At 40.5% G+C, this 60,948-nt stretch overlaps 1 protein-coding gene across 1 annotated transcript; it reads left to right on the forward strand.

The window, feature by feature from the left end:
* Positions 1 to 13,852: 13,852 nt before the first annotated feature.
* On the forward strand, positions 13,853 to 59,747 carry notch3 (notch receptor 3). The gene is made up of 33 exons (XM_077734264.1): positions 13,853 to 14,187; positions 14,878 to 14,950; positions 30,390 to 30,532; positions 31,221 to 31,556; positions 32,966 to 33,088; positions 35,941 to 36,174; positions 36,330 to 36,485; positions 36,811 to 36,996; positions 38,700 to 38,813; positions 40,917 to 41,030; positions 42,489 to 42,722; positions 42,815 to 42,925; positions 43,644 to 43,836; positions 45,284 to 45,429; positions 45,494 to 45,727; positions 45,802 to 45,954; positions 46,034 to 46,262; positions 46,944 to 47,145; positions 47,956 to 48,112; positions 48,196 to 48,380; positions 48,981 to 49,113; positions 49,210 to 49,467; positions 50,153 to 50,262; positions 50,359 to 50,888; positions 51,737 to 52,063; positions 52,557 to 52,696; positions 52,779 to 53,007; positions 54,251 to 54,341; positions 54,423 to 54,591; positions 54,664 to 54,971; positions 56,172 to 56,319; positions 56,661 to 56,758; positions 56,828 to 59,747. Exons 1-33 carry the CDS (start codon positions 14,127 to 14,129, stop codon positions 58,223 to 58,225), a joined length of 7,323 nt encoding a protein of 2,440 aa, XP_077590390.1. The 5' UTR covers positions 13,853 to 14,126; the 3' UTR covers positions 58,226 to 59,747.
* Positions 59,748 to 60,948: the final 1,201 nt, after the last annotated feature.

Here is a 60,948-nt window from a genome sequence, read left to right on the forward strand (position 1 = left end):
AAAATCTAAATTAAAACTGTTGAAATGATTTTTTTCACCCCTGGACATCGAATTCATTCATTTTCCGTACTGCTTATCCTTACCAGGGTTGCGGGTGATTGACTGACCACCAATCTAGGGTGTTGCCCTGGTTTGGTGGCCAGTCAATCATATTGCACAAGGAGACGGACAAACATTTACTACCTCAGATTTATTTGAACTCAAATCAGATCAGTTCCCAGTTCAAATGGACTGGATGTCTAACGTCATCAATGGCCGCCAATGAGTCGGTGTATGGCCCTTCTCTTACAGTGGCAAATTTTTCAATTGTTTTTGATTAATAAGACTTTTGAAATTGGTCATTTTATGAATGAAATCAACCTTGGTTTTTGTCGTCACGGCAGTCTGTGATTCACCGACTGCATCAGAGCAACTGGCTGTCTTTTTTTTTATCAGAGCCCATTGAAGTGGTGTGAGACTACATGTTATTATTGTGCATGTCATGTGTAGTGCCAAAGACAATTTATCAGGAGTTAACAAGTCAGAGCAACTGCAGGTTTTTGTAGTGGAAATAAGATCGACAAGATGATGCTCAGGGACACTGACTTAGGTCTCGAGACACAAATCATGTGACGTCCAATCATCCTTCTCCTGTGAATTAAAATGACTTCTCATGTCACCAGTAGATGTCTAATAAATTGAAGTGTAGCAGCAAATACAAGGAACTACTTCATTGGCTACCAACCCTCCTACTTCATATAGATTGGAAGCCTATTGCCGAAAATGGTATCCAATTAGTTCAGTTCTAATATGTTCTTTTTTTATGTTTTGATGATGGGATGAGTGGTAGAGCATCGCCGAAAAGAAAAATAGTGTATATTGTCTCATTTGTTAATAATATTCTAATTTACATTAAATTTGTAGTTTGATTAAATGAAAGCATAAAGGAACACATAAATATTCTCATTTAACATTTAATTTTAAATGTTTTATTTTTACTTAAAAAGCTGTGGTAATTTGTAAATATCATGTACTTTAAAATAAATTGTATATCAAAAATGTATGTGGTAGGACCCTTTCAATGCCATCTTTTCATATTTCTGCTGTGAATTAAAATGAGTTTGTCAGTTGTAAACATCTGATCCATTTGAAGTAGAAAGATGACAGTGAATTTATGTTTGGTCATTTGTAGCCAATCCACTCACTTGAAATGAACTGGATGTCTAACGCCGCCAATGGCAGATAATGTGTCTAACTAACATTTCACATTCCACCCTTCGGCCCAGAGGCCGACTAAAAAGATAAGAAAAGCTGTAATGGAATAAGACAGGGTGAGACAACAATGAAGTGTTGGTGGTAGACATACTTTAAGTGCCCAAGGACTAAAAGGGGAATAACTTTAAAAAATAGCTTAATAAATATTAGATAATAATATCAATAAATAACAGAAAAAGAATATCCATCCAGATAAATGATCTCTTTGTGATATGCACAGCTCAAAACTTTAAATGAATAATTCATGCATTTTACAGGGTCTTGTAATATCCCCCAAGGTTGCTGCTGTTGCTATTAATGTTTGGCTTCTTAGAAGTGGGTCACATAGGTCAAGTGCATGTTTGGAGCAGGTAGCAGTGCTCTTAAGAAAGACTCATAATCATAGTGAAAAAAGGTGGGGTGGTGACAATAAAGGAGTGGGCTGATAGTGGGAGAAATTCCACACTGGGACCAAGGAAAGGGGAGAGCTCACAGTAATTCCACTTTTATTAAAACACATAGAAGGGAAATAAGCAGCCAGTCTATGGTGGCAGGAAGTATCAGCGTGACGGCCGGCTAAACCCGTACTTACACTTAGCATAATGGTCCTCTTGCTAATATACAAAAGTATAGCCCGGACATGTCCACAATGGGCTTACGGGTGAGTAAGAGGCATTGTATTCACTGTAGGACATTTAAAAGTCTTTAATAAAAGTGACATATGTGAAGACCATGCACACAAAAGCTATTCCAATGGGGCAAATAGTGAACTATATTTACTGTATTTTCGGCACTATAAGGCGCACTACTTCTTCTACGGGGGAAATGGAGTCGGCGGATGTTTACCGTAGTTACGAGACCTTTTGGGGCTCATTATTGATCCATATATAATATACATACAACATATATATTTATATAACTTTGAAGTGTGCGGTGCATGCTGGGATATATAGTTCTTTTTCAATCCACCCTGAATGACGGCGAGCACTGAGTTAGTATGCTCGGCGTCCTTCTGGGTGGATTGACTAAAGAACTATATATTCCAGCATGCACCGCGCACTACTTCTACGGGGGAAATGGAGTCGGCGGCTGATTACCGTAGTTGCGAGACCTGCTGCGGCTCAATATTGATCCATATTTAAGGTGCACCGCATGGTCAGCGTTTGAAAAAATTGAAGACTCTTAAGTGCGCCTTATAGTGCGAATCACATTATATAGGTGGTTGCCAGGCGGCCCAGTGGCGCTAATCGTTAGCGCATTGGCCTGATATCTCAGGGGTCCTGGGTTCAAATCTAGGTGTGTCCATCTGTGTAAAGTTTGCATGTTCTCCACGGGCCTGCGCAGGTTTCCTCTGGGTCCTCCGGTTTCCTCCCACATTCGAAAAACATACAACCTAGTGTGATTGGACACTCTAAATTGCCCCTTGACTTGAGTGTGTTTGGTTGTTTGTCTCTCTGAGTGTCCAACGCCTGACTGGGGACCAGTCTAAGTGTAGTTTGCCTTTTGCCCAAAGTCAGCTGGGTTAGGCTTCAGCAACCCGAGCAACCCTTTTGAGGATGCGCCGTATGGAAGATAAATGAAACTAATTTTTAAAAAGTGGTATCAGTATAGTATATGCATCATATAGTAGGGAGTCAAAATCAGCATCTGGTGCAAAATGATATTTGTGCAATGGTAAAACAAAAAGGAATGTAATACAAAACAGGAGCAGGATACATACAGGCAAATGAGCTGGCTGAGTACAGTGCTTGTAAACAAAAAAAATCAGTTGCATTACATGATTTGTTGGAAGAGTGACACTGAGTTACATGATTTTTTATTTGACTAGTCACCAAGCTTGTTACATAAATCCTTTGTTTTACGTCCGTGTATGCGATGAAATGTAGAAGTCTACTTTCGGAAACAATAAATAAAAAAAAAAGATACGCAAAATAAATAATGTGATTCTTTCATAATAAACATACTTTAGTGATGCATTTAATTGTAGTTTGGTAACAGTTGATTGGATTCCACGTAAACTCGCTGCAGGTTTTTTTTTCCCTCTTCCCTTGTTTTCTTAATGATGGACGATGGGCTCTGCTGGGACATGTGAAGGTGCAAATGGGGGAGGTTTGGGTGGAGCCGTACTCACCTCATACCATGAAAGTGTGGGAACCATGCCGCTGCCAGCAGTGCATGAGTAACAAATACCCCAAGGGATTGTGTCATAATCTCTTCTAACGCCTCTCTACTACCACTCTTCATGGAACACACACTCAAGACTGCACATTTATGGGTTTACGTCAATCAGTGTGTATTTGCAAGCCACAATTTGTACAAAACCGACTTGAGCATTTTGGCATTTTGCATGTAATCACAGCCTGGAAAACAAGAGCGTACTGTTCAAATTCACCCAAAAATGAAGATATAAAGATTTATTTCATAGACAGTGACAAATCTACACAAGCATGCACTGACAATGCTGTAATGTTGCAGTATAGTTATAATACATTTGACATTTTTGATTCCTAAATGAGTCTTTTAACTAAAGAACATTATCCCTTCATTGATTTTTAACACCGGTTACCCTAGTGAGGGTCCCATGACACTGCAGCTGACTTCGAGTGAGAGGCAGACTACACCCCAGACTGGTCGAAGTCAGTCATAGGGCACACATAGAGACAGACAACCATTCACACTCACAACCACACCACCACACAAGTTAGGCGAAATACCTACTGCATCACTAGGCAGTACGGAAGGGCATGATCTGTATCGGAAATAAATGCATACACTGGGATTTACATATTGAGTTTCAAATGTGGAACCAGTTGTTAGCGCATCGGCCTCCCGGCTCTGGTGTCCTGGGTACAAATCCAGGTCATGTCCATCTGCGCGGGTTTCCTCCGGGTACTTCCGGTTTCCTCCCACATTCCAAGTAGGTTGATTTGACACTCTGAATTGCCCCTAGGTATGGGTGTGAGTGTGCATGGTTGTCCGTCTACCTGTGCCCTGCGAACGGCTGGCCACCGATTCAGGGCGTCCCCCACATCTGGCCGAGAGACAGCTAGGATTGGCTCCAGCACCCCCTGCGATCCGAATGAGGATAAAGCGGTTCATAAAATGAGATGAGCTGAGATATATAAATATATATATACAATAATCCCTCAGATATCGCAGTTAATGTAGACCAAACATGGCCGCAATAAATGAAAAAACGCAAAGAAGGATCACTCCCATAATAACTACCACAATATCGTACCTCTACTTCCAGATTTTTTTCGTAACTTGAAAATGTTGTAAGTAGAGCTTATGTAAATTTTCTAACTTGTTCCACGATCGTCACCCAACTACCAATTTTAATTATTTTGAATATGAGTGAGAGTCAATCCATTTGCAGTGGAAAGGTTTGAATTAATTGGACGTCTATAATTGATACACTTATTTGGATTTAACACACAATTTAGCAATATATTCATTTTATTTGTGAGAAAGGAAATTAAAAGTCAGCAAACACAGTATTTTCTTATTGAGCAATATATATATATATATATATATATATATATATATATATATATATATATATATATATATATATATATATATATATATATATATATATATATATATATATATATATATATATATATATATATATATATATATATATATATATATATATATATATATATATATATATATATATATATATATATATATATATATATATATATATATATATATATATATATATATATATATATATATATATATATATATATATATCCATTTGAAGTGGGAAGGTTTGAATGGATTGGACTTCTAAAATATTCATTTTATTTTTGGCATATATATGTTTATGTGTAAAAAATAAAATGAAGATTTTAGCGAAATTGTGTGTTGAATTCAAATAAGTATCACTTGTAGACTCCAATCCATTCAAACCTCTCCACTTCAAATGGTACGAACCTCATTCACATTCAAAAGAATTAAACATGAAATTCCTTGCATTTACACTTTATGTACAAATTTGTGATTGTCGACTTTAGGTAAAATTAGAAAAATGGAAACCAAAAGAGTCTGCCTTGTGGTGGAAAGGTTCACTTGCGTGACTTCAGTGCCGGCATGCGTGGGATCTGGTTGTCATTGTGGATAGTCATTTGTTTCTCTGTGTTCCCTATGACTGATTGTGGTTCAGTCTAGGGCACAGGTGTCAAAGTGGCGGTCCGGGGGCAGAATCTGGCCCGGCGCATCATTTTGTGTGCCCGAGAAAGTAAAAGTAAATAATAAGTGCCAACTTTCTGTTTTAGGATGAAATTCAAATGAAGATTGTAGATTATTTCCTGTGTTTTAGATCAATAATTGCAAAAATGTGTACCAATTAGAATGTCCACAAAGGATTTATTGATTAGCACGATCAAGAAAGCTATACATTTATTAATCGATTAATTTTGCAGCCTAGTTGGAAGACATAACGGCCCTTCAGATGTAATCGAAACTCTCATCTGACCCGAGACAAAAAAAAAAAAAGTTTGACATCCCCGACTCTAGGGCAGGGGTGGGCAAAGATTTTGGCCCGGGGGCCACATTGACTTTAAAAATTTGACAAATGGCCCGGGTCAGCACAAGATACGATACATATAAAAAACTGCATCCGTTAACAGTACATATGAAACATAAACAGAAAAAAAGGACTAAAGTATTAACATACTCATCAGTCATCATTAAATTAAAAAGTACAAAATACAAAGTCAAGTCAAAAGGAACGTATTAAGAAATATTAAAATGTCATTTCAAAAAAGATAGAGGGTTTGTAAAAAACGAAAAACAAATAAGAGTGGACCGAGCTACTGCCACTGGCTTCCGCGTGACGGCGCCATCTCGGGGATAAAAAATATATATATATATACATTATTTGGACAACGTCGGCGGGCTGGATTAAAACGCCTCGCCGGATGTGGCCCGCAGTCCGTAGTTTGTCCATGTCTGCTCTAGGGAGTACTGCTTTTCGCCCAAAGGCAACTGGGCTAGGCTCCATCAACCCCCACAACCCTTTCAATTATTTGCTGTAAGAATAATGAATGAATGAAACCAAAAGAGAGCCACCCACTGAGATTATTAATTGTAAAATAGGCATTTGAGTGCAGAGGCAAGCAAACTGTGTGCCAAACATGCACGCAAAACATCGTCCACATTTTCACAATAAACTGAGCTGGCGCGGTGCAACTAAGGTTGCGTTCTGCCGCCATCTTTGTGAGGCACTGCAAAGGAATGTTCCAATGAGGGTTTCATAGAGTAGCATGAGCAAGGGAAGCGGGGGGCCAGCGGGCTGGCAGCTGTCGCCACCGCACAGGGGCTTTCGGGTCCTGGGCCGACCTTAATGGCCGGACCAGCTGTCCAAGTCCAGTCTGTAGAAGCGTGGGTCTTTGGGAGGCAGGGAGGGCATGAGAACTTCCACCCCCCACTCTTGCGGGGCGGGTCCCTGCCTTGTCTGCGCCCCTCTGTAATGGGGTGATTGATGGCGTGGGGTTGACACCGCACTTCCCCAACAATTGACTCAGGAGGGACAGAATGAACGGGACGCTCAGGACCCCTCGGCGTCTTTCTACTGAGGTTTTCACAGGCAAATGTGGGATCAGTCGCAGTTGTAAATCAGTCATTTTTCTCAATATGTCTTTTATTTGATATCTTGACTGGGGCATATGCTGCTTCGATTGCCTTTTAAGGTTGTCAGTGCAATTGTGATGTGAGTTAACTTGGGTCTTATGATTCTTTATTTCTGCCATTACATGCTCTGAGCTTCTTTGTTTACAGTCGTACCTCTACTTATGGAATTAAACTTGGTTACAGAACTTTTTTTGTAACTTGAAAATTTTGTAAGTAGAGCAGTACTTTATATCTAAATCCTATAATTTGTTCCATAATCCTCACACAACTACAAACTAGACCCTTTAAAATTGGTCAAAATGTTCCAATTTTGTATGTAAGATGTGAGAAACAATGGAACAGACACTTGTTGTCAAAGTGGGCGATGGCACGACTAATGAACACTTTTTCGGGATTTTTTTTCCACGAAGTCGGAAAGTTCATTTCTCCCCCGTTTTTTTCCTTATTTTTGATGCTAGGATGGTGGCTGCTTCTTCTACAGGCACCTTCTCGTTAAATTCCTGGTGTATTTCAGAGCGTTGCATTAACTTCTGCTCCATTGAGAGTTTGTTTTGGTGCCCCTCGACCAACTCGTCAACGTCTTGCTTACTGACCACGTCAAAGACATTTGGCGGCCACAGCTTCCTCCAAGAAAAACCACAAACAGCGGTGACAAAAACCATAAGAGAATCTTGAAACGTGAAGAGTTGTTGTCAACTGCGAGTGCGTCGAAGGCACTCAGCCACAGCTTCTTCCAAGCATATCTTTAAGCAGACAACTGTGCAAAGAAACATGGAGGGTTGTTGTCTGAAAGCCAATGAGAGCCCAATAGAGTGGAGGGAGGTTAGAATGTGAGAATCAATGCATCTGCCACAATTTCAAAATAAAATAAAGGATTCAGAAAATATATTTAATTTTGGAGGGGATTTCATAACTTCGATCTTTTTCATATCTCGAGACACTCATTTCCTTTCGTAACCAGAAAATTTCGTACCTAGAGACATTCGTAAGTAGAGGTAAGACTGTACACTTAACGACTGCTATTGGCTTTTTTTCACATAAGCCCTCTAGTTGCAGTCCTTGTTAGCTCAGGCTCCCCCGATCCAAACAAGAAGTGCGCAGTCATTCATAGATGTCCAGAAGCCTTAAGCGTGTTTGGGTCATTGGCATCAGGGCCTTACTTAGATACATGTGACCTTTAGCACTAAACCTCAGGATCCTCCCTGGATCTCTTTCAGCAAGTTGCCAGCCCCTGCGTACGAGTTCAAGATTTACCGGGGCCTGTGGGGCAAGTAGGAGGGGGGCACTGTCCAGCAGCTGTTTATAGTGGCCTTAAGCAGCTCATTCACACAGAAACATTGTTTGGGCTTCCTCCATCTGGCAACTCTGGCTATGATACTATCCTAAAAGGCGATGTTTAATCCTTGATTATGCAGTAACTAAATCACTCATCCAAAATGCCACTCATATTCTAGCACATCTTATTTTGAGCAGTTATGTTGTTCTATATCATATAAATTATTGAATTATGCAGCGAAAGGTCCGAAGCCCATTGGCCTCACAGTTGTGAAAAAGAGGGTCCAATCCCAAGCCAGAAGGGAAAAACGAGCCGCTCCTGAAAAATATTAAGTTGTTTAAATTTAGTTCTGAGTTGTATAATTTAACAAGATATTTTTAGGAGAGCAAAATATTACATATATGTTAGTTAAGGGTTAAGCATGTTTCAGAATAATATTCCTTTCTGTTTTAAATAATATTTATGTTCCAAACACATTTAGTTTTAGTGTCTTCAATAAATATTTATCCTATATGGCCCGCGACTTTAAGTGTGTTTCGAATTTTGTAATTGAGTTTGATTTAGAGAGACCATTCTAAGATTGCATAGTAATATTGTGCACAGTGACACAGTAAAAATACTTATTAAAAAACTAAACTTAAGACCAACTCTTGTTCCTATTGGGAATTTTTTTTCACCCCCTGTTGGATGATGTCATTTACTCGACAGAAAGGCCAAGATTATGTCCCTGAAAATGAGTGAATTTAGTTTTGTCTCATGGTTGCAATGAAAAGAATTCATGAAAATTCAGTGCTGCGGTGGTCTAATCCATTAGAACTGGGAGTGTGCCGGCAAATGAACGATCCTTCCCTACCTGCCATTTCTCTCACTTGAAATTGATTCGACATTTAGCACTATGAATGGTAGCCAATCAGTTAAGAAGAGGTTGGAGGAGGAATGTTGTATCTGCTCCCGTGAAAGATAAACTGGGGTCAAATGTCTGTCCAGTGGCGAACAGGGTTATAAATCTCCAAGCCGACGTGGTTGTTAGTGAGATTGGAGAATCCCCTTGAGCCGAGCGCGAGAACTTTGTCACTAGAGCTTCCACTCTCACACCTTAACTGCAGTCCAAACAAAACCCCAATACCTAATGTTTGTTTGTGTGCGTGTGAGAGAGGAGGGAAAGGAAATAAATAACCCAGTGACATGTCATTGGATTTCTATTGAAAAGACTGGTTGTTGGCTATACTACTTGAAGAAAAAGAATGAAGGCTGACCCACCACTGCTGTTCACACGTGGTTTAGTTCTGGTTTTAGTTATTTTACAATACAACAATACAGGGTAGATCATATTTCCACAGGGAAGACTTGGCTTGTTCTCTACTGATGACATCAGAAGCGCAAGTGAAATTATACCATTTTTACTTTGGTCAATTACGCCTTTGCTTTGGACTAAGTCTTTTGGTTTCATTTATGGTTGAATCTTTTTTTTAAATACACTTAGACATGGAGAATCGGAATCTTAGTGTCTTTGCTCGCTGATGAGTTTTAATGTGCCACATGAATTATTGGTTCTATTGTAGTTGTTCTTTTATTGTCGTGTTCCATTTGGGGTCAAGTCAATGGCCCAAAAATATTATTCACAGGAAGATTTTTCATGCTAAATCTGTTTTATTTCATTTGTTTGTTCATTCATTCATTTTCCAAACCATGTATCCTCACAGGGGTCACAGGGGATGAATGCCTATCCCAACTAACTACCACCAGAGGCAGATATAGTAGTTTCCACTTTTCACCGTGCCGCTTATGTATTAATTTATTTTACTCAAAATGGAGTTTGTTGTGTTGTTAACATTCAGAGTAAAAGTGTAGCTATAGGTTTTTGGCAGCCTTTACTGTCGAAATGGATGGTCTATTGGTGTCAATAGTAGTGAATGAGCTAACTCCTTGGCTGGACATTCAGTCAATTTGAAGTTGGAGGGTGGCACTGAAAGAACTCCAGTAAAGAGTTTTACTGGTAAAAAACTAATTTCAATTCACCGCAGAAGTTTGAAAATTGCTAAATGATACTATGCTAAATGTTGGTATCATTGTCAATGGGAGTGAATAAGTTAATTTCTAAAGAGCGAGTGTCTTGGTTTGGCGATCAATGGGTAAATAAACCATTTTTATTGACTACACAAACTTCTGTCAACTTCAAAATCAAACAAAATTGGTTAGGTTTTGCTGCAGAACCTAAAAAAAAGTGGTAAACCTCTTTTTTTAGCCTGCTCCATTTTTAAGCAGTAAGATGCAGCGACTCTGTGGCATTCCCCATGACCGGAAATGATGTCAACATGTTCCCCATCTTCTAATTGGTTGAGGCGTGCTGAATAGTATTGGATTGGCTTTCATGCTTTTGTCATGTTTTGAAAAGTGTTTGTAGGACCCTGCCTAAAGGGTACACATACGATTGAGAATTTTCACAGCCTTACCCATGCTCGTAATTTATTCAAACAGCTTCAGTGCAGCAACGGTGCGACGATGGTTCTATTCGGAGCAGTTTGCTTGGATATTATTGTGCCGCCTTCCCCTGCAGGGAGACACTGTGTCAAAATACAGCACTCCTTTTATTATTCAAATTAAGGCTATTGTCTCTGGAAAAGATCGGCTCCGTGCTGGCCGCAGAACAACCAAGGCTCTATACAAGGTGCAAGCTGATGTGAAATGCATGCTGGGAGTCTGGTGTAAGAAGGAGGTATTAAAAAAGGGGGGGGGAGCTTGGACTGGTTTATTGAGAACAACCATAAAAACACAGTTGGAAACCACTGTAAATACATTAACAAACAACACTCTACACATTTGAGTGAAATCAAGATCTTTAACAAAAATGGTTATTGGCACGTCTAAAGGGTCATTCTTACATGTCTGATAGTTTACAGTTTGTTTAATTATATTCCGTTTCTTTGTAAAAACACCGAACCACTGTGAAAAATTTAAACAAACTCCTGTCTTTCACGCGTCAGTTGTTGCTCTTAAGTTTGTGACCTTCACAATAAAAATCACGCATGTTATATGGATAAATACATATAAACCAGTGGCGGTCCGTGGATTTTCTCGTAGGGCCTTCAGCAAATCAATCCAACCCTCAAAAACTATTTTATGGCTCGAATGCAGCTACAGCTGCGACACATAAAATAATCAATGCACAAAAATGGGATAAAATACACTTCCTATCTGCATTTATTGATTAAATACAAATACTGGAACTTTTCAGACATTACAACCGTACCTGGGGGATGATTTCCCCGGGAAAAGACTATGATGGACGTCAATGGCAAAACATCAAAAATTGCACTAAAATAGGTTAAAATCCAATTCTTTTCAACATTTAGTGATTAAACACAAACACTGGAGCTTTTCAGATATCAGAACCAGGCCCACAATTGAAATATTATTTAGGAATATAGCCATATTTTACTCACCAAAATTCCTTTTTAACTGTACACAATATCCATCCTCCTTTCTTTCCTCCTTCTTTTCTATCACCATCGAAGCTAATGATGAAGGTTGAGCCTGTCCTGTCGTATTTCTGGCATAGTCCGTCTTGAAAACGGCTTCAAATCAACACACTGTTATTACACAGAAGGGATTGTGTGTCGTGTTACCGCAAGTTTAGAGTCCTGATGGATGTGGTAAAAAAAACTGTCCTTATGCCTATTTGTCCGTACTTTGTGAGACCTGAAGTGTCTGCCAGAGGGCAGCAGCTGGAACAGGTTGTGACCAGGGTGGTATGGGCCCCCGACAATGTTCCTGGCTCTGCTGGGGTAACAAGGGCTGGCAATGTCTTCAAATGAGGGCACAGAACAGCCGACAATCTTGTCTGCAGCCATACTTCCAGCGTACCACACTTGGATGCAGTATGTCAGGATGCTCTTCACAGTGGCTCTATAGAAGGTTACAAGAAGCTTAGTGTCCAAGTTTTTCCTCCTGAGTACCCTGAGGAAATGGAGTTGTTTCTGGGCCTTATTCACTACTGCCGTGATGTTTGTAGACCAGGAGAGCTTATCTCTGACGTGGACCACCAGGCATTTAAAGGACTGGACCCTGTCTACACATACTCCATTTATGAGGAGTGGGGCCAGATCTGCGCTGTGTTTGCGAAAGTCCAGGATTGTTTCTTTAGTTTTCGTGGTGTTCAGTGTGGGATTGTTCACCGAGCACCACGAAGACAGTTTGTTGACCTCATCTCTGTAGGCCAACTAATCCCCTCCTGAGATGAGTCCGATCACAGTGGTGTCATCGGCAAATTTGATGATGGAGTTAGACTGGTGGGTTGGTGTACAGTCGTATGTATACAGGGAGTACAGAAGAGGACTCAGTACACAGCCTTGAGGGGAGCCAGTGCTCAGTGTAATGGAGGAAGAAAGGTGGGGACCAAGTCTAACAGTTTGTGGTCGGTTGGTTAAGAAGTTCTTTATCCAGCAACAGATGGAAAAGGATCGTCCAAGGTGGGAGAGTTTGACAGTCAGAATGTCCGGTTTTTTAGGGTTGAAGGCTGATCCATAGTCATTGAAAAGCATCCTCATGATCACAGGCGTGAGTGCAACAGACCTATAGTCATTCAGGCTGTCCGTGGTTGGCTTTTTGGGCACAGGGGGATAATGTTGGCAGATTTCAGGCAGGATGGAATGATGGATTGTTGCAGGAAGCAATTGAACATTTTTGTGAATTAAATATTTACTTGCATAGAAGCCACACCCATAAATTGCCTTAAAATTGTTGAATTTTTATCTTATTTACATTTTTCACCTCCATATTCATGGTTTTAATAGCGAGTACAAATGTTACTTTGAAGGGAAAAACTTTTAAAAAATCATCGCACATGATAGTTCTGAAATACTGTATGAATCCAATGCACATTATTAGGGTCAATATCAGAAGGAAGTTAATATGCCTGCCTTTGTAAATGCAAAATATCAAATTATTCAATTTGAAAAAATAAATAAGTCAATTTGGATGAGAACCTGGTGCATTTTAATGACAGAAATCTCATTTTCTTACCAGAACTTTAAAATCGTGTGGCTACTCGCGTCGGCCAGTCAGGGCACGTTGAAGGTAAGATGGCGGCGCTCCGAGGTAAGATTGTGACACCCCTGGGCGAGCAGTGACAGGCACAAGTGAGTTTTTTCACTTTTTTCTTGGATTTCATTCATAAACATTAAAATAAATGTTGTTTAGCATTTTGTCTGTTTATCTTTTCTCTAATTTAAAATAAATGACCGTATCGGCCGCATTGTCTTGCCTCATGGAGCTATAGTGTTTCTTCTTTGTTTCCTTGCATGTTGTCTTTTTATATCTAAGCCGTACCCTGGATATTTTTTGTCCTGACGAATGCGGCTTATATGCGAGCAAATACAGTAAGGGACATTTTTGGGGTTTTCTGGAGTTTATGGAGTTTGTCCGGAGACCCCGAGTTTGCGTAGCATTCCCAGGGGAAATTCCTGAAATTCTGGGGTAGTTGTCGGCCCTGGTTTTTATTGAAGAATGCATACTTTCATTGTTAATTCAGACCATTAAAACTTGTTTAATGTCTTCAAGTGTCTGTGTATGGTGAGGCAGAGTGAGAGTGAGAGAGACAGAGAGGGGGGAGGGGGGTTAAGGAGGGAGTAAGGGAATGAGGGAGTTCGGGAGGGAGTGAGGGAATGAGGGAGAGAAGGAGAGAGTAAGTGAGAGAGAGAGACAGAGGGAGGGTGTTCTCAGTGTGCTGCTGCATCCCACAGTGCAGCCGAAGTTTTCCAGGGAATCTCAAACGAGGAGTAACCGCAGTGGATGAGCTGCAAAGTCCTTTTTTCGGAACTAAATGCGACTCACTACCCGGTCGACTTTATGACAAAGATCGCAAGGCGACCACCTCACTCCGGAGCCTTCTTTCTCGCGCCGATCTGATTCCTAAAGGATGTATTTGTACTGAAAGAGTAAAACGAAGTGCTGGAAACATTTTCCCACTGAAATGGAAGGGAATATTCCGTGGATTATTTTGTCATTTTTGTTGTTCATGCATCTTTCTGAAGGTAAATAATGCCTTTTCTTTCCCAGTGTTTCGTTTCCTGGATATGTCTCAACACGGCCACGTTCCTTATCAATTTATTTGAAACGTACAATTTTTTTTACAATTTAGAAATGTTTTAATGTTAGTTTAATGATATTGGTTGGATTTAAATACAATTTCGTTAATGCTAATAATGTATTTAATACCGCACGTGGAAACTCATTGCTATTGTTGTAATTCATCAATCGTATTTCTAGAATATAGGTGAACCAATGAACCTTTTTTTTTGCACAATTTGTTTACATTTTCGGCAAAATAAACTGGTTTACTTTTCTCCGGAATAAAAAAAACAATAGAACTTTCAAAAACTAGCACGAACAGTGTGTGTCTTTGTTTTAAAATTCAAACGAGTCCTTGCAAAGTGCATCTGAAAGACTTTCTGCGGTATTGGCGATGATAGACGTGCATTGATTACAAATATCTTCGTTCTTCTGCGTTGTTTATCACTAGTAGACTTTAAATCCAAAGGTTGGGAGCTAATGAATATATCTTCCCAGTTCAAGTTAAAGTGCACAAAGGCTCCAGAATGCCACAGGTTGCATGTCTGATTTTATATTAGAGTAACGGACTCACCTCATCTGATCTTCATGTTGTATCTTACTTTCGGGGAATTTTGTTTGCTACGTGCTTAATATTTTTACATTTCCCCCAGGTTTTCGTTGCACAGATAATTATAGGCCATGTGAAAACGGAGGGACCTGCATAGAGTCGCCCCCACGATGCATGTAAGTGCAACTCATTTTACTCACAAGATCATGGGAACCTTTTTGATGGACCATCAAATTATGCTACCACTCTCAACTATCTCATCTCATTTTCTGAACCTCTTTATCCTCACTAGGGTTGCGGGGGGGGGGGGGGGGGGTGTGGTTCTAGAGTCTTTGGGCCAGAGGCAGGGGACACCCTGAATTGGTGGCCAGCCAATCGTAGGGCACATGGAGACAAACAGCCACTCACGCTCACACTCGTACCCAGGGGCAATTTAGAGTGTTCAATCAGACTACCATGCATGTTTTTGGAATGTGGGAGGAAACTGGAATACCCAGAGAAAACCTACGCAGGCCCAGGGAGAACATGCAAACTCCACACATGTGGACCAACCTGGATTTGAACCCAGGTCCTCCACCCTGAGGCCGACACGCTAACCACTCGCTCCACCGGGTCGCTTTCTCAACTATCTAAGGTTTATTAATCCTGGTATTTATTTTTTTAACATGTTTTTTTGTGCAAATGACACTAATAGACTAATAGATAGACAATTCAATTATGTAAGCATGGAGGTTTGTCCTTGAATGCTCTTCTTTTAGTGCCAGACATCAAATTCATTTTCATTTCTTTTGAATTAATGAACGGTCACTCACGTCAATCAGTTCATGACCAATCCTCCGGGTCAAAATGTATTGACATCTCGGTCCTTCAATGGCAGTCATTCATTCATTTGATAGGGGGTGCCGGAGCCAACACAATGGCAGTCACTCAATAATAATCCAAGCAGCAAATACAAAATTAAAGTGAAAGAAAGAAAGAAAAATCAATAAGGGAATCTGTTTTTTTAAATATTAAGAATCGAAGCTGCAATTGAAAAAGTTTGGATTCTGAATAAAAATTTAAATTTGAAACATGTTTCTGTCAACAGTGACTTTAACCTCCTATGATTTTTCTCAGAAACTACATCATGTAATAAGATAATTATTTGTTTTTACACTCATCAGGTCCCTTAGACTAAATATCAAAGAGAAAATAAAAATGCATGCTTATCTTGGTCTTAGGACGTTAAACTTGACATTTTCCTTTTGTGATTCTTTCAACTTAATATCAGACAAGTCTCAAGCCTTTTGGTATTTTCATAAGCGTTACTCATTTTAATATGTGCCACACGATTAGACATATATCATTGTGGCTGGCACCAAAAAACTGAGAAGCTTAATTTAATTGCATTGTCCTTCGTTCCCGCTTGCTTTGGGCATCTTTTGACAGTGATAAGCCTTTTGTTTTTCTAATTTCTTTGTTGGCTGCTGTGGAAAAGTAGGTTTGTGTGGGAAATTCCACGACAATAGTCAAGTGAAATAGGCTACAGTGTCTTGGTGGGGTCACTTGTCCGCTTTTAAGTCCCTTTGTAGCTTTTTTAAGGGAAACATGATTGAGTGTTGCACTGAGGAGTTTCAATGCAGTCCAGAAGCTGTCTAGGCCACCTGCTTCCCTCCAAAAAGAATCTTTATTCAATAAGAATTCCGGCAACTCATAAGGAATAGATAAGATGAGAATGTTTACCCCTCTATGGATGAATGAATCTCAGTTATAAATGAGGCTGCATTCAGAACACATTTGTAGCAACCTCTGCCCATAAATCATTTGTTGTTGGCCGTTTCATTAAGTTGGTCAATGTGCAATTTCAACCAGCAAAGGACTGAAAAGGAATACTTTGGGAAGTTTGTGTTCATGATGTTTTAGCAAGGGTTAAATGATATTGACACTATTTTAGGAAAGCAGAACATTAGGATGCACCTAAGTACAATTTGAAAGAAAGAATGTATCCCATGAACAGAGGACGTTAAACATCAAATAACAGCATGGCATAGTAGCCAAGAAGGACAGTCATCAGACGAATTCAGTATCCCCACATACGGGCAAAAAAACAAAGATGTACAAGAGTAGAAAAGATCCTTTCTTCCTGCAGATACCTGATACAGAGGGAACAAAGTGTAAGGAAGAAAAGGCCACGTAAACTGAGAGCATTTGTAGACATTCAAAATAATTTTCTTAAGACAGTGATTTTATTTGAAGAATTTTTCCATGAAAAAATAGTTCCACTTAATGTATCATCTTCAATATATATTTTTTATGGCCTTTGCAAGTGACACTCATCTAGCACAATGTAAATGGCAGCTGCCTTTGTTATTGCCCCAGATAGAAGTGTATCTAATGTCCCATACAGCCATGATGTCACGCTGTATCAGCTTAACGGCGGTACATCAAAAAAGGTTTACGACCTGTTCCGAGTTCCTGCACAGGTGAGTCATTTCAGGCGGAAGATCGGAGTCCAACACTTACTATCTACTTTTAACGGCTAAACGAATAGCATGTGTATGACTTTTACGGGCAGTTAAAAATAGTGATCAAACTTGACGGTTTATGGCTGGATTGTGTCAAGGCATTGCAGATTTTGAAAATAGGCTGACATTTTGAATCGCAATATCAGTCGTGATGTCAATAAATGTGAAAAGACTGAAAGAAAAAGCTATATTTATAAAAATGTAAATTCTTTAAATGCTGAGGGGCGAGTGGTTAGCGCGTCGGCCTAACAATCCTGGGTTCAAATCCAAGTCACGTCCACCTATGTGGAGTTTGCATGTTCTTTCTGTGCCTGCGTAGGTTTCCTCCGGGTGCTCCAGTTTCCTCCAACATTCCAAAACTGGATTGAACACTCTAAATTGCCCATGGGTACGAGTGTGAGCGTGAGTGGTTGTTTGTCTCCTTGTGCCCTGCGATTGGCTGGCCACAGATTCATGGTGTCCCCGCCTCTGGCCCGGAGTCAGCTGGGATAGGCTCCAGCACCCCCCACGACCCTAAAGAGGATAGAGCGGTTCAGAAAAGGAGCTGAGAGATGAGACTTTAAAAACTGTAATCACAGTGGCACTAGTTCCTCATCGCTTGATATGAACAAAAAAACTGGTTAAGGGGAGTTTTAGTCCAAGTCCTTGAAGGGGGCCCCTCTTTCCGCAAGGTACAGCTTCGAGTTCGGGATGAAACAGGCTTTGTTCTTAGTTGTATTATGTTCAATTTGTCTTGGCCATGTCTGGTCTGCATTATCTGCGATATTCAAGAGATTACTGTACTCGCCTGACTAAGCGTGGGATGGAAACATGTCTTGTAACAAAATGACCTAAAAACTCCATTGTCTATTCTAAACAAATCAGTCCAAACATAGGCTTTGTTCTTGTTTTTTAAAGCATGAGGACGATCGAACTTGTTGATTAAGGCTTGTATCCCCCAAACCAGCTCTTCCAAAAAACGTGTCGCCGCCTTTTGCGGCCGGGTCGCAGAGCAGACCTCACTCACCAGCTTACCGCCCGACGGCACGGGCAAGGGCCGCAGGATCGCTGGCCGACGGCGCCTGCATAGGCCGGCGGATCACTGGCCGACGCAAAGGGCATGGGTTGGTGCCGCGGAAATGGGCTGACAGATCGACTGCAAAAACGTCAGCCCACTGCCCGGACTTAAATGGAATCTCAACTTCCACCGTGGCATTTCGCCATCCTTGTCGTCCAAAGTGCTCTATTTTTGGACAAGGCCAAGGGTATCGGCCGTAATGTCGCCCGGGGCTTGCCTTTAAAAAAAATTGCCCTTTGCTCTATGCCGTACAATTTGCCGGGCAAGTTTATTTTCAAATAAGTCCCAAAGCGTAAGGTCGTGCGGGGTCGTATTTCTGATAAAAATCCACCCTCCTAGGGGCTCCCGGCCACTCTATTTCCGGATAAAAATGACGGCCACCTCACGCTGCCCGCCATTTACTTTACTGAGAGTAGCGTGACAGTACACTGTCTTCGACCATTTTCCTAGTTGCAAGCGGAAGACAGAGGAGTGGCTTTTGCTTGCGATTTTCATTGTGGGTTTTCACATTTTATTCACTTTATATTTTCTGAAAAAAAATTGCAATGTAGTGAAGCCGCAGAATGAAGAAGGCTCAGAGTATCCTGACTGGACCTTGCAATTTTAGCTGTGCAAATGTATTTACGACTAACTTCCTTGTGAAATGTATTTACATCATCATTTGTCGACAGTACGTTTTGCCCGCCGAGGCATTTACTTCATTGATGATGTCACCTCAGCGTCCCACTAGTGAGTGGCATGTGAGGCTTTTATTTCACTTATTCGCTTTGAGAGTATGCGTCTTATCGATCTTTGTAAAGAGTATTCGTGTTCCAGTTCTGTAATCAGTAAGCACAAGTGCCGTATTTTTTCGGGTATATACGCTGTATTTGTTGCTAAAAATATGAAGACTGAATCAAGTATACGGCTTATATGCGCACTAATTAGATTTGACATGCACGAAACTGCAAGGTGACAGACGAAACGCCAGAACGCTAGACATGTTATTTGTACACTGTGGTGAATGATTTAAATGTCATTGTACTTGACAATGACAATAAAAGCAGTCCATTCCATCCCATTCCATCCACAATGTGGCCGATTTATTTCAAAATGGAGAAAAGATGTCTGTGACTGAAATTCAAGAAAAAAAATGCATCTTGCATAAAGCGTAAAAAAAACTCACATGTGCCTGCCATTGCTCGCTCAGCGCTCCGCCATTTTACGTAGGGATGACAAACTAGACTGCTACGGACGGTTGTACTGCTTACGTGACTTCCTTTTTGAATTTGTCTACGTGCAGGCAAGACCCTTCGGGAATGTGAAATCCAGCAGGCAATCCTTTCGATATTCCCTTCAAAGTAACACATTTGTACTCCCTATTAAAACCATGAATATGGAGGTGAAATTTGTGAATTAGGGGGCATCTTATACGAGCAAAATTGTAAAATTCAACGATTTTAAGGCAATTTGAAGGGTGCGGCTTATACGCGGAGGTGGCTAATATTCGAGAAAATACTGTATATGAAAAACCTTTGTTTTGATGCTTTTAATTTCTTTTTAAGATTATTTAGCCTAAAATTATGCATTGAATTTGTATTTTGGGGTAACATGTGGGTTCTTTGCAAAAGTTGCACATTAACTGGACTTCAATTATTTCTTTGGTTAAAATAACTTCATACAACGAGCACATTCATGTTAGCTTAGTCATGGAATGAATTGTGCTCGTATCACGCACCTCTTATGAAGGTTGCGAGTCAGAAAGATGTGCGTTCGGGATAGTGAGGCGACAGTGGTTTGAGGGCAGTATGGATAATTAGGCAGATTGAGAGTGTGTCACTCGGAGTGGATCCAGCTGGAAGAGCCAGACTTTTGGGGGGGTCAGATGTTGGTGATGCATAAGTAGTGGGGGGCCAACCAAGGGTGGGTGGTGGGCGCTCCGCAGAGGACAGCTGGTGGATGTTGTGATGGTAATCCAGCGAAGTCAGATCTCAACAAAGGGACAGCGCAGGGCCAGGTGCTGCCATTGAGTAGCATGCGGGGCCCCATGTTGTGGGAGACTGGAGTGTACTCATCAGCTAGCTTGATAGCACATGTTCATTTTCTCACTGAGCAACTGATGATACTCATTCTTTATCTCCACATGTTGACATCCTCCTTCCTCTGTGTCGCAGCTATTGTTATAAGGAAAAAAAAAATGGCCGGTCAGTAACCTACCAGGGAAACTTAAATGTCACCCATTACAACTGTGTTTTTATTGTAAAATATTTTCATACATTCATTCATCTTCCATACCGGGCATCCTCGAAGGGCTTGCGGGGGTTGCTGGAGCCTAATGCAGACTGCTCCCTAAACTGGACACCAGTCATCCATAGGGCACACAGAGAGTGAGGCGAGTCAGGCGAGTGAACCTATATAACACGAGGCGGGTCATATCGCGCTTCCATATAGGGCATACCAAAGGAAAACCTTTATTTTTAGGTTTACTTCAGTGTACTTCTTCTATGTTCTGATATATGCTACCTAGTTTGAATTAGCATCAATATTTACTGAGGGGATATAACTAATAAAGGAGAGAGAGGGAAGGGATAGCACCGTACATTCGCTGCCATCCCTCCAAGTTCAAATGGATTGGACATCTTTCTCCGTCCGTGGCAGTTACTGAGTTAAATATGGACTTGTTTGAGTTCAATGAGGGAATTTTTATATTGCTGGGATAATTCAGGTCTTATATGCCAAGTCACAAGTTCTCTGGCTAGCTGTGTGGATGGACAGGGTTGAGTAATTATTTGTCCACAGCACCAGCTAGGGAGTCAGTTTTTTCTGGTGAAGATTTATCCTGTCCTTCTAGAAGTTACAGGTTATTGTCCATACCTCCAACCATTCACCCTGGAACCCTATTCAGGAATGCCTGCGACAATGCACTCTCATTGTGGTCATGATCTTTATAGAATATTTGACTTAACAATTAGCTGTGAGTCATGTCACGATCGATTGCAGAAAGCTTGAGTTAAATGGTTTAAAAGGAATTCATTTGGAATATCTGATTAGATTTTAAAACTATTTAAGAGTGGATATTTGTAAAGAACTGTAATCTGGTATCGCTGGTTCCCATGCCCTTCCACAGGAAATTCTGTCTTCTGACCTTTGTGCTCCACACATCCTGTCTCACCACAGTGGCTTACTTCACCAACAGGTTGATTTAATTTTGGGCAAAAATGGAAAAATTGATCATTATATGGGTTTAGTTTAGAGGTGAGGCTGCTGCATTGTAGTCATAGTTTCCTCCATAGGGCTACTATGTTGTCCAACACATGAATTAATATAAATAAACAGTTTCGAGGTTGTTAAGCTAAAAATTCTCCAGATCTTTTTGTGAGAATTTTATTTCACTTTGAAAAAGAAACAGTAAACCTTTTGTGTTTAATAAAAAAAGGAAAAACGGACACATTTTTATACATTTATTTTGTTTCATTTTTATTTAATGATTCATCATTTTAAAAAACAAAAAGGGAAACAATTTAACATTTTCTTTTCATTTTTCTATTTATTTTTTAAAATTAAAATCTGCAAAGATTCTCTTTGTTTCTTTTAGAAATATTTAAATAGTCTGACATTTTTTGAAAAAAGAAATAATGATGAGAACCTGATGCTTTCTAATTACAAAAGTTAAAATTTTCTAACCAGAACTTTAAGATGTTGTGGCAGCCATATAGCTTCTAAAGTCAATATATCTCAATTCTTTCGATCGTTCATTTTACCCCAATAGTTGTCACTTTCGAACAAGAAATAAACCGAAAAAAAATCTAAGGGAAATGTTGTTTTATTTCGAAATCAAGGTTACTCGCGTCTGGCCAGTCACAGACGTGCCCGACCTAGGTAAAATGGCTGTGACCCGAGCGAGCAGTGACGGGAAAATATTTTTTCTGTTTATCTTTTCTCTATTTTGAAATGAATTACCATATCAATCGCATTCTCTTGCGTCATGCTTCGTCAACTCGCAGTTTCGTGCACGTCGTGTTTTTATGCGCATATAAGTCGTATCCTCGATTCAGTCATCATTTTTGTCCGACAAAAGCTGCTTCTATGCAAGTACATATATACATTTTACAATTCATTTTAGTAGGCCATAACTGGCTGCAGTAGATGGCATCTGAGATTATTGGTCTTTCCTATGTTCCTCTACAGAGGCTTTCACATGGATTATTTTCTTGTGTCTCCTATTTTCACGAGCAACAGGATAAGGTACTTTTATCCTTATTAAATCCTACTCCGCTAACTTTGTGGTTATTCTTTTGTTAGCGAGTAATACAGGCCTTTAGGCGTTCACATGATCTTTCTATGTTGCTTTGTGGTGAGCGGTTGGAGGAGTTCTGGACAGGGCTTTGTCTTTCATCTTGCCTTGGTGGAGAGAAACTGTTGGAGTTCTGATTTAAATTTCAAAGTTTTTGCAAAAATCTGGTTTAACTTTGGTGGTTGGGTCAAGTATTATTATCACGCCAGATGCAGAATGTTCAGAAAAACGTTGGCCTTGAAATGCATGTCATGTGGTTATTGATGCTATTTGAAAAATGTTTAGGAGCTGTCACCCAAAGAATCTAACACATGGGGTATATTTGAGTAAGCATTTTGTGAATTGATTGTACAGGAAATTAATTCAACCAAATGGTTCTCATCACTGAAGTATAACTTAACTTCCCGATGCTTGTTATGGCAATGGTTGTGTCGAAAAAACTCTATTGGAAACCCCTGATTATGTGTCCGCAAGCATATTTTGTTCAAACAAACTTTCTTGTTTCGGCTTAGGAAGGAACTAAATTACAAGAAACTAGTAGTCACGAACTTCCTGCACATGCAGCGGTCGTCCCTCCAAACTGTCCTCACAGAACCCTCATTCCCAGCTCTCAGTCTCCTCCCCACTAAGGCGCCCTTTCTCCATGGGATACTGTTGCCAGGCGACGGCGTAGGCTTGTTGGTCCATGGCAGCCCAGACCTGAAAGACTTGCTGCTTGGGTCACTGCTCACCCCTTGCTTACCCCTCCTCTTTCCAACCTGTTAATACAAAGGAGTTCTAACTACTTTAGCTCTTTTATTTGGGCCACAAAACACTCCCTAACACCTCCCTTCAATTTGGCTGTTTGCTGAGAAAGGGACACTGCTGGAAGGAGAGGGACATGGTTAGGCTCAAGTTATCAGTAATGTGTCACTATGGACTTCCATGGGAGAATAAATGCAGTTCTTACACACTTTTCCTTGTTTTCTGCTGTTGACAACGCTAGTGCTGTGCGTTACAGAAAAGTATCTTTCACAATATGGTCAATTTCATATCACAATATCCCTAAGCCATGGGATAACACATTTTGAATTATTTAGTTAAATATTATATAAAATAATGATCGTTTTTTAATGTCGTTTTGGGGATATATTGTCATATTCTACAGCAATAGACGGCACTCAATGTTGAATCCATTCGAAGTGGTTAGGTGAAAAACTAATTTGATTCCACAGCAGAAGTTTTGGCTAGTTTCCACAATAAAGTATAAATCGATCCTAGGCTTATTGTTTGTGTTCCACTGCTTGTGGAGGAAATGACCTGCTTCTATACATGTTTCCTTGTGGAGCTTGGCTCTAACTCCAACTCTATGAGCCATGTCACAGATTTCAGAGTCTTTGTTCACAGGTGAGTCGCCCTCTGACCTGTGGTGAAGTTTCTGCTATTGTATTGGAGGGGATGATCTCAGGTTACCCATGCTTCAATGAACCAAAGAGAAGGAAAATCGGTATTAGGTTCCACTAATAATGGTGTTCGCCCTCATAAATCAAATGTCCATGCCATTAAGATTTTTCCTTTTAACTCTGTAGGCAAGGCGGGTTGCCATTTTTTTTATCGTTCAATACACTTTAATATATTATTAGGTTATTTCTTTGACTAATTATTCACTTAGTTTTACATTTAAACTGCATTTATGATTTAATGACAGTTTAATACAACCACATTTACTTGAAAATGTGATTTCTGCTCCTGGTTACTAAACTAAAACTTTCCTTTTAGTTTTGGTTCACTTCCTTGTAATTTGGGGGGGAATTCACAGGGCAATTTCAGCTCATTTCAGGTAACTTCCTCTCAATTCTATGAATGCTATTATTCCAACTGTTATTTTTAATTAATGGTATTTGAAAGAGTGTCCAATAAAAGGTTAAACTTTTTCTTCTTCTTTCCTCTGCAATTCCCTGTTTGGATGTCATCCTTTGGGGGTTCATTCTACCTCTATGGTTGTAAGTTTCTTCTCTTTGTGTTACGGCATGTGTATGTTTGCATGTTGTGTGGCAGTGATTCTTTTGTGTGAATAGAATGCAAAAAAAGGAACTGTCAACTCTTTCAATGCCACTTACAGTGATAGACAACTGATCCAAGTGGGAGTGTTGAATGAACACTTATTCGTTCACTGCCAATTCTATCATTTCAAATGGATCAGACATCTAATCGTGAAAAAACGGATTGAAAAATGCAAATTCAGAAATTAAGTAGCACACGATTGATTGTCTGTCATTGTCAGTCGTACTGAAAAAGTTAAGGCATGTTTTTTATCGGGTAATGTGGGTCTTTTGTGACGTGAAGTGATTTTTATTTGGGTGTGTAGTTGTGTGTGGGGCTGTGTATCTCTGTCTCATGAGCAAAGCAGTTGTTCTCATGTCTCAGAGAAAACGAGACACTTGCTAGTGTAACGACAGATGTGGACAGATGCTTGTTGCCGAGGATTGCAGCTGGCAAAATCCTTCATGTTTTGACACAAAAGAGGATTAGCCACTCGGCCAATCAAACACTTCTTCCTCGCCATCATCTGGCATCCACATTCTGAGAGGTCAGAAGTCACCAGCCTGCACCTGCCCCTCACAAGAGCCTAAAAAGGTCAAGTAGAAGCAATGACACTTGCTGGCCTTGTCACATTCCCAGCAGCAGAGGAACCCATTGCTGAGTCAGATAAGAAGATGTTTAGGTGTAGCAGGACCAAATTTTGCGCCGGTATCAGTTGAGATTGTGTGTTATGGGAGAAGTATGATAGCCTGGTCTAGACAAAAGAATGTGTGTGCTGGTAGGCAATCTCAATGCAACTTTGCGCCAGAGAAAAACAAAATTATCAGGTGTTAGTATTAGTTTCTTTTTTACACATTAACCCTGCTTGTTGTTTTTCCAGATAATAGCCAGTGGACGCCAAGTCTTTAACAACAGTCCCTCTGTAAACCTTTAAACAACCTTTGGCCTTGCCGCTAGAGTCAAATCTCACATCCTTAAGAGGGATTCGAACTTCGCTATTATATTTTTTGTTGCGTTATAGTCGCCTGTGCTTTTGGGTTCTCGTGGAGTGCCTTTATGTGCCACGTTTCAATTTAGTCTGACCCCCTAGATTCCAGACATAGTTAATTTGCCTCTAAATAAACCCAGCCAAGCCATGACAAATAGCCATGGGTATCAAGGGGCAGTCGGGTGATTGGTCGAATGTCAGGCTTGTTCTTTCGTCTGCGCTGTTGCCAGGGTGATGGGGATCCTGCGATACGGAGCGAGCGCTGTGTTTTCAGAGCAGTGGACAAGGGATTACAGGAAATATGACATGGCATTCCCTCTGGACCCTCACCCCTTCTCCGTCCACCCGTTGAAACCTCCAGAGACACTCTCCCCCATGGCGTAGCTCCTCCTCTATCTCTGTTGCCTGTGTGACATTATCATCACAATCAGACGGGGGACCTCTGACATTTGACCTTTCAGTAGTGAGAGAGGGTAGAAAGGGGGAGCCAAGCTGGCGTTTGTGTTTGTGTGTGTGTGTGTAGGGGGATGGGGGGGGGGGGGGGTTGGGGGGGCGTTAGAGACACATTCAGGGTCCATTTTAAAAACTTATGTTAAGTCAGATATCCAGACCAATATTTACACAGTTTATGCTATTTGTAAACATTATTTGCAGAACTTTACCGGCCCATGACTTTTTATTATTTTTTCTTGACTGTAAGACAAAATAACATTAGCTTATTAACAATAGCTTCTAAACTATCTTAACTAATTGACTGCCACTGAGAAAGAAATACGTCCAATCCTTTTGAAGTGCCCAATTCGCATGCTGTCATGAAAGTAACATTACATTTTCCCATGTATGAAGCGATAAGTCATAAATCTGCAATATTGACTTTCTATTTGGTATTTTTTTTAATGGAATATTAATAGATTATTGTTGTTTCAATTACCATTTACAAAACAACTTTAATAGGGGTGTGGGGGTGCAAAAAAGTTTGCCATATGTTTATATTGTTTACACAGAAACACTGTTTTGGAGGAGTGAAACCGAAAACATTTGAAAACTCTTTCCAGAGTTGGAATCTTTACAACACTTCACCCTGCACTTCTGATTTGAACAGTAAAAAAAGCAAAACTGAATTCTAAGGCATCTGTCAACAGGGGTTCCAGATTTGAAATATGCCCCCTAGCCCAACCACATCGTAAAGCAAGGCAGGAACAAAAACAGGCAAAATCACAAGGTACCATGATGGCTGAACAAGCAAATTCTAATAGTATCAATATTTTAGTGTCCAGTAAAACAGTACAGCCATATGAATTTTCATCTGATTGGATTAAATGAAATCTTTCAATTGTTTCAAGGTGGAACTTGTGCAGTAAAAACCATATCTTAAAAAGTACATACATATCAAACATACAAAACATTATGACTGAATTCAATACCGCCTGCAAGAAACGATCGGCTAGCCACTAGTGTCCCCCGCCTCTGGCCCGGAGGCAGCTGGGATTGGCTCCAGGGTTCAGCTCTCTTAATATCTCTTTGGCTGCCATTGACAGCACTAGACGTCCAATCATTTAAAATTGTGAAGGCCGCCACTGAAAAATTGTTCATTCACTGCCAAACTTCCAGTTTAAATCTTTTTGGTGGTTTAAAGTCTCAGAGCATTTAGATTTAAACCAGGAGGATAGACCTTTGTTTTGTAGTGGAGTGAAGAATAATGTACTGAAATGAAGCTTGTAGAAAGTAAAACAGAGGGAAATCCATTGTTGATTATGCCCAATGGTTCTTCACCAATGAAAGAAAAGACCCGCGGGGGGTGCCGCGGGGTGAAGTCAAATCCAGCCATCATTGCTCTGTCATCAGACTGTTTGAAGAGGGGGGTTGTCCCAAGCCAGAGGCTCCAGTGGGTGTCAGGTTTCTGACACAAACTCACTTATCACTAACCTCCTCTGAACTTTCATCAACCCATAGAGAGCAATCAGGTACTATTATTACAGTAATACCATAAGATACGGGCTTATTGCGTTCCGGGACAGGGCTTATGCCGATTTACTCGTATCTCAATTCTACTTTTCCCATAGAAATGAATTAAATACAGAAAAAAAGGAAACAGGATATTACAATGGAAAAACACTTGTATTGTTTGTAATACACCATTGACTAACATAGTAAAAACTATCTAGTGGTCATGATGTTCAATACTAAAATGAGACATTAATCAGTACAACGTGGAGTGTGCGGAGGATGAGAGAGAGAAAGACTTTTTGAATGGCAACGCACTTTTAACAAAACAAACATAAATTTAATTTAAATGAAGGGTTCTGGTGGTATTGAAGGCTCCCCTTTTTCAGATGCTCGCTTTGCTCTTTAATTCATGTAAATTCCGCTGGATTTTTTGCATATTATCGACTCGGTCAAGCTATCTCCCGCTAACTTTATCTTTTATCCTTATTAAAAGAAGGCTTTCCATCTCGTTATGAATGTAAGTGTGCATCTTGGAAATTATGACTAGTCCTTTGGAAGGGTTGATACCCCCAATAGCGTCCTTTTGCTTCAGGATGATGCATATAGTCAAAGTACTCCTTACGTATTGGCGTGGCAGCTCAATCACACGTACACTAGGATTATTTTGTTCTTAAAATTGATTGTCATCATATGCCTTTTTTTGACTACCCTTCATTGCACCGGCTTGCTTTGGACCCATTGTTTTTCCCTTAATTCTGACTAACGCCCAAAAAAAAAACACGGAAAAAATGCAACCCTCCGCCCAGTGTTCGTAGATATCTTTACACGGGGGAGATACGACGATAAAGACAGTGCGCTTGTATCTTAAAATTGTCTCGTATCCTTAGGCAATTATTTGCTCGTAAGGCAAGGTATTCCTGTACTGATGTTCTTAATATGTTTAGGTAAAAGTCCAGAATAAAGAGTGTCTCCTTGAGGAGACCAGGCTCTCATCTCCAAAGATGACAGTTCCTTCTTCCCATTTACAAAATATGTGCTGAGTCTTGCTGGAAGTCATTTTTCTTATGCCGTAGGAATCATTTTGGGCTTCCCAGCAGCCCATCGCTGGGTGTGTTAGCCTTTAGAGCCGACCTGCGGAAAACCCATAACGATGGAGGAATGTTAGCTGACACTGAAAAAAATGGGTCTCTCCAGCTGGAAAGCCAAATTGCGTGTTTGTTATATATCCCTCCTTTCAGGATATGGCCCGGCTCCATTTGTGAGTGTATCACTCATTCCACAAAAACCACATTGGACTTTTGAAGGAACTGGCGCTAATATGAAATAATTCTAGGGCGTATACGCCAGTCTCGTACCACAATATAAGTCAGGAAAAAGATCTAACGGGGTTTAAATTGCCTTATGTGGTGTATTTTGGAGTTGGGTTGTTGGAAAGGTTCGATCCTAAAATGTTGTATCCGGACATGACATTTGATTGCAAAAATATCATTACTCAGCCCATGGAACTGTTGTTCAATTTATTTTCAAGTATTTTAAACAATACTGCCCATAAATTTTGACTAATTTGTAAAAATTGTTTTATTCTTTGCCCAGCGATTGGCTGGGCACTAATACAACGTGCTTGCCGCCAGGTTCGGCTCCAGCACCACCAACGAGTTTAAAGCGGTTTAAGAAATAAATTAATGTATTATTCATTTGTTTTTGCAATACCACAGGTCACTAGAAATTTGTTTTCATACGGTAACTTTGATTTAGTGGTACTCTTGATAAGGATGTCCCTATACCAACTTTTTTTTAATCAGTAAAAATAATGCAAAATATAGTACAACCAGTAAATAGTGATCACTTTTATTTGGATTAAAGTCAAGGAGTAGGTTATTGACAACATTGAACAATATGTTAGCTCTAAAGATATTTAGCCCTGCTCAGCAAACATGTTTGCCTAGTGGATTGATTTAGAGAAGCCAAAAAGCAGGATCGTCCTGAAAAGACACTCAACTATCATATTTACTCGCATATTAGCCACATCCTTAAAATTGTCTTAAAATTGTTGAAAGACACGCCCCTTGATTCACAATTTTCACTTCCATATCTATTTTAATAGGGAGTGCAAATGTGTTACATTGAAGGCAAAATTTTACGAAAAATCATCACACGTGGTATTTCTGAGATACTATGAATCAAAAAGCATATTAATAGGGTCAATATCATAAGTTAATATGCGTGTCTCTGTAAATGCAAAATATTAAAATGATTCAATTTGAAAAACGAAATAAGTATCTTGATGAGAACCTGATGCTTTTTAATGACATGAATTGCAATTTTCTTACCAGAAGTTTATGATGTTGTGGTGGCCAAATTGCTGTTAATGTTGAAATATCGCAATTTTTTTCAATGGTTCATATTACTGCAATAGTTGTCACTTTCAGAAACAACCAAAGAAAATAATCAAAGTAGAATTTTGTTTCATTTCACAATCATAAATTTACAATTATTTCCTTTCTGTGTTCCGAAAGGGTGGGTGATGTTTGCTCGTAGACAAATTCAGAAAGGAAGTAACTTAAGCACAACTAGCTAATATGCCCATAGCGGTATGTATTTTATGTTTATCAACAAAGGGACGTCAGTGGCTCTGAATATTCAAAGCAAATCCTCCCATTTTAAATGATTGTGACGTCTATTGATGTCGAAGCAAGTAATGAGTTAATGAATGTAAAAGGACCGAGTTAGACCAAAAAGTTTCATCGTTTCGTTTTTTGCTTGCTACCTTTTTTTGTCACTCAACGCAGAGACTTGATGCTCAAATATGCATTATTTTGCCTAGATGTCGTCCAGGGTTCATCGGTCCACTCTGTCAGCACCTGGATCCTTGTCATCGATCACCATGCCTTAATGGGGCCGCTTGCAGGAGCCAAGTGGTCAATGGGATTCCTCAGTATAGCTGTGTGTGCCAACGAGGATTCAGAGGTATTCCTTCTCAAACAATATGGCATACTTAAAATCCTATAATTTTTTATTTGGAGTATTTAATTTATTTAATAAGGGATAGCTCATATTAATGAACAAATTCATATTCATGATAATGAACATATATATGTAAATACGTAAGATTATAGCCAAAGGCTAATTTCCATCTTTAGTCCCTTGCCTAGGTTGAAGATAAACAATGACACATACTAGTCATGCACACACACACACACACACACACACACACACACACACACACACACACACACACACACACAGGTTCATGTATGTTAATTAGTATTGAGTTCCAGGTATGCGCGGCACAGATAGAGAAGGTGCTTTGACGGAATACACACTTTTTGAAGGGAACTACACTTTCAACGCTAGAGCTAGCCCTTGTTGATGTGTTGGATTTTCGGTCCAATTCATTCATCCACTTCCACCCTGCTAGTTAAAATGAAATCAACGTCAACTAGTGGCAAACGCATTTTAGTTGACAGCAGGATGATGATTGGATGCCATCTGAATAGATGTCTACAATCGTCTGTGGTCCTGAAAGATTTTTTTTTTTCAAATTAATCTTGGGATTTTTTGGGGAATATCAATACGGTGTGCATCATAGGCTGAAAGATACCTACAGTATCAGCTCTTGTCAATTATGTCATTAAAGGAACACCTTTGATTCCAGGCCAAGACTGCTCACTCATTGATGCATGTGCCACGAGTCCATGTGCCAATGGTGCCCGCTGTGCCAACTGGAATAACCACTACAACTGCTCCTGCCCGCCGGGCTTCCAGGGAAAGAACTGTCGTAGCGACGTGGATGAGTGCCGAAAGTCTGGTGCTTGTCTCAATGCCGGACTCTGCATCAACACCCATGGCTCTTTTCGATGTCAATGCCCACCCGGGTACAGTGGACGTACTTGTGAGGTGTCCATCCAGCCCTGCGCTCCTTCACAGTGCCTTAACGGTGGCACCTGTCGCCAGATCAATGACCATTCCTATGAATGTGCATGCCTGCCAGGTAGAGTGAAAAAATTTGACACTTTGTTCGTTATACAGATGCATTTGATTACATTTGAATATCCCGGAATTTATTTCAGTAGGTCAATTTAAAATCATGGAACAGAGGTTCAATACAAATTCACTTTCTATTTCCTTTTAGATACTAAGTGAGACAAGTTAAACAAGTGAAAAAAAACAGGCCCCAAATTTTGATATTTTGATTATTAAATTGCGGCTATAACTACTTTAATCCATTTGGAACATTGTATTAACTCTTTCTTGTGCCATTGACGATTAGAGACATCTAATCATAGGGCATTCAATCGTTCATTCATTTTCCGGAGTTCATCCCAGGTTATTATAGGCACCAGGCGGGGCACACCCCGAATCAGTGGTCAGCCAATCGTAGAGCACAGGTAGACAGACAACTATTCACATTCACACTCATACCTAGGGGTATTTAGAGTGTTCAACCCACCTACCATGCATGTGTTTGGGACGTAGAAGGAAACTTTACTACCTGGAGAAAATCATGCAAGCCCACGGAGAACATTTAAACTCCACACAGTGAGAACCGACCTGGTACAGAACCCTCGATCCCAGAACTGTGAGGCCGACACCCAACTTCTTGTCCATTGGGCCTCTCCTGCCTTCACTCATCAATGTTATCAATGTTAAAATAGTTAATTTCTTTATCACAAGTAGATGTCCAATCCATCTGAAATGAGAGGGATGGCAGCAAACTACCATTATTGTTGTCTATTGTTGTTTAGTTGGAAATCTTAGCATCATACAAGACAACGTTAAACTATGTCTTCACAATATTGCTTCATTATCCCCCATGTGAGTAAGGGGGTTTGTTGCTTTACACACATGTAAACCATCACGATCACAGCTCACAGGCCCACTGTTTTCACAAGACGGGAGATTTTCCCAGGGCATATGACACAGTTTCAAGCATGACTTCTGGGATTTACTCCTACATCCCTGTTCGGCTTCCCGCCTGCTATTTATAGTTCCCGATGAGAATCGGGATGGCGGCAGTAGTGAGAAGTCAGAGGCGGCCCACGCTCCACAATGTCCATAGTAGAAGGAATTTACTTTATGGACCCTCTGTCTTGCCACTGGGGAGTTGACAGGAAATGTCTCTTGCCAGAAAGGAAGTCATTGAAACTGAGAGATTATAAAACAAGCAAACATCGAAGGGGTTGTGGGACTCAGAGGCGGCCATCATTGCTGTTGCAGGCATGGTGTGTGAACCCTCACGAGTGCATGTGAACAGCCGGACACCTTCTCGACCTTTTTACTGCCTCCTGCCGCCCGTAGTGTGGGAAACATGACTCAGGGTTGAGTTAAATTGATTATGTTGCTTAACGAGGAGCGTGACTTAATGTGTTGTTTGTCATAGTGTTTTCTTTCTATCCGCAGGCTTTGATGGCCACAACTGTGAGAATAATGTGGATGACTGCCCAGGACACAAGTGTATGAATGGAGGGATATGTGTAGATGGAGTCAACACATATAATTGCCAGTGCCCACCTGAATGGACAGGTATGATTCTTGACACTGACGTCCACTATTATGTACTGCCAATAAATGCTCATATTTCAGTGCCAGTCACAGTGATATATGCCTAATCTTGGGAGGATGGGCTGCAGTAATTCTCTTCCAACAATTTACCTAAAAATTACAGCACCTGTAGTTGCGATGCAAATTCGTTCGCCCTATGAAAACGTCTCAGGTCAATCACTACTGGTTGCTTTTGCGCAAAGAATGTCTGCAGCAATCAGTAAGAAGAAATCACGAGGAGTCTGACGAGAACGTGTTAATTCAGGTGCAATCGCGCGATAACATGTGAGACTTCCACAGAAAAATGCAGGTGGTATGTACAGTTGTGGTCAAAAGTTTACATACACTTGTGATGAACATAATGTCATGGCTCTCTTGAGTTTCCAGGTATTTCTACAAATGTTTTTTTTCTGATGGAGTGATTGGAACAGATACTTCTTCGTCACAAAAAACATTCATGAAGTTTGATTCTTTTATGGCTTTATTATGGGTTAACAGAAAAAGTGATCAAATCTGCTGGCTTAAAAATATACATACAACAACACAAATGATCAATTTTGGTGACTTAGAAAGTTGTGTCAGTGAAATGAACTTTATAGCATGGCCTCTTAACTTATTGTGAGTGATTATGAGTGACTACAGCTGGTGACTTCTCTGAGGCCATTTAAATAGGGCTCATTGGATGCAAACGCCCACAGACGCTACAATGGGAAAGTCAAAGGAGCTCAGCATGGATCTGAAAAAGCAAATCCTTGACTTGAACAGTCAGGAAAGTCACTTGGAGCCATTTTAAAGTAGCTGCAGGTCCCAAAAGCAACAGTGCAAACAATTGTTTGTCACTGCCACGATCAGGAAGAAAACGCAAGCTATCATCTGCTGCTGAGAAAATATTGGTAAGGAGGGTGAAGATTCAACCGAGAATCACCAAAGGCAAAGAATTAGAAGCTGCTGGAAAACAGTGTCCCCAGTCAAGTGAGTTTTTCATCTCCATGGACTGAGGGGATACCGTGCAAGAAGGAAGTCTTTGCTCCAAAATTGGCACCTTAAGGCTCGACGGAAGTTTGCTGCTGATCACATGGACAAAGAAAGATAAGACCTCTTGGAGGAAAGTTCTGTTGCCAGACGAAACAAAAATTGAGCTGTTTGGCCATAATGCCCAGCAATATGTATGGAGGAGAAAAGGTGAGGCCTTTAGCCCCAAGTACACCATGCCTACCGTCAAGCATGTTGGTGGTAGTATTATGCTGTGGGGCTGTTTCGCTACCAATGGAACTGGTGCTTTAGAGAGAGTAAATGGGATAATGAAGAAGGAGGATTAGCTTCAAATTCTACCTAAAGTTATCAGCCCGAAGATTGGGTCTTGGGCGCAGTTAGGTGTTCCAAAACTACAATGACCCCAAACACACATCAAAAGTAGTAATGGAATGGCTAAATCAGGCTAAAATTAAGGTTTTCAAATCGCCTTCCCAAAGTCCAGTCTTAAACCCCATTGAAAACTTGTGGACAATGCTGAAAGCCATCAAATTTAACTGAACTGCACCAATTTTGTCAAGACGAGTGGTCAAAGATTCAACCAAAAGCTTGCCAGAAGCTTGTGGATGGGTACCAAAAGCGCCTAATTGAAGTGAAAATGGCCAAGGGATGTGTAACCAAATATTAGCGCCGCTGCAGATTTGATCACTTTTGTCTGTTCATCCATAATAAAGTCATAAAAGAACCAAACTTCCTGAATGTTTTTTGTGACAAAGAAGTATGTTCCAATCACTCTATCAGAGAAAAATCTAAGTTTTACAAATAACTGGAAACTCAAGAGAGCCATGGCATTATGTTCTTTACAAGTGTATGTAAATTATTGACCACAACTGTACATCCCATCACGACTATACTTTTTCAGCCACTGAAGAAATGATCGGCACACGCATTTGTTTTTGTTGTTTCTCACGAAACAAATAATAAAATGTACATGATTTTAATAACTTATTTTGTATGCGTGAGAACATTAAAAGCAAGACAAATGTAAAGGAATATTTCATCTGTTCACTATAGCTAAGTCCATGCTCGCAAGTGTTTTTTTTTAAAGAACAGTCGTAGTTTTATCTTGTACCTATGCTAAACTCGTATTGTGTAAATTTCAACCCATTTCACGCAGTCAGCACTTGCCGTCTAAAAACAAATTGTGTGTCAATCCCATAAAGACCTCCACCACATCGTAGACGTTTCTGCACACAGAAAAAAAATTGCCAGATTGATTAGTATATTTGAGAATACCAACGATGTTGTCAACATAGCCAATCTTTAGTAGCTGCAGGTGGTGTAATCTAGTCTTTACTGTCAAATTGGATTGGTTGTCTACTGCCCTCAATGGCAGCCAATCAAGTAATTTATATACCCTAAGGAGTTTTCTTGAACTCGAACATAGAGATAGATTGAAATATAATAAAATTTACATAATCTCTGCCGTCTGTGGCTTTCACACAATCAAAGCTTTTAACAGTACAAAGCACAAGTATCTGTTTCCTGAGTTTCAGTGTTATAAGTGGTGATATATACCAAAATTACTTTGTGGTACATGTAGAAACAGTTCATTTTCTGCTATCACACTCCAAGTAAGTGCATGTTTCCATCCAACCAATCTGAGCACCTATACAGATTTAATAAATTGACTGCAGTCCGGTGCTTCTTGTTCCAACAAAACATTTTTTAAATGGTTAGACTGCCTGTGCTGTGTTAGTTGAAACAAAATCCAGGCCAAACCTATGGCCCTTCGTGGAATCGGTTTGACAATCTTGGTATATTATGTGAGTTAATTATGCTTCAATGATTAACCATTCCAGGCCAATACTGCGCTGAGGACGTCAACGAGTGTCTCATGCAGCCAAACGCATGCCACAACGGGGGAACGTGCTTCAATACCATTGGAGGTCACACATGTGTCTGCGTCAATGGTTGGACAGGTGACGACTGCAGTGAGAACATAGACGACTGCGCCATCGCTGTTTGCTTCAATGGAGCCACGTGTCACGACCGAGTCGCCTCCTTCTTCTGCGAATGCCCTGTTGGAAAGACGGGTAAGTAGATTTCTCAGAAGTAGAGCAGGTTTGTGAAAACCAAACAGTTTAAAATGACTGCTCTAAATAATCAGGTTTCAATGACTAGCAGAAGTGGCCTGCTGGCTGTTTAATATAAATTAATAGGCATTGTTTTGTATTCATGTCTCTGTTAGGTTTGCTGTGCCACCTGGAGGATGCATGTGTGAGCAACCCATGTAACGAGGGTGCCGTGTGTGACACCAATCCTCTCAACGGGCGTGCTATTTGCACTTGCCCTGCTGGATTTGTGGGGGGAGCTTGTAACCAGGACATGGACGAATGCAGCATCGGTATGTCTGTTATTTTTAATCAATGGACTACAGTCTTTTACACCAAGTTAGTTAATACTTGCTTCTCAGTGTATCAGCGTTGGCGCTATCTTTAACTCATTGATTGTATTGACGCCCTAGATGTCCAATCCATTCTGACTGGGCTGGGGCCCCTTCCTGTCAAAATGAAGAAAAATCAGAAAGATTATTATTAAGTCTGATAATTGGACGTATATTGTCGTCATTGGTAGTGAAAGAGTTAAGGGTTGAGGAAAATTGTATTACACTGTGAAGTTGTTACTGAATATTTAAAATGAGCAATTAAAAAAAATTAAATCTCTTTCAGGTGCAAACCCATGTGAGCACTTTGGGAAGTGTCTCAACACCGAGGGCTCGTTTCAATGTCAATGCGGACGTGGATATGCCGGCCCACGCTGCGAGATCGACATTAACGAATGCCTTTCCATGCCTTGTCAGAATGACGCCACTTGCCTAGACCGCATTGGAGAGTTCACCTGCATCTGCATGCCAGGTATCATGGCAATTTTTTTGCTAAATCACATGGATCAAATTAATTGATGTCACATTTCCGTAGTTAAAAATCTGAGCATTTTATGACAAGATAAATACAAAAAAAGGCATTCAATTGTGATAATGTCTGAAGTATGGAAATATATAACATTTGAATGTACTTTTTTCTCCTTAATAAATTGCTGAGGTATCAGATCAGTCATACATATCGGCACATCTTCAAAGTTGAGTCAAACTCAAATATAAAATAAGTGATTGGGACAACAATGAAAAAGAGGATGAATTATTTTCCCTTCTTTTACTTAAAATAATAAATATATAACAAATAAAAATGACAGAAATAATATATAAATAGAGAATATTTACCGTTTTTGCTTTCTTTTCATTAAAAAAAACCCAAATTTAAAAATACATTAAAAGGAGAATATCTTCTGTTTACACTTTGAGATAAAAAAAAACTTAAAAGAAAAATTTTAATTAGCTAATCAGAGGCTCATTAATGATTAATTGAATATCAAAGTAGATGACACTTCATTGGCTAGTCGTTAAAGCGAATTATTACAGCAGCCCGGCCGGGTTCCTCTGTCCTGGCTAAATGTCCAATTCATTTCAAATTGGATTGACTCAGTAAATATGCTACATAGATTGCTTATTACATTTTGCTGGTGATGTGCTTTGGGGCTTTTAAAAATGAAATAAGTGTGTCTTGTCTCAAAAAATAGGATGAAAAGCACTGTAATTGTATACCCTTACTGCAGGGGGGTGCACTATCCTGACTGTACAGCCAGACAGGGGTGGGTATTTGCATGGTCAAAGTGTTGGCTTGGACTCTGGGTGACAAAACCTGAGTGAAATTCTCACACACAGTCCTACATGCATCCCGGGGTTTTGGGAACTATACAAATTAGACTTGGGAGTAGGCTCTAAAGGACTGGATGTGAAGAGGGGGACCAGTTAGGGGGAGCACTGTGCAGTGAATAGTAATGAGTTGTAGAGTGGTGGGAATGGAGTGGAACAATAGGGCCCCTCTGTGCTCCACTTTGCACCCTCATACACACAGAGAGGGAAAGGGGGGCTTTTCCCAGAGACTCACTACTAACCCTCCCCTTCCAAGTCTTTTTTTTCTCTTTTTGCTTTCCAGAGACAGGCCTCTGGGTTCCCGCGGCTCCCTGAACAGTTTTAAAAGGCATCTAATTCAGTATTTTAACTCATAAACTGCCAATTATGTTGGTAGACATCCAATTCAATTTGACGTCTCATTAGTAAACCACATTTTCCTCTGATCTGATCGCTGCAAATATACAGTTTCTTGTTTTTGTTTATTTTCAATAAAAAAAATGCAGGTGCTCTGTAAGTTCTAGACTTCAGAAACTTTAATGAAAATTTGGTTTAGTGAAAAACACAGGGTTGGTGCGCATAATTTACTTTCACGCCATAAAAAATGTGACAGGACAGATCTGGCCCACAAGCCCCTAGTTTTAAATCCTTACCTTACTAAGTTTGCTAACAGTGAATACTTAACGTGTATCTGGTGAATGGGACACAGACAGGCTGTGCAGAAATGTAGGATTTCAGGTCATTATCACATGTTAAAACAGGAATTCTCACAGGTTCTTCTTATTGTGCTGATAGAAAAATACATGCAAACACAGCAATGGACATTATTTGAACGTATGTACTCACGTGCAAACTCTTGTCTTGTAGGCTACATGGGCACTTATTGTGAAACGGACATAGATGACTGTGAGAGCAATCCATGTGTAAACGATGGAATCTGTCGAGACTTGGTCAACAGTTTTGCATGTACCTGTCAACCTGGTAAGATTAGCTTCTGTTATTCATTTCAACTGTGCAGAATGTAAAAAAAAAATCTATGAATTTCTTTCAATGCCATTGATGATGATGAACACAGTAGACATTCAATCCATTTGAAGTGGGAGGGTTTGCACCAAATGAATATATGTCCATTTACTGCCCTCCCATTTCAAAATGAATTGGACATCTATCATCAACAATGGCAGTCAATAAATACCTTTAGGTTCAACTGCAGGTCACTTACTTTTTATTTTAAGGCATTTCCATGTTACATCTGTTTATTATGCCTTATTATTTCTGGGTAGCCTCCTGTATACAATAATTTTAAGATCACTTCCTGGTGATTTTAGGCCTTATTTGGGTTACTTTCTGTTGGTTATTTCCTGTTTTTTGGCAATTGGTTTTGGGGCAACCAACCCAAGTTATGGACTTCAAAATCAATCAAAAATGATTTTTATTAGTGCGTAAGTTTGGTTGTGCTGAGGGCTGTCATCAACTATGGTCCCAACACTGACAAATGTGTTTGTTTGTAGACATCCAATAGTGTGGTGTCGAAAGATGGAATGCCAAATACACAGAAATATATTATATACCACTTCAAAATATGTTTATTTGTGTGAACATGATTTGAATGTCAACTTACTATGTTTGGGACCTTTATTCAGTAGAAAAAGGAAAAAGCTTCCTATCTTCTTGTTTCTTGAACACAGACATTTGTGTGACCCCAGACTCCTCCCTTTTGGAATTTAGAAGGGACAGTCTCCCTCAACCTAGCCCTGCTTGTTGTTGGTGTTGGTGAAGGGGGGAAACAGCAGTCCTGCTAATGAGATTCTTTTCCAGGTCCACAATTTACATCTGGGACAGACGTCTCCCCCCTTCACCACCCCATCTCGCCATTGAGCCAGTGGAGATGATGTAGGAAGGGAGGGAGGGTGTGTTGGGGTCACCCAAAAGAGAAAACAATCCCACTGTCTCCTCTACTAACACCCCCATCAGTACCAACACAGTGCCCATCCTCACATTGTTAATCAACAGCATGCTTCCAATGCTGCAATTCTTTTCCAGTCTGGGCACTTTGCCCAGCGATTTCAAGGCTGCATTTTCTCAAGCCTTCAAAGCCACAAAGTCTTATTAATATACAGTATTTTTCAATGAATTAAAAGAATATAAGTCACATTTGGTAGGGATTTTATTTGATCAGATTCCACAATCAACATTATAGTCAGGTTTGTCTAAAGTTCACCAAATCATTGATACTGAAATGTTGATATCTGATTGTAAAAGTATCAACACTAGTTTTGCAGTATCAGGTCACATGCCACAAGAAATTTGTTGTTCTGGGGTAAATTTGATTTTGGTTTTACTCTTGATGGAAATGGAGGATATTGTTACATTTTTTGTTAACTCATTGTCTACCAATAATGGCACTGAACCTCCACAATTTATTTGAAGTGAGAGGGCAAAACACATTAATTCATTCGCACCCTCTCTCCAAATTAATTGTACGTCTACTTGTGAAAAACTAATTTAAAGAACTTTATTTATATTTAAGCTCTACATGATTAAAGGTTTGTAATTGTAAACGACACTGAAAGAGTTAAAAAAATATCATGACAGGGGGACCCTGAATTGGTGGCCAGTGAATCGCAGAGCACAAGGAGACAGTCAACCATTCACGTCCACACTCATGTCAGGCCAATCTTAATTTATTTTAAAGAAATATTTTCCAATTGGCCTGGTGGACATGTAGGTCATCAGAGTTTTAGATCATTAACACTCTCTAAGAATGGATATATAATCTATTTTGACTGGTCCAAAAATCAATTGGACGATATGTTGCTGTTAATGGTTTAAGATACATGTTCTCTTACTAACTAGTACAGGACATAATAACAGGTTAACAGTTGGTATATGCACTTTGCATTAGCATCTTTCGATGACCTTGAAAGACAATCAAGGTCATGGGATTTCCATCAGTGTCCAGATGATGCATCCTTAACCAGTCTGAGCCAGACATTGCAGACCACACCAAAGACCTTTGATACCAGCCACTAAGAAGGGACAAAACTGCTTCTGACCCATCACCTCTTTATTTGATTGTCCCAGGCTTCACTGGCTCCATGTGTCAAATCGACATCGACGAATGCGCCAGCACACCCTGCCAGAACGGTGCCAAGTGTTACGACCGCCCCAATGGCTTCGAGTGCCGCTGCGCCGAAGGTACGTTTGTCAAAAGCTTGAACAATTAATCAGTTGTTGTGGGGTTTGTTTTATAGAAGGGGGTAATCTACATCTTCGCAAACTTGAGGTCGATACCGTGAACAGTGCCGCCCCCAAGATCACAGGGTCACTGAGAATCACTAGTAACCAAGAAAAGAATCTTGGTCATCACCCCGACATCTGTTCATTTGTTCATCTGTTCCACCCCCACTCCTCCTTATGGTGTTCAAGTACTTCTTTCCATCGCGTATTTGTAGTTTTATCTGACAAAAAAAAAATGTTCGGTTGGCAGGAAAGTACGGCAGCGTTTGTTAACGCTTGTTTCAATGTTAAACGTTTATTTAGTCTCTTGCCTTTAGAATTGCCTGCTGCATTGTTTCACATGCCAGCTGCTTGGTAAACCCTCCTCCCTCGCATGGAGAAGTGGCTCTGTTTGACATCCTGCAGGCCGCCATTGTTTCCACTGCCGCTGAGAACAAAAGCGGGCCCGAGGGGCCTTGGTTAGGACTTTTCTTTGCTGCTTTGCCCAACTCAGCAGCACACCATACACATAGCAAACAAACCCATCACTTGTCTAAGCCACTGACAACCTGTTGACATGGAAGCTAAAGTCGTGAAAATAGTTTTTTTAGAAGACAAACATAGGGGAAGAGAAAATATATTTATATATCGAAAAATTCTGTGCCAAAATTTTACAATTATTTGGAATTTGGATAATGGGGTGGCAGAATTTAACAATTTGTATCTCGTGGGAAAATTCAATAACTACCAGCCCCATCGCCGGCCCCGCGACACAATTTCGCCCTTCGCAGGATGCGGTTCAGGTTAAGACTCGGTTGTGAGTTCGTCGAAGTTACCCGGCCACAGCTTCCACCAAGTATAAGTTCAAACACACAACGACGAATGGTGGTCAAACGGACATAATAGAATCTTGAAACACGGAGAGTTTTTGTTGGGAGACAGCCAAAGAGAGCCCAGTAGAGTGGAGTGAACATGTCAAACACTAAGCAATGCATCCACGAACATTTTCAAAATAAAATGACGGATACAGGAAATGTATTGCCGTTTTCGTAACTTGGATCTTGCTTTCTTATCTTGAGGCACTCATTTGCATCTCAAAAACTTTCATGACCTGAAAATTTTGTACTTAGAGATTGGATGGTAAGTAGAGGTATGACTGTAGAAGATGTGAAGCTTTAAAGGCGAGAGGGCAAGAAAGCAGCTCACCTATGAGCCACAAGAGCCATAGGTTTTCATAGTAAATCAACAAACAAAAAAAGACGGCTTATTCGTTTGATTTTAATAATTTTAAAAGGCTATATTTTTTCCTCTAAAATGTTATAGCACACAATATTCTGTCCACCCTGAAATATAGGTAAAAAATCTTGAAATCAATTGGAACTCTGGAGTTGTCTTTTTGGAAAATGATTGGCTGCTAATCAGTTGTCCTCTCCTTAGGTTATGAGGGCACACTCTGCGAGAGTAACATCAACAACTGCCAACCAGACCCTTGCCACCATGGAACCTGCATGGACGGCATCGCAAGTTACACGTGCGAATGTGATCCCGGATACACAGGCTACAGATGCGAGAATCAGCTAAATGAGTGCCACAGTAACCCTTGCCAGAACGGAGGCAAATGTGTGGACCTGGTCAACAAATACATCTGTCAGTGTCAGCATGGAACATCAGGTACAAGATTGACAACTAATGCTAAATTTCATTGTGGGAATTCCCTTAAATTACAAGGGAGAAATGCATTTCAAATATTGCTATCACAACAGGTACCAACTGTGAGGTCAATTTCGACGATTGTGCCAGTAACCCGTGTGACTATGGCATGTGCAAAGATGGCATCAACCATTACGATTGCGTTTGCAAGCCTGGGTTCACTGGTATGTCATTTTGACTTTTTTTATGATTGTCATCATACGCCTATTCTTCACACTACACTTCATTGCACCGTCTAGCTTTAGATCCATTGTGTTTCCCTTAATTCTGCACTGACTTATGCAAAAAAAAAAGGAAAAACGTAAAAAATGCAACACTCCGCCCAGTGCTCGTGGAGATATTTGCACGACGGAGATGTGGCGAGAGACACAGTCCGGTGAAATCATAAGTAGCCGCTCGCTGCCTGGCCAACTGGCTGTCTCAAATGCTCTTATCTCAAAAAAATTCTCGTATCTCAGGGTAAATATTTGCTCATAATTTTACTCGTGACTCAAATTCCTCACATCTCGGAGCACTCGTATGTCGAGTTATTACTGTATCCGTAGTTGTCTAAAATACGGCATATTTTAGGGTATCAAAAAGTATTATTGACACTCCTACATGTTCAAACCTTTTGAACTAGTAAGGACTGTGACACATTATGGAGTTTGCATGTCCTCCCTGAGCTTGCGTGGTTTTTTTCCAGGGACTCCCACATTCCGAAATCATGCATGTTTTCTACTTTATCTTGATAGAAATTTCAATGTTTTTAATACTTTTATTGGTCGGGTATTTCCTCCCTTATTTCCTATAGTGCTCTCTGTGGAAAGAGTCTGTACCTCCCTGATAATTACACTTTGAATTTCATTTGCACAGCATTCTTAACACTCACCATCTTGTCAGGTCCCAAGTGTAACGTGGAGATAGACGAGTGTGTATCAAGCCCTTGTCGAAACGGAGGCACATGCGTGGACGAAGAGAATGGCTTCCGTTGCCAATGCCCTGATGGATTCAAGCCCCCATACTGTTACTCACAAGTGGACGAGTGTGGCAGCAGCCCCTGCATCCACGGAGCATGCAGGGATGACATCAACGGGTATGACTTCAAAATTGTTTAAAACCTCTGTTTGAGCCTCTCGGTAGCATTTTTGCCAGGTGTTTTTGGTTTTGATAACAAAATTGAAAAACATTTCAAACATTTTATATTCTCTTTTTAATGTTTTTGGAGTTGTTTCAATTAAAAAAGAAACAATTAAAATATTCTTTATTTTTTAACATATTTTACAAAGTCATACATTCAATTATCATCAGTACCGCGCATTCCCGTAAGGTTAGCAGGGTTTGCTGGATTGTATCCCAGCTATCTTTGGGCAAAAGGCAGACTACACCCTTTATTGGTCATCAGTCAGCTGCAGGACTTTTAGAGAGAAAGACGACCATTCGCACTCACAACAATACCACTATCAGCAGGATTTTAGCCCACACCTAAGTGAGGCATGTGAACCAATACACCACCAGGCTGCCAGTTTCGTTCATTCAAGTTTTAATATAAAAAACTGAAATTCGCTTAACATTCTCTTTTTATTTAATATTTAACATTGGCTGTGATTGGCTGGCTTGCAGGATTTTACTATATATTTCTGCGTATCTCGAACTCCAAAGAGTTATCAATTAAACAACTACTACAAGTTCAAATATGGTGCTGCTGCTTAATAAAAATATTCCTGAATACTCTTCCCATGACAAGAGTATTCAGGAATATTTTGTATATATTTATATATACAAAAAATATTTATAATATTTAGATTATTCTAAAATTACACGGAAAACGGCATTTAATGATTAAATACAGATAATGGAGCTCTTTGGAAGTTTAAACCGAGTCCAGGGTAATGATTTCCCTGGTAAAAGACAGCCATGGACGTCAATGGCGAAACCCCCCAAATGCACAAAAATGACTTTTAATCCAGCCGAAAACAGCAATAAATGAATAAATACGAATACTGCAGCATAAATAAAAGTACTGGCGATTTTTATAGACTATAACCGAGCCCAATGTGCTTGATTTCCCGGTAAAAAGTGCACTTTTAACCCGGTACCGGACCCAATTGCAGTACATTTATTTGTCCATCGGGTGGAAGTGTTCTGCCGATTCAAAACCAGTCTAGAGTGCGTACGGGTGTGTATTAAAAGCAGGTCCACTCGGTTCTGGTGGGTCATTTTGCATGGGGAATGTGTCTAAAAGTTTTCTGGAGTATAATTCCTGGATTTACTAAAATACAGATTATTCTCTATGCTGGTGTAAATGACAGTATCTACTGTCATATTGTTCTCTAAGCCCTCAAGTCTGTATTTTAGTAAGTCCAGGAATCATACTCCAGGAAATTTTAGACACATTCCCAGATTTTCTGGAGATAAAGATCAAATGGTTTAAAAGATGAATGAGTGAATTTTTATGATTAAAAAACAAAGTCGATGCATACAATTTTCTTTTCCACAAAAAAATGATGTGACAAAAACTGATTGAATTAGCATCTCCACAGTTACCGTTGCGACTGCGAGCCCGGTTGGGTCGGGAAGAATTGCGACCTGGACCGGAACGACTGTTTGACAAGCCCATGCCAGAACGCGGGTACTTGCATCGACCAGCTCAATGGCTTCACTTGCAAGTGTCGCCAGGGTTATAGAGGTAAGCCACATTGAAACCAAAGTACCTTGTACTCTGCTATATTGTGCGTTTTGTTCCCGGGTAGGCAACCTCTGCCAGATGAACATCAACGAATGCACGTCCAGTCCCTGTCTGAATAAGGGCACATGTGTGGATGGTGTGGCAAGCTTCACCTGTCTGTGCGAGCTGCCCTATAGCGGCCCCACGTGCGCCGAAGTGCTAACTCCATGTTCCCCGAATCCGTGCGCGAACAAGGCTGTTTGCAGCCACACCCCAGACTACCTGGGCTACCAGTGCAACTGCCAACTGGGTTGGCAAGGTGGGTCTCGAGTGACGGGAACCATTCAAATTCATAAAATGTGAGCTAAACTAACTCTTTTTTGCTGTCCCCAGGGCAATTGTGTAACAGAGATGTGAACGAATGCCTCTCCAACCCCTGTAAAAACCGCGGGACCTGCTCCAACACGCTCGGATCTTTTGTGTGCTCCTGCAGGCCAGGGTTCACCGGGCCAACCTGTGACACGGACATCAATGACTGTTCCCCCAGTGAGTGCCCGCAAGAGTGTGAATCTGTTTGTCGTCACAAATCACAAATCCCTAATTTGTTGTTCCTTTACCCAATTAGATCCATGTCTAAGCGGAGGCTCGTGTACGGACAGTGTCAACTCCTTCCACTGCAGTTGTCTGCCGGGCTTCACCGGGCCTCGCTGTGCTCTAGATATCAACGAATGTCAGAGTTTTCCCTGCAAAAACGGTGGCACGTGCACCGACTACGTCAACTCCTACACATGCACCTGCAGGCCCGGCTTCACCGGCATTCAATGTGAAACCAACATACCTGATTGCACAGAAAGGTGGGTGGAGCGATTTTTAAAAGCTAAAGCTATTGTGCGTTTGGAGAAGTTTTAAAGCATTTGCCTTGACAGCAGACCCTTCACCCATCCATTTCCCATAAATGCTTATCCTCACAAGAGTCCCTGATGTCCTGGAGCCTTACCCGGCCATTTTTTTTAAAAATCTGAATTTCCAAAAATATAATCATATTGAAAACTATATTTCCATTATAGTAGACATATTTTAAATGTATTTATTTACTCAAAAATAGCATTTTATTTTTCTAGCATATTGTATTTTATTGGAAAGAGTGTATATTAGGCCCTGTAGGTGTCTATTAAGGCTGGGAATTGGTTAAACATAATTTATCTAATTTAGTTAACTAATTCATCTTGATTAATCACATAGCTATTTTTTTTATAAATTGAAAGTAATTTAAGATATAATTGCATTTCATTTCAAATCTGTGAGAAAACGTATGTCTAGGCAAAAACATCAAAAGTACAATTTATTGAAAGTACTATTTTATTTTAGACTAGGAAGAATCCTTGTACGTGCCTTTCCAACATCAAATGTTCAAAAGAAGACAAAACAAATAGCAAACTGCACATATTTTTCTTCTGGTAAAATTTGAAAAAAAAAAAATTGCAAATGGCGCACAAATTTCCCAATGGTTAACTAACATGCGTTCAATTTCACAGTTCATGCTTCAATAGAGGAACGTGCACCGATAAGGTCAACGGCTACTCGTGCACATGTCGCTCAGGCTTCACAGGCTCCCACTGCCAGTACGAGGTCAATGAGTGCGACTCGCAGCCTTGCCTCAATGGAGGTCTCTGCCAGGATGCCCTGGAGTCATTCCGCTGCACTTGCCCCAAAGGCTACGCTGGCACACGCTGTCAGGTAAAGAAAGAAAAAAAGAAAAAATTCCAACCTACACAAATCCCCCCGATGAGTCATCACCTTGTTATGGTCGTGGGGTTTGTGTGTCCCAGTGATCCTTGGAGCTATGTTGTTTGGGGCCTTCAGAGCTGCGAACTTCTCCAGAATTTCCGGAGTTTACCTGGACAAACTCCCTAAACTCCGGAAATCCCCAAAAATTGTCACTTAAGTGTTTTTGAAGCAACCATTTTGGAAAACACCAAATTTCCAATTTAAATGCCTCGAAATTCACACCATCGCTACAGCTTTGATACAACTGCACTACAAACCGGATAAATTTGTTAACACAAGTGCTTTGTGAATCATCCGAGTTATAAGTTCTGACAAATGATTCGTCTTATGCGACTTCACCATGGTAATCAATTCGGAATAGGTTGCCTCTATCACTTTAACATTTTCGTTTGCGTTTTTTTTTTCCACGAGGGAAGTATTATTAAGGCCGACTAGACCACAAGTATTTTGCGACCCTTTTGAGAATCAGCAGTTCAGAAACTGAATTTGTAAAATGTGTTTACTTTTATAATTTTAAATTGTTAAGGGGACAGATCATGATATAGAATATGCGTATTCAATGTAAAAAATACCTCTAACTATGGAACGTTACAAACAAACCTTCAAGAAACAATTAATTTTGGAGGCAGAGTTAACTCACAGTGATGTAATGCACAGTTAGAAAAATTTACTGTTTTTTTAATGTGACTTAGATCTGGGTTAATTCAGCCAGCCTTACCTATAATACAGTATATATAAAGATTGCTTTTTGCTCTCTAGACACCAGTTGATTGGTGCAGGCGCTCATCTCCCTGCCAGAACGGAGGACGCTGTCGTCAAAAAGATTCATCCTATATCTGCGACTGTGCTCACGGCTGGTCTGGACGTGACTGCGACATCCCCAGGGTCTCCTGTGAGACGGCGGCTCGCCAAAGAGGTGTCCTTCTCGTTTTTACGCTCCTCTTCTCATTTGCCTTGTGGCATTTAGTCATGCCCCATTTTTTCTTTTCTTGTCACCAGGAATACAGACAGATGAGCTGTGCCACCATAGCGGCCACTGCGTCAACACAGGCAACACACACTACTGCAAGTGCCCGGAAGACTACACAGGCAGCTACTGCGAGAGCCAAGTGGATCACTGCGAGGATAAACCCTGTCGCAATGGTGCCACCTGCAGGGGATACGTTGGAGGATATCAGTGTGACGTGAGTTCATGGACTGATTAAATTATTTTATTAAGGCAGCTTGCGATGATTTACCAAAAGTTTTTTTTTTAGTTAATGTAGTGTTTGCTGATTATTTGAATTATATTATAGTCATTCATTAATTTAGTGGCTGAATTGAAAAATATTAATTTGACATTTTTATTCAAGTAATCAATTAATAGACTATGATTAAGATGCTTTTTTAAACTAATTTTTAGGTATAGAATCCAGAACATTGTTTCACGTCAAGTTTTTTAACAAAAAAAATATGAACATTAAGTGTCACCCCCCTAATGCAAATGAGTTGGATGTCTTCAAATGCTAAATTCATTGAAAGGATTGATGATAGGCCAGCACATGATTAGACATCTATCATCATCAATGGCACTAAAGAGTGGATGGCAAAAAAGTAGATCAGTTATTTTTTTCCACACCAAAAATTGCTTATGAACAGTCAGACCTAAAACAACAATATTCATTGCTGGGTTTTTTCGGTTTGTTTTTTAAATAAAATGTGTCCATTGGGAACAAAAGGTTGTTCACTATCGGTAAGGAAGACATGCTTAACTACTATTCCATAATTTTCTTTTTGTCCTTCAGTGTATGCCAGGCTTCACTGGGCAAAACTGCGAGCTGGAGATCAACGAGTGTCAGTCTCATCCTTGTCAGAATGGAGGCACATGCATCGACCTGGTTGGCCATTATATCTGCTCTTGTCCTCCTGGCACACTTGGTATGCACGTGTAACACCAGGCAATGACGTATACATGGCTCTATATATTTTAAGGTGATAAACCCAAGATAAACTCACCAATTATCTCCATCCAAGGTGTGCTCTGTGAGATCAATGAAGACGACTGTGCACCTCCTATGAGACCTCGTAGCACTCCACCCAAATGCCTCAATAATGGCACCTGTGTGGACCGAGTGGGCGGCTACCGCTGCAACTGTCCGCCCGGGTTTACTGGCGAGCGCTGCGAGGGGGACATCAACGAGTGTCTCTCCAACCCTTGCAGCCCTTCTAATAGCCTGGACTGCATCCAGATGCCTAATGACTACCAATGCATCTGCAAGACCGGTTTTACAGGTGAGATTGGCATTTAAGGTTCTTTATGTAAGAATGGTCGCCAAAAATGATACTCAAACCGGGACAAAATCTTCACACATGCAAGATCCTTTCCCCCTGGGGTTGCCAGATAAACACTTTGCAATAGGTAATCATGTTGCGTTGTCATACAAATCAGAAAACATAGAAGCTAACAAACTACCGTATTTTCACGACAATAAGGCGCACTTAAAAGTCTTAAATTTTCTCCAAAATAGACAGGGAGACTTATAATCCAGTGTGCTTTTTAGAAATGCAACGCAACACACCCTCCACACAAAATTGGGACACTTTGATCAATTTTAAAGGGATTATTTGGTAGTTGTGTGAGGAGCGAGAAAGAGAATTTACATATAAAATACTGCTCCATTTACAAAAAAAAAAGTTACGAAAAAGTTATGGAACCAAGTAATTTCTTAAGAAGAGGTACAACTGTATTTAATTTGGTAGTGTATTGATAGCATCCACAAAAACAATGTTATTCCTTCATCAATTTTAATCACCAAAATATGTGCAAGCGTAACAATACTATTTTTTCCCCAGTTAATCGACAGCATTTCAGGGAAGATTTAATCAGAGAATATTTACTGGTTTTTTTTTCGAGATTGTTTGCTGATGATTTGTGCTCCTGGTTGATCATTTTGTGTTTTTGCTATGTATGTTTTAGGTCGAAAGTGTCAAAACAGATTCAGTGCCTGTGAATCTCATCCTTGTCAAAACGGAGGAGCATGCTCACTGTCCAGTTCTGTTATTGGTTATACATGTACATGTCAGCTTGTAAGTACACATTGAGCAACTAACACATTCTTTTGCCTTCCTGAATAATGATTAAAGGTAAAAAGCGAGGAATTTGATCTCGACTGTCACCTGCAGGGTTACACTGGACCTAATTGCGACCGAAGCATGTCCTGCCGTGAGTTGTCTTGCTACAATGGCGGAAGCTGCGCTCTCACCACTCGCGGGGCACGCTGCACCTGTCTGCCCGGCTATGGTGGGCCGCAGTGCGCCCACCGCAGCAACGAGGGTTGCTCATCGCAGCCTTGTCGCAATGCCGGCCTTTGCACCGAGGAGACCGCCTTCCCGTTCTTTCACTGCCAATGTCTCGGCGGCTGGACGGGCAAACGCTGCGAGCAGGCCAGCAGAGTCAACGAAATCCCGCCCCTGTCTTGCCCACTTGCTGATTGCCACAGCAAGGCCAATGATGGCGTGTGTGATAAGGAGTGCAGCACTTTGGCTTGCCGCTGGGATGGCGGCGACTGCTCCCTGGCGGTCAATCCATGGGCACGCTGTGCCGACCCACGCTGTTGGCGGAGCTTCAACAATAGTCAGTGTGACATTTCATGCAATAATGCAGACTGCCTCTATGACAACTTTGACTGCAAAGCTAAAGAGAAAGTTTGCAAGTGAGTGGCTTTTCTTTCTTCTTCCAACATGGCAGTTAATTCTACACTGTCAAAAGAGATATATATATATATATATATATATATATATATATATATATATATATATATATATATATAAATATATATATATATATATAGATATATATATGTATATATATATATATATATACATATATATATATATATATATATATATATATATATATATATATATATATATATATATATATATATATATATATATATATATATATATATATATATATATATATATATATATATATATATATATATATATATATATATATATATATATATATATATATATATATATATATATATATATATATATATATATATATATATATATATATATATATATATATATATATATTGTCGCAAATTCAATTACACGTGATTTTTTTTCAGCTATTAATTATTAATAGCACTACACGATTGTTGTTCCCATTATTCTGCACTGACTAACGGGGAAAAACATGGAAAAATGCAACGCTCCGCCCAGTACTCTGAGATACATTTACACGAGGGAGTTGCAGCGTAAAAACAGTACCCATGTTGTTCTCAAAAGCAGCCTCTCGCGTCTGCCACACCTGGCTGTATGTTCGTATATCAAAATTTACCTCAAAGTAAATATTTGCTCAAAATGTTATTTGATCTCAAATTGCTCGTATGTGGGGCACTCGTATGTCGGGGCACTCGTATGTCATTGTATTACTGTATGCGATAAAAACGGTAATTGCAATTAAAATAATAATTGCCAATTTCTTTGAATAACACAGAACTCTTCAACAACAATAATGTCCATGTTTCTATTGTTGTTTCTTCAGTCCTATCTACGAAACCTACTGTATCGACCATTACGCGGACGGCCTTTGCGACCAGGGCTGCAACACGGAGGAATGTGGCTGGGATGGCCTGGATTGCGCTCAAAAAGTTCCTGAAGACATCGTAGACGGCGCCTTGGTCTTGGTGGTGCTGCTGCCCCCGGAGGAGCTTCTACGCACCAGCACGGCCTTCCTACTTAAGCTGAGCGCCATTCTTCACACAACATTGCGCTTCCGGCTTGACCACAATGGCGAAGCAATGATCCGGCCCTACACCCGACGAGAGGCTAGACTCAAGCGGGAACTGCAGCCACAGCAGGAAATTATTGGGTCAGTCAAACACACTTTTAATTCTCAATCATGTGCCACCCAGAGATCCTGTTGTTAATTGAAATGTCCTTAAACCCATGTAGAATGAACATTTACCCTTCCTTCTACCGCAAATGGATGGGAGGTCTATGGCTCTAAATGGCAACTAATCAGTTTATATAAAATGTATTTCACTAAAAAGTTGAATTTAGTGTTTCCTTGTGTGTGGTGTTTCAATTTATGCTTTTTTTTTAAATGGCCGCTGTCATTGAGCTTACATATAAGCACTAGAAAGCGCAGAACCATGGCTAATCAACTTATAGTTTGACAAACATGTAAAGTTTACTCTCATTGGTTGTCATTAACATGACTAGACCTTCAATCCAGACTGCCAGCTTCTTCCTTCAAATGGATGTCTACTTGTGACAAACCTATTTCAATACATTGTATATTATTGTGGAGAGCAAATACTTCCACATGTATGCACACATTCAATTTTTTTGTGGCTTCACAGCTCAATAGTGTACCTGGAAATCGACAACCGCTTGTGTACCGACGACTGCTTCCCATCACCTGAAAGTGCCGCTGACTACCTCGGAGCATTGTCGGCCGTCGAAATGCTTCGCTTCCCATACCCCCTCAAAGAAGTCCGCGGTGGGTAGAAGCATATGCAACGATCGCAGTAGAAACCAAGATGAAGGTGTCTACAATCACTGTCTTTTCTTAACACGCACAGGAGAAAAAATTGTGGACATAACAGACCCAATTCCTCAGTGGGGCAAGCTAACGCTGGTCAGCATCGCCTCACTTTTCCTGCTAATCATCATGGTTATTGGAATGCTGATTACCCGAAGAAAGCGAGAGCACAGCACACTTTGGTTCCCCGAGGGTTTTTTCCTCAAGAAGGAACACAGCAGCAACAAGAACCGAAGGGAGCCGGTGGGCCAGGATGCTCTTGGAATGAAGTAAGTTGAAAAGAAACTTGAGCTGGAACTCAAGGTAGTAATTAAATCTGTACAATGAAAAACAGTTGTTAACTCATTGGCTGCAATCTTTGGCGATGGATCTCAAATGCATTTGAAGCGGTTTACTTGAATTGGACATAAAATACTGATGAACATATTTAATTTCAGAGCAGAAGGATGACTGAAAAACACAAGATTGAACACTCAATGAGAATGGCACAAAATCAGTGTTCGGCAAACCGGTCCTCGAGGGCCACTGTGGTTGCAGGTTTTTGGTGCAATCGATCGAGCAAAGAACCTTAAACCAATGAGATTTCTGCAGAAAACAAGAAGCACCTGACTGTAATCCACTGATTGCACTTGTAGGACACCATATTGGTGAATAGGTGTCCTCTTTATGGGTTGTAATGAAAACCTGTACCCACTGCAGCCGTTTGGGGAATAGTTTGCCCACTCTGCACTAAATAGGATAGAATCGGCACATACAACGTGATTATACAACAGTACAAACAAGCTTACAGTTCATTTTTCCTAAATACCAATGTACTTTGGTTAATGTTTTTTCTATATTACCCTACATCATTGGTGCTAAACTTAAGGCCCATGCGCCAAATGCTGCACACTATCATTTTACATGCCCTGCAAAAGCAAATCATGTTCATTATTGTATGTTTCATGCTCAAATGACAATTCCAGACTTCATCAAGTAAAATGAAAGAGCTTTTTAAGATCAACTTATAACTGAATTTAATGTCAATTCTGAATGTTCATGGACAACCTCACAAACAAACAGATAGGCGAAAAATCATGAGTCAAATCCTTTCTATGATTTTCATTTAAGACTTTAAGACCCTGAAAGTGGCAGATTGTTATTATTAACTCAATCCTTGCCATTGACGGTGATAGAATTCAATCATTCGGCTCTTTTTATCCTTCTGCTGTGAATTTGATTGAGTTTGTCACTATGTCCAATTCATTTGACATGAAGGGGTGGCAGCAAATGAACAGTCGTTCATTCTCTGCCAGGCCGCCCACATTTTGCACTGTCAAAGACAGCCACTGAGTCATCGCATGTTGAATAACTGCAACCAATTTTTGTTATCAGTCCTTATCTTACTGATTTCTAATTATTAAACCAGGTATCTTTACCATTTGTTAGGTAACAATATGGAGTGATCGTACTTGCATGTGAAATAATGATGACCCTTTGAGTTTGACACCTGTCCTCTTGTATCATCAACAGACATATGCCCAAAACTGTTGAGGAATCTCTGCTCGGAGATCACAGCGACCAATGGATAGAAGCCGACTGTCCAGAGCCCAAACGACTAAAGGTTAGTCAACTTATCGACCCACAAAAATTACATGTACTACGATTAAATCCTTACCATGACACCTCTGATTGGTATGTTTAGATGGAAGAGCCTAGCTTGTTGTCAGACGGTGAGGACGCTGTTGACAGCCGACAGTGGACACAGCATCACCTGGCGGCGGCAGACATCCGAGTGCCGCCCACCATGGCGCTCACGCCTCCGCAAGGGGAGTTTGAAAGCGACTGCATGGATGTAAACGTTCGGGGACCAGGTTGGTCTTGGCAACAAATAAGATCAATCCTATCAAATTGACCGCATTTTGATTTGGCTATTATTTTACTAGATGGCTTTACTCCGCTGATGCTGGCGTCATTCTGTGGCGGAGGCCTGGAGTCTGAGGTGGCTGCCGAAGACGAGGAAAGCGAGGAGTGCTCAGCGAACATCATTTCAGACCTCATCTACCAAGGCGCCTCACTCGCCGCCCAAACAGATCGCACGGGCGAGACCGCGCTTCACCTAGCGGCTCGCTACGCCCGTGCCGACGCCGCCAAGAGACTCCTGGATGCTGGGGCGGATGCCAATGCTCAAGACAACACCGGACGATCGCCACTGCATGCCGCCGTAGCAGCTGATGCGCAGGGAGTGTTCCAGGTAACATTATTATTATTTGAAGCTGTGCATCAATGTCAATTAACTTGCTACAACTTGACCATCACTGCGATATCAGTATTGTAATAACTATTTTTTTATGACTCCACTGCATAAAAAATACACTTGAAAATACGGAAGAAAAACAAGTTCTTTCCATTTTTCTGTTATGGTCCATGGAGGCCTAAGTAGCTTTCGACCCCTTAAACAACAACTTGCACCAGTGAGGCCATTATAATATTTATTCAACTCAAAACACACACAAAATGCAAACTGAAAAATGAAGTCACAAAAAGAGTTGGTGACAAAAGGGCCAACGGGATCTGACAAAACATAAGGAGAACTGAGGTGATGAGTAAGGCACTGCAAGAGAGGTGTATAAGGATAAAAAAACACAAAAAAAAAGCCACTTACAAGCCAGAGGATACAAAGACATGTATAGCAAGTCGTGACCGGACGATTAGCTGAAAAATGTTTTGCCAACGGACGTTTCGCCAAAGGACAGTTTGCCAAATGGGCATTTCGCAAAACGGACGTTTCGCCGAAACGGGATTCGAGTACTATAGCAAGCACTAACTCAAAAACAAGTAGGGGCGCATATAGCGTAGAATATAATGAGCTTCCACTGTGACACACCTGGGCTCTGTAACAGAACACACATTCAAGCTAGCAGCAGAATATGACATTTTTTATGATCAATAGTTAAAACTATAGCCACCTGATGGTGTAGTGTTCTACTCCAGGAATCCTTACAAGGATGCGTGGTATGGAAGTTGAATGAATGCATAATTTAGACTGAGCCACCTGATGGTGTAGTGCAGAGGTCTCCGAACTGGTCCCCGAGGGCCGCTGTGGGTGCAGGTTTTTGTTCCAACCGATCCAACAGATACAATTTAACCTATAAGGTTTCTGCTGAATAAAGAAGCACCTGACTCCAATCCACTGATTGATGTCCAGGATACCAGATTGGTGGGAAGGTTTCCTCTTACAGGTTGGAACGAAAATCTGCACCCTCTGCGGCTCTTTCTGGAATAGTTTGGGGACCACTGGTATAGTGGATCAATTGCCTGCCTGAGATTTATTTTACTGAAACTTGCACGAACTTTGAGTAAACTTCCCAGGATCTATTCTTATTAATGGATGCTGTAAAAGGTTGAATGTGAATGGGACACACAATTTTAACTCATTTTTGCATTTTCAAAGATCCTGATCCGAAACAGGGCCACAGATCTGGACTCGCGCATGTACGATGGCTCCACTGCGCTCGTACTGGCCGCCAGGCTGGCAGTGGAGGGAATGGTGGAGGAACTCATCACTTGCCATGCAGACGTCAATGCTGTGGATGAACAGGGTAAGCCTATCATACCGGAACAGCTTATTTTTACAACATGAGCAAGATTTTCATCATTTAAAGTACACTCATTTAAAGTTGTCATTGATGACACTACAGATAGAGAGTGAATTAATATTTTGTTTGATTGGACACTCTAAATTGCCACTTAGAATAGGTGTGAGTATGCATGATTGTCCTTTGTCTCCTTGTGCCCTGCGATCTTCTGGCCACCGATTCAGGTTGTTCCTCGTCTCTTTAGTCAAAACTAATTTGACAAAAAAAGTGAAAAGAAATACAAAAATCATGATATCAGAAGGATGACATCAAACACTCAAAATTCAAATTTTGTTCTCCTTCAGGTAAATCTGCATTGCACTGGGCCGCTGCTGTTAACAACGTGGACGCAACTGTGGCCTTGCTGAAGAACGGCGCAAACAAAGACATGCAAGATCTCAAGGTATTATGATTGGCTTTTTCGCTAGTATGAGAACATCTTGTGGTAACCTTCCACACGTGCCCCCTGCAGGAGGAGACACCTCTGTTCCTAGCGGCTCGTGAAGGAAGTTGCGAGGCGGTCAGAGTTTTGCTGGCCCACTTGGCAAACCGGGAGATTACAGATCACATGGACAGGTTGCCCAGAGATATCGCGCAGGAGCGCATGCACCATGACATCGTGCAGCTGCTGGATGAGTTCAACACGGTGAGGAGCCCCCAGGGCCATGGCGGACCCGGACTTCACCTTTCTGGGGGACACACTCTGTCGCCCCTCATGTGCCCGCCTAGCGCCTTCCTTCCCAGTCTCAAGAGCACCCCGCAGGGCAAGAAGAACCGACGGCCTGGGCCCAAGGGGTCTGGCCTGAGTGGTCAGCACAGTGGCGGTCTTAAGGACTCGGCCAAAGCCCGCAACAAGAAGTTGACCTTAGACATGCAGAGCGCCTTGCTGGAGAGCTCAGTCACCCTCTCTCCGGTGGACTCGCTGGACTCCCCCCACGGCGGCGCCAGCAATGCTGGCTACATCACCAACCCCACGTCCCCGGTAGCTATGCCGTCACCAGGGCTCTTCCACCCATCTATGTCGGTACCTGGCACACCTATGATCCACGCCGGCATGCTGGAGACCGGTGGCGGACCCTTCGCCGTATCGCTGTCGCAACTCAATGATCTGGGCAACGTGTCCATGCAGGGATGCGTAGCTCCGGATATGAGCCGTGGCTACGTTCTAAGCCCGTCGGGCCAGATGGCACTCAATCTGGTGAGCCCGGTCAGCGTGCCCTTCGACTGGCACGCCCGGGCACCCACCTCCCAATGCAGTCAGCACGTGCTGAGCTTGGTACAGAACGGCCAGGCCTCAGTCATGCGCCCACCCGGCCCGACTGTGCAGCAGCAGAGTATGCTCATGCATCAGCAGCAGATGTACCGCGGCGCCATGTTGCAACCAACTCCCGTGGGCTCCACGCCCAGCGTCAGCCCGGTCAAGTTGCCTTCCATCACTGAGCAGCAGGTCATGAGCCACAACATGGGGGGCCAGCAGAATCTGCCTCACGTAACCTCGTCCACACCGCCCACGCCGCAGACGTCACAAGCCACCCTCCCTCCATTCTTCCAGCACCCTGCCCCTCAAGCCCCGCCAGGCGTGGCCCAACCCGTTCAAGCCCCGCCCCACCAGGAGGATTATCCCACCCCGCCGTCACAGCACAGCTATACGTCGACGCTCGATGCCACGCCCAAGCATTACCTGCACCTTCCCACCGAGCACCCCTACCTTACCCCCTCTCCCGAGTCGCCAGAGGCCTGGTCCAGCCCCTCCCCTCAGTGCGTTTCCGACTGGTCAGACTCCACGCCCAGTCCCGCCGTCGCTGGCTCTGCTCAGACCCAAATCCCCCAAGTTGCGGAAGCCAACAAAAATATGCAGGTCTTTGCTTAAAGATGCAGTTCGCATGTCAAACTTCCAGTTTCCAAGATTTGTTATTGGATTTGGATTGACTTGTTAAGTCGTTGGCAGCCGTTGACGATCATAGACGTCTTATCCGTTTGAAGCGGATGGTTTAAAATGGTTCAACATAAGATGATTGGACATCTATCACCGTCATCGTTTGCGGTCAAGTCGTAAGACACAGAAAAGGTGTTGTCTGACAAACCAACAGACAATTTAATAAAGTAATTCTGTCACAGATGGACTTAATTTAAAAAAAAAAAGAAATATAATGAAGAAAACCAAGTCTTTTGTTTCAAAAGACTGGTTAGTCTCCTGAAAACTAACATTTAAAAGTAGCTCAAAGTTGAAGGGAACTCGTCTATTTTTATTTATTGTTTGAATTTATGTAGCTATTATCACACTCCTTATTAGTTTCACGTTAAAAAAAAAGGGTCACCTCCTGTCATTTGATTTCTAATTTAATTTATCCTTCAGGCCTGCTCATCAACCATCCTGGTATTTATTAGGCTCATTCAAATGTTGCCCATCAATTTTCTTTCGAATAATAAAAATAAGAATGTAGACGAGTGTGTCCTAAGCACTTGAAGTGGTGACTGGTGAAACCATTTTCTATTTATGATGGGAATAGAATTGAAAGCATGTCGATAGATTTTTTGTTGTTGTTGTTTTTTGTTTTTTAATACGGCCTTAAAAAAATAATCCTGATTAATATGTTAGTTTTTCATTGTCATCATTTTAAAGACCAATTTCAACTTGCGTTGCCTTTAAAATCAGCTTTGTCACTGCCTTTTTTTTATTGACTGTAGATTGTTTGTATCCTTGTTAGTAAATGCATTCCTTTTCTAGTTGTCACTTCATATTTACTAAGCTACATTCACCAGCTGCTATTTTAGAATTTGTCACCATCAGGTTTCCCTGCAAATTTCAAAATTTTTCATGTGTCATTACATCTCTTGGGATCAGTTGAAGGCTTATTATCCTAAAATGAATGTCGGGAGAGAATAAAGTAAAGAACGCTACCATGTAGTGCGGTGCCTTTTATCTTTTGACAACTTCCATGGATGGAAGATGCGCTCAGAAAATCAAGCGCTTAAATCCCATCAGACTTTAAACAAAATCAAATGAGCATTTTATAGTCATTTGATTACCTTTAGTACACAAACGTCTCACCATTCCCATAGAAAATGTGACTACTTGTAATCCTATTAGTCTTTCTTAATTGTTGTCCACTTTTGTTCAAAGTTCGACTCCAACTTGACATATACGTACGTAACTGTTGTTGTTTTTGTTCGATTCATTTTCGGGGTTTTATAAATATATATATTGTGTAACTTGCCTGCCAGTTATTCCTACCGGGTCGCACTGAGTGTTTGTACATTTCAAATTTTCAACATTTTTTGTATGTACATATGTTTGTTCCCGGGTAGATCTTTTGCTTGAAAAGACTTATGTTTCTCAAATGATTATGTACTAAAAAAGACAAAAATAAAGTGTACTTCATTTAGCAGAAGTGGGAGTGTGTGACTGATTATTTTTTCCTTTGCAATTCTGCGTGGAAAATGGATTTTTCTTTCTTGAATTGGCCAGAATAGACAGATTGCAAAAATTCATTTATTCATCTTCCATACCGCACATCCTCCACTATTATTATCAAGCATTTGAATAATAAGTTTAATTGCCAAGACACATTTATATATATATATATATATATATATATATATATATATATATATATATATATATATATATATATATATATATATATATATATATATATATATATATATATATATATATATATATATATATATATATATATATATATATATATATATATATATATATATATATATATATATATATATATATATATATATATATATATATATATATATATATATATATATATATATATATATATATATATATATATATATATATATATATATATATATATATATATATATATATATATATATATATATATATATATATATATATATATATATATATATATATATATATATATATATATATATATATATATATATATATATATATATATATATATATATATATATATATATATATATATATATATATATATATATATATATATATATATATATATATTTGTATATATTATATACATATAAATGGCTGAAAATTGTATTATTAAAATGTTTTAGTGTTCTGAATGCTGTAAGTTCTAGTATGCCGTAGTTACTGTGTGTCAGTGGTGGGCCGTCAGGGCCTCTAGGCCTTCTCTGCTGGCCTAAGAAATATCTGAATCATATATTATCATATTTTGTCCATCAATACATAAAGACCGGCGACCAAAAGACCGGTGACGAAAATACCGGCGACCAATCGAGCGCACACACGAGGTTTTATAGTCATAAAATAGTTTTTGGGGGTTGGATTGATTTGATTCGTTGAAGGCGCTACGAGAAAATGCACACACCGGCACTGCTCTATGTATACAGTAATCCCTCGAATATCAATCGAACTATCGTGTCACTGCATCGTGTTTTTTTTTTCTGGAGGGAAATTTTATGTCATAGTTGTTTTTTTTTTTTTTTTTTAGCAAATTGATTTTATCTTGTAAATGCAAATCACAAATTGAAAAACGCTATTTTCTGGAAAGGGAACTTTGGGACTACAACCCTGACCGCTTGGATGCGGTATGAGAATCGAATAATGTTTAGTGG

The sequence above is a fragment of the Stigmatopora nigra genome, chromosome 15 (assembly GCF_051989575.1).
Source record: "Stigmatopora nigra isolate UIUO_SnigA chromosome 15, RoL_Snig_1.1, whole genome shotgun sequence".
NCBI lineage: Eukaryota > Metazoa > Chordata > Actinopteri > Syngnathiformes > Syngnathidae > Stigmatopora > Stigmatopora nigra.

Coding starts and splice junctions, on each gene's coding strand:
- notch3 (XM_077734264.1), top strand. CDS start 14,127: ATGGAAGGGAATATTCCGTGGATTATTTTGTCATTTTTGTTGTTCATG. Junction 14,188..14,877: donor GTTCATGCATCTTTCTGAAG/GTAAATAATGCC, acceptor CATTTCCCCCAG/GTTTTCGTTGCACAGATAAT. Junction 50,889..51,736: donor GCTAAAGAGAAAGTTTGCAA/GTGAGTGGCTTT, acceptor TTGTTTCTTCAG/TCCTATCTACGAAACCTACT.